Consider the following 69,481-nt stretch of genomic DNA (forward strand, 5'->3'; position numbering starts at 1 on the left):
GAATCAGAAACTTTGGGGGTGAGGACCAGCAATCTGTTTTAACAAGTCTTTCAGGTGATTCTGATGAATGTTCGAGTTTGAGAACCACTGGCTTAGAGTTTGTATCTTGGACCAGTGGTTCTCAATCTGGGTTGATTTCGCCCCCCCCCACCAGGGGACATTCAGCGTCTGCAGAAGTTTTTCTTTGTTATAACTGGGGGGTAGGTGCTACTGACATCTAGTGGGTAGAGGCCAGGGATGCTGCCCAACATCCTACAATGCATAGGACAACCCCCCAACAAAGAATTATCCAGCACCAAATGTCAGTAGTGCTGAAGTTGAGAGACCCTGTCTTAGGCCTGTCAGCATTCTTCTGAGTCACTTGTTATGTAGTCAGGACTCTGGTCAGCAAGAGCCAGAGAGGAATGACTGTTGGTTACAGAACCAACAGTGTCTGCTCCTGGAAATTACTTTCACAATAAATCAGACATCCCCACCATCTTTCCCACCCTGCCCCCTTGTGGCGAAGCCCTTTCTTTAGAAATAGAGAAATACTATAGAATGCAAAGAATGGGGTTGGCAGGGTCAAAGAGGTTTCTGTTTGTCAGGAGGAGCAAACACACAGCCCCTGGCTCTCTCCTTTTTTGGGGGAGGGGGGGATCCTGGCCGGGGGAGGGAGTTGTTGACAGGGGTCATACTTGGTGGCTTGCTCCAAATATTATTGGTCATGCAGTTTTGTGAGATTAATCATCTCTCTCTAAACATAACACATGATTTTAAAGGTTGGCTATATCCCTAAATGTGACTTTTGCAGTGTTTTGGAACCATTTTCTTTCTTTTTTTTTTTCTTGGTCTAAGAAATGCAGCCCCATCGCGTCATATGAGCAGGGGAACAACTAGAATGTAATGTATAGGGAACTCGTCTTTTGGGCCCCATCAAGTGTGTGACACTGGACAGGCCTGCATTTGTATGGACTGCCTTCTAGCACTGTCTCTTGGAATTTTCTGCAATGATGGAAATGTTCTATTCTTTTTTTAAAATAATTAATTTTATTTTTGGCTGCATTGGGTCTTCGTTGCTGCACGTGGGCTTTCTCTAGCTGCGGTGAGTGGGGGCTACTCTTCGTTGCAGTGCGTGGGCTTCTCATTGCAGTGGCTTCTCTTGTTGCGGAGCATGGGCTCTAGGTGCGTACGCTTCAGTAGTTGTGGCTCGTGGGCTCTAGAGCATAGGCTCAGTAGTTGTGGCACATGGGCTCTTTTTTTTTTTTTTTGGCTGCATTGGGTCTTGGTTGCTGCGCTCGGGCTTTCTTTAGTTGCGGTGAGCAGGGGCTACTCTTTGTTGCAGATCACAGGCTCCAGGGCGCATGGGACTCAGTAGTTGTGGCACGCAGGCTCAGTAGTTGTGGCTTGCGGGCTCCAGAGTGCAGGCTCAGTCGTTGTGGAGCACAGGCTTAGTTGCTCCGTGGTATGTGGGATCTTCCCGGACCAGGGCTCGAACCCATGTTCCCTGCATTGGCAGGCAGACTCATAACCACTGCGCCACCAGGGAAGCCCAGAAATGTTCTATTTCTGCACTAAGATGGTAGCCACTAGCCACATGTGGCTGTTGAACACATGAAATGTGGCTAGTGCAGCTGAGGAATTGATTTTTTTTTTTTAGGAACTGAATTTTCAAATTTATTTAAATCTATTTAACTGAAATTTGAATAGTCAGTGGCACCAGTGGCAACTGTAATGGACCGTGTCACCTTAGATGCCCTGAGTTGTCCCCATGGTTCTCCGCAGCATGCTGGCTTGTGGTGGGCCCCGAGAAGCACTCAGCATACAGGCTACTTAGAGCTGGATGGGTTCGTACTTAGAGGATTCCCTGTTCAGCCGATCTCAGCTGGCATCCCCTGCCCACTGGCCCCAGATTCCAGAGAGAGGCTTGGTTATTTTGCTTTTTTTTTTCTTTTTTTGGCCACGCCATGCGGCCTGTGGGATCTTAGTTCCCCAACCAGGGATTGAACCTGAGCCCTTGGCAGTGAAAGCACGGAGTCCTAACCACTGGACTGCTAGGGAATTCCTGAGGCTTGGTTGTTTTGAATGTTGTGAAAAGCTGCCCCCACATTGAGCATTTCCCAGCTGAGGCAGCTCAGTCCACCCAATATCTCAGAGCTCTTTGCTTTTGGTGAGAATTTTCTCAGTTCAGCGTAGAAATGTTGATTATACCATACCAGTCAAGAACTCTACCTGGTAATTGAGTAAAAAGTCAAGGGACTTCCCTGGCAGTCCAGTGGTTAAGAATCCGCCTGTCAATGCAGGGGACACAGGTTCGATCCCTGGTCTGGGAAGATCCCACATGACGTGGAGCAACTAAGCGCATGCATCACAACTACTGAGCCTGCGCTCTAGAGACTACGAGCCACAAATACTGAGCCTGCATGCCACAACTGCTGAGCCCTTGTGCCACAACTACTGAAGCCCGCATGCCTGGAGCCTGTGCTCTGCCGCAAGAGAAGCCCCTGGCACTGCAACGAAGAGTAGCCCCTGCTCGCCGCAACTAGAGAAAGCCCGCGCACAGCAACGAACACCCAACACAACCATACATACATACATACATACATACATACATACATGCATGCATGCTCCATGTTCCACTGCAGGGGGTGTGGGTTCGATCCCTGGTTGGGGGAACTAAGATCCTGTGTGGTGCGGCAAAAAAAAAAAAAAAGTCCATTCATTTTCCAGTTGAAAAAATTACTTAGCACGTGCAGTTTGTTTGGTAGACAAAAATCTTTCCAAACGTGGGGTTCCTTGGGTCAAAAAATATGCAAAGGGTCCCTGAGTGGTGCAGAAGTTGGAAATTGCTAATCTAGTCCAACCCCCTCACTTTGAGGGAGGAAACTGATACCGGCAGAGAGGGGAGACCTATGCCAGGTCTTCCGACTGGGATGGGGCTGAGTCAGGACTAAAAGCCAGAGCCCTAGGCTTGTGGGAGAGGCCAGTGTCTGAACAGGCTTCTTGTTGCCCAGTGTGTGTGTGTCTGTCCTGGGTTGTCTGCCCCCCAGGACAGCGATTGTGGCACTCCTCGGTGCCCAGACAGGTGGGGAGGTGTAAAAGCCTCTTCGATGTCGGTGTCATGGAATAGGTGTTATAGGATAGGAGCAGTGCTTCAGGTGTGCGCACTGGGCTGCCTGTATCACAGTGGGGAGCTACATGGAAAGAAGGTCATAAAAAATGCCAATTCTTGGGCCCTGTTATAGACCTACTGTGGTGGTCTGGTACACTGGTGCTCCCTACCCCCACCTGTGAACCCCAGCTCCTGCTATTCACACCCTAGTTAAGCCTCATCCCCCAATTCCCCCCACTTCCCCACCCCTGTCCACCTCCCACATGGACTCTGGGCTTGGCCATATTGACTTGCTTTGGCCAGTGAGACACTGGCCAGCGTGATAGAAGCAGAGGCTTGCCTGATAGGTAAGTGCCCACACATTAGAACTTGTCCTTCTGGAATGTGTGCTCTTGGAGCCCTGAGCTATCATGTTAAGTAGGGCCAGGTACCCCGTTGGAGAGAGCACGTGGGAGGGAAGGCAGAGAGGGATGGGGGGAGGAGGAGGGACAGGGTCAGTTGTGTGAATGAAGAAGCTGTCTTGGACATTTTAGCCCCAGCTGAGGCCATGTGGGAAAGCAGCACCCAGCGAACCCACCACCCCACACCCTGGTGGTAGGGGATGGGGCACTGGGTACTGCCAGGCAAGGCTCCCCACTTGACCCCTGCTCATGAGGATGGGGTGGGACTGGCTGCAGTTTTTTCCATGGTGTTTGGCTAGAGTAGGGCATTTATTGTTTTAAAAGTTTTTGTCTTGCTAAACTGCACCTTTCCTAGTCCTTTGGCTAAAGAGAGGAGACTTGTCTTGGGGCTGTTTTTGTCCATGTTTATTGGTCTTTCTGAGTTGCTGACTTCTCCAGCAACACATCTGGGATATAGCAGGAAAAAGAAAACCCAGAGAACCCACTGCACTGTCGTTCCTTGGGTCCTGAGGTCCCTAGTCAGTCTGCCTTCTTCTCACCCCTTTAGAGTCTTCTTACGTTTGTTTTATATGTAATGCCCAGGGTTTTTAGCTGGACTTTGCAGAAGGAAAAGGGACAAGTACATTTACTCCATCTTTTGCCCAGGAACCAGAAATCCAGATTTGCCTGTTCTTGAGCATCATATAAATAGAATCCACAAGAAAGGCCAAACTTGATCCTGAAGTCAACAGAAAAGAAATTAAAAAATTAAAAAAGAAATTTAAAAATCTGTCAACAATGACAACAAAAAAATAGAATCCAGTATGTATGTCCTTCTCAGTTTGTGCTTCTCTTGCTCATCATGATGTCTTGAGATTTTTTCCATGTGGTTGTGTGTAGTTGGATGCTTTTCATTGCTGTATAGTATTCAGCTATGTAAGCAAACCACACGGTAGCATTTGCACAGTGGAGTCCTAGACAGCAGTGAAAAAGCAAACTACCTCAACTGCATGCAATAACCACACGATTTTTTGATCAGTCCTTCTGTGGATGGGCATTTGGGTTGCTTCCAGTTTGGAGCTACTATGAGTAAAGTTGCTACAGGTGCTCTTGGTCATGGGTTTCAGTGACCACAAACACTCATTTCTGTTGGGAATAAATGTTGCAAAAGCCTCTTAACTGGTCTCTTTGTTTTAGCCTGTTGCCTCCTTCTAGTAACTTTTCTATATCAAAGCCACAGTGATCTTTCAAAAACATTAACTGGACCTCTTCTCCACCCTTGCTCAAAAATACCAGTGCCTTCCTTTCTTGCTTAGAATAAAATCCAGATCCTCACCATGGTCCACAAGGCCCTACAGGATCTAGCCCCTGCCTGTTCTTTGTTCCTACCTTGTTTACTCCCCTCTCTGCTGTCCCTTCACCTACCCACCCACCTGTCCACCCACCCATTCAGTTTTGGGTGCCTTCAGTGTGCTGAGCTCACTCCCACTTCAGGACATGTGCCCTTGCTGTCCCCTCTGCCAGAAACAGTCTCTCCCCAAATTATCACATACTTCCTTTTCCCCTTTATATAAGTCTTTGTTCAAATGTTATCTCTTCAAAGAGGGATTCTAAGATGGCTCCCACTTACCCTCTCTATCACTTTACCCACATTATTTTTCTTGATGGTTCCCATCATCACTTGAACTTTTTACTCCTTATTTGTTGAGTGTCTCCCACTTTGGCATGAAACATCCATGGGGTTATCTCATGGTTATGTGCTGTGTCCTGCTGCCTAGAGTAGCGCTGCATGTAGTAGGTGCTCAGGAAACGTTTGTTAAATGTATTAAAGACACTGACATGGGATTTGGTCAGATGCCTCAGTTCTGACACCAGCATCATCTTCAAGCTATATCACGGGCCAAGTCCCTTAGACTCTAATCTCCTGGGATCTTGTGACAAAGCAGATTCTGATCAGGAGGTCAGGTGGGACCTGAGATTCTGCCTTTCCTACCAACTCCCAGGTGATGCCCAAGCTGTGGGACCTGGGACCCAGGCTTTGAATAGTGAGGCCATAACTGCTCTGAGCCTCAGTTTCCGCACCTGTAAAATGGCTCATTGTGGAAAACAAGTGGGTGAAGTGTGTAAAGCACTGTGCACGGTGCATGGCCTTAGCACACACTCAGTAAGTTTCGACTGCCCCTCCTCTGGGGACCTTTCAGGGTCTGAAACTCAAAGTAGTTGTTGGTTTTCTCCCTCTGATTCTTTCCATCCCCATGTGTTTAGTCCCCTACACAGACCCTCAGCAGAGCCTTGTCCAGTTTATTTCTCCATTGCTGGCCAGCAATCTGCTCCATTCTCCTGTCATGGGCAGAGGTTTTGGGAGGATTCTGGCATTTTGACATAATGCCTCTGGCATAATGCCCCCATTTGTCATGGGGGCATTATGCAAGTGAGATACAAAGCAGCAGTTAATAAGCCCTGATTGCATTTGCCCAGCACTGGGGAACACGGAGGATAACTGCTGGGCTGGGGAGGGGGACAATTATACTCTTTGGGTTGAACAAGGAGGCGGTGACAGAACAGGTTGGCTGCTCCTGGGGGGGCACGAGAGCAGCTGCCCTGTGGCCTGCCCTGTGGCCTGGGTGAGGCCCCCTCCTCATTTGTAGACTGATCCCACCTGTGGGACTGGGACACGATTAAGGTCCAGGAATAGGGGCTGAGGTCGGGCGTGTGTGTGTGTGTGCGGCGGGGGGGGCATGGGGGGTGTCCCTGGGCCTACAAGTAGGGGAGTGGAGGCTGCAGATGGCAACTCCTTGATATTTTTCTAGCCCAATTAACATGCAGAGGAAAGTTGCAACAAAACTGTGGCAGAGGACAATTTTCTCCTGAATGGGGTTCACTTGGGAAGAAGGAGACCAGGGAGGTAGGAGATGGTTAAAGACGGAGTAGTTTCAAAGGGCACAAGCTGACATGGTGTAACCTATTACCTGTATTTTTGCTGGTTTTGGGGGGTCTCTTATCGATGTCAACTTTGACAAAAACTAAGGATATCCCAATCTTGTTGTCTTCTACCCTTATGATACCTGTCCTGGGGGCCCTCCCAGCAGCAGATGGGGCTGATCAGGCTGACAGTAGGGTGGGGTGGGGTGGATGCTTTCTGGCCTGGGGAAGGTGGGGGGGCGACAGAAGGGGTCAGCTTCTCGCACAGAACCTGCCTGAGTGTGGGAGGGCAGAACTCAGGGGTCTGCCAGGCAGCAGATGGGGCTGGATCAGGCTGATGGAGGTGGGTCAGGGGCAGCTGTTTTTGGTATCCCTGGATGGAGCCGGCTCTTTAGGAGAAAGATGATCCGGGGCTGGGGGCTGGCAGGTGGGCAGGGGGCTCTGCTTACAGGGCCTGGGAACTCAATCCCTCCCCACCCCCTAGCTCTCCCGGGAATCTCTGCTCTCAGGCACCAGGCATCCCCACCCTCTTGGCCTGGTTGTCGACCTCACCGACTACTGAGGATCTCCAGGCCTGGAGACACCCAGCATCAGGCTTCTGGCCCAAGTAGGCCAGGCTGGAAGTCACCTCTGAGGTCGTTTGGGGGAGGAGTCCTCACTCATGCCCACTATGTGACTGGCACTTCAAGTACTTATGACCCTGTCCTGCCTTTGACCTAAGGATGAGAAGCACCCTGGCTGTGAAACTCCTAGAAAATGGGTGGCTGTTACTGTGTTTCCTAATCAGATCTTTCCTAATGGAACCAACATAGAGCATCGGGAAAAGCTTGGCAGGCATAGGGTTCAAATCCCAGCCCAGGCATTTTCTGGCTTTGTCCCCTTGGGCAAATTGCTCAATCTCTCAGAGCCTCTGTTTCCTAATCAGTCCTGTGACCTCATCTGCAGGGCTGCCGTGACAGCCGGAGACGCTACAGGAGAACTGGAATCAGTAAATCCACTAGCTCGTCTCTCCTAAGGACAGGGACTTTGTTTTGCCCACGGACTGTGTCCCAGCACCTAGAACAGTTCGTGGCACATCGTGGGTGCCTAGTAAATATCCGTTGAATGAGTGAAATGCCCTATTTCATCTATTCTAAGATGATTTCCCCCTCACATTTGACATCACTGATATTAGGATGCTTCATACAATTTATAGCATGTCTTGGTTTAATTGGCAGCAGTCTTATGATGGAGAGGGGTCTTAGATGGGATGAACTATGGAAGAGGCTGTCATTATTATTACAAGGCACTTTTTGGCTTAATTTTTGGTGGGCTTCTGGTTCTTTCTGAGTGTGTGTGCCCTCTCTAGGCTGTGTGGGGTCCCTGAGAATCACCCTAGGGCACAGGGGCTGCAGTGATCCTGCCTGAGGTCTTTCTGAGGCGGTGCTGGGCTGGGGTCAGCACATCCTGTGGGAACACTGTGTGCCCCGGGCCCCTTTCTCCACTTGACCTACAGACCCCGCTCTGGGCCCCACTGGATGCTATCCCTCCTGGGGAGGAGGGGGTGGCAGGGCTGTCTGAGCCTGAAACTCCCTCTGGGGAGGAGGGTCCCATTTTACTCAATCCTGTCATAATTCCAAGTACCAGGACTGGACAGCAGCTAGGAAGGTGGGGGGAATATCTTTGAGCCTCCTAGGCTGAGGGGGCTCTGGGTAGGATCTAGTCTGGACCAGGCAGAGGACTTTCAGAATGAGGGAGAGGGAGTGGGGGAGGGTGGACCCCGTCTCCTCCCAACCCCAGTCCCCTCCAGTCCCTCGAGCAGCCAAGCTAAGACACGGTGGGCAGATTAGTATCTAGAAGAGCAGACAGATCCTCTCCGGGTTGGGACACTTGCTTGTGTCACCAATCCGTCCCATAAGGCTAGGGTTGGGGGCTTGCATGTATAGCTGTGATTTTTTTTTTTTTTTTTTTTTTTTTTTTGCGGTATGCAGGCCTCTCACTGTTGTGGCCTCTCCCGTTCTCTCCCGTTGCAGAGCACAGGCTCTGGACGCGCAGGCTCAGCAGCCATGGCTCACGGGCCCAGCCGCTCCACGGCATGTGGGATCTTCCCGGACTGGGACACGAACCCGTGTCCCCTGCATCGGCCGGCAGACTCTCAACCACTGCGCCACCAGGGAAGCCCTATAGCTGTGATTTTATGTAGGAAGGGTTTGTGTGATACATGTTCTGGATCCGTGTAGATGTGTGGACACTGATATTAGTGTTAGAGTTATGTGTAAGTATGTGTGTGTGTTACCTGTGCGTGTATAGGTAGATCCACAGATTTGTGGAAATGCACGTGTGCAAATACACGTAATGGGTGTTTGTATATATAAGTGTGTCGTTGGGGTGCACATGTGCATGGACACATGTTGGTGCTAATGAGCCATACATGTGTGGTACAAGCCTAGATGTTTGCTGTAAGGGGTGTGTGACAGCTGTGGCCTGTGGGAGCAGCACCAGAATTTGGATCCCAAAGCCTTGCTGCCAATAACAAGCCCAGGAGCCTTGGATGCCCAGACGAGTTGTTTCACTACTGTGGGCCTCAGTTTCCAATCTGTAAAATGGGTATGGAATCTCATGGAATGAGATTGTAGATGAGCATCTCACACTCGGCCCGACACAGAAAAATCTCAGAATAAAAGTTTGGAATTGAGGAATGACTGAATGAGAATAAATGATTAAGCAAGTAGAAATGTTTTACAGAGAGGCACGCGGTAAGATTTTAAGGACCTGAGGGAAGCATGTGGAAAGGTGCAGCTTACAGTGCCTAGAAGGGATGCTGGGGGAGCAGGGTCTCAGGCAGAAAGAGAAGACGGGGCTGGAGCGGGGACCCCCCACCCGTGGGGCGTGGTTGCAAGAGCCTGGGAAGGTGAAGTGTGCGCGTGCCCAGCCGCCCGGGGATGCAGGAGCCGCAATGTAGGCGGGCGTCCCCCGGTGTACGCGGGAAGGAGGCTGGCTGAGCGAGCATTGCCCGGTTGCCATAGAAACGAGAAGGAGGTGGGTGGCGGGAGAAGGAGGCGGGTCGGGAGGCGGGAGGGGGAGGAGGCGGCCGTGGGGGCGGGGAGCTGGCTTCTGCAGTTCGGGCGCTGCTGCCTTCCCGAGCAGCGAGCGGTGGAGGGAACCCAAGAGGACAGAGCTCCCGGCCCGGGCGCCAGGCCCCCTCCCCGCCCGCCACTACGGAGAAGGAGGAGGACAGCCGGCCCCTCCGGCCCTGGCCTGGCCCAGTGGGGACAGTGCACTCTTACGTGCCCCTGGCTAGGTGCCCAGACGGGCCCAGGTAGGCATTCCGGTGGGGACAGCCAGAAGAGACTGCACGGAGAGTGGGGCCCCCGGGGCTGCCCTGCCCTCCTACCGGCAGTACCTGGTGGCAAGCACAGGGGCCGAAGGTGCCAGGGCCAGTAGAACTGGTGGGGAGCAGCCTGCATCCTGAGAGGCCCTCTTCAGAACGTGGGTCCTCCCCATCAGGAGGACTGTGCCCCTGCTACCTCTCCTCCTCTGCACTTCTGTCCCTCTCTCCACCCCTGCCACAGGTCCCGACTGGAGAAATGCCTCTTCCCAGGCAGAGCAGGCCAAGGGGGCTGGAACTCCCAGGAACCCAAAGTGCCTGCTCCCCAGTCTGAGGCTGGGGGGTGGGTGGGTGAGGATACCCCCTGCCCCCGCTCAGGGCACTGCTGGGCCCTGGCCATTTGGAACCAGCAGACCCCCCCCACCACCACCATCAGCAGCCTCCCTGCTGGCCCCGTTGCTCTCAGGCCCTGGGCTTAGAGCCCCGGCTCAGGCGAGAGGCATCTCTCTTCTCCCCCAAGCTGAGGCCCTTAGCCCTCCTTGTTCTCCCTGCAGACCCAGTTCCCCCAGATCTCCCAAAGGACCCCTGTCCCACCGCCCCAGCAAGCCCAGGGGCTCCATGCTGGGGTATAGGAGAGCGGGCCCTGATTGGGTGGGGGGTGCCTGTGGCCCTCCCTCCCCCTCTCTCTGTGCCTCTGCTGCATTGTTTCTGGGGATGACTCCACTGCTGCTGGGGGAGCTCGGGGCACTGCAGAGGAGCCGCTGCCTGCTGCCCAGGAGGGGGTGGGGCCGGGCCTGGGGAGGAGCTGGGCCTCACTGCCTGGCTCTGGGCACAGAGGGGGCAGGAGGGCCTGCAGCAGCGCAGTGGGTGGAGTGCACCTGGTCCCGGTGGGCCCTGGGCCACAGCTAAAGGGCCTCGGCCAGCATGGGGAGGAGATCCCAGCCTGAGGGGGCAGGGAGTGGTGTGTGCAACCTCAGGCGTGCCTAGGGTGCCTGGGCCTTGGAGGGTCTGCCCCCTTCTCCTGCCTGCCTTCCGTCCCCAGCACCCCCTGAGAGCTTGCCTGGGTCCTGGCGCCACTCTGTGGAGCTTCCCTTGCCCTGGGCACTTGGGGAGTGAGAGCACCTGGGACAGGGCCCAGTGTGACGGGGCCGAGGAATATGTGCTGAGAGGCTGACGTGGCTCCATTCGTTTCTGCAAACCTTAGTTGCACCTGCTGAGTATAGGCACAAGGGCCTCCCACTTCAGGGTTAAGGGCCCAGGAGGTGAGAGGGCGGGTCTCAGGTGTCAGGAGCTTGGGTGAGGGTTGCAGATCTGCCCAGCAGCTGGCAGCCCAGTAACCCGTGTGCACCGTCACCATCTGCCTCCTGCTTCTCTGAGCCCTGGCACAGATCAGGGCCTGGGCTGGCACTGGCGTCTATCCTGCTTCACCTCCTACAGCTGGGCCAGCCTCCATCCCGGCCACAACAAGGGCCGGTGAGGCCTGGAGGTCAAGAGCTGGAAGGGTCTGTCCCTTCCCCAGGCCCTTCAGGCCTGGCCCTGACCCCCCCTCCCCCGCCCCACTCCTGTGTGGCCTTCTCTAGGCCACATGCCCCTTCTCTTCAATTTTTTTTCTGTCCCATGTCCCCCTGGGGTCTGTCTTTGTTTGCTCTCTCTCCTACCCTTTTTGTCCCCAGGCTCTGGGGCAGTTAGCCAACAGAATGGCCTTCTGGGGCCCATTTCCCAGCCCCACCCCATCACCCCCAGTGGGCTCACAGCCCAGGGCACATGCCCCCCGCCTCCAGAAGCCTTCCCAGCATCAGAGGGAGCTGAAGGGAAGCCCCAGGATCACTCAGAGGCCGGGACCCCAGGACTAGAGGAACAATTTGGCCCAGGCTGGCCCCTCCCCAGTGCAGGAGCTCTGGGGAGAAGAAGGAACATCTCTACTTGGCTCTCAGGGCGCCAAAACTGAGCTCCCATCTCCCTTAAATTGTTCCTCCCGCGGTGCTCTCCAGCTCAGGAAACAGCACCCCACCTGCCAGCTGCTCAGGCCCAAACCCTGATGCCACGCTTGACTCCTCCTCCCTCTCGCACTCACATCCAAACCATCAGCAAATTCTGTTGGCCCCAGGTCAGAGTACTTCCCACCCCACCCACCCCTCACTGCTTCTGGCATTACCACCTTGGTCTGAGCCCCCATCTTCCCTGATGGGAGGGCTACAGCCACCTGCCAGCAGGTGCCCTATACTTCTTGCCCCACTGTAGTCCCCTATTCCTATGCCCCCAGCAGCCAGGGATCCTTTAAAACCTAAGCCAGGGACTTTCCTGGTGGTCCAGTGGCTAAGACGCCACGCTGCCAATACAGAGGGCCTGGGTTCGATCCCTGGTCAGAGAACTAGATCCCACGTGCCGCAACTAAAAATGATCCCGCGTGCCGCAACTAAAAGATCCCGCATGTGGCAACTAAGACCCGGTGCAGCCAAATAAATAAATGAATAAATATTAAAAACAACAGCAACAACAAAAACCCTAAGCCAGATCACATCCCACCTCTTCTCACACCCTGCAGTGGCTCCCATCTCACTCGATGGGGGAAAAGTCACAGGCCTCACTCTGACCTACAAGGCACCACGTGTCTGCATTCTCTCCCCGCCTTCCCCACCAACCTCTCTGACCTCAGCCTTCCCCTCTCCTCCTCACTCCCTCTGTTCCAGCCACATGGCCCCCTTGTTCCTCAACCATGGCAGCCATGCTTGTGCCTCAGGGCCTTTGCACTGGCTGTTCCCTCAGCCTGGATGCTCTTCCCCCAGATATCTGCATGGTGCCCTCCCTCACCTCCTTCAGGTCTTTGCTCAAATACCACTTTCTGAGAATGGCCTTCTCTGACCAGCCTGTGTAAAACAGCATCGCTCCTAAGTCTCCACCATCCCTCCCTGACCCCTTCACTGCCTTATTCTCCAGAGCTTTTGTTACCTTCTCCCACACTTGATCATTTACTTTTTCATCTGGTTTCTTGTCTGTCTAGCCCTCTAGAATGTCAGCTCCATGAGGCAGGCGGGTTTCTGGTTTGCTCATGCTGTAGCCCAGAGCTGCACCATAAGGATCAGGGCTGCAATTAAAGCCAGGAGTCTCTGCCTCAGTGGCTGGCCCCCTGCATCCGTGCTGTAATGGTTTCAGCCCTCACAGGGGAAGGGATGCAATGCCCCCCTGGCTGGGCAGTTGCCCCAGGGCATCGAGTTGGACAGGATGTCCCGCATGGACTGGATGCATGCTTCTTGCCTTTTTCTGACCCAGCCATGGCCAGAACAGCTCTACCCGGCCAGGAAGGGGAGAAGAGTGGGCTGCATGCATCCCACCCCCAGTGCTGCTCAAGACGGAGGGCCCCTTCTTCCTGGTCAGAGTTCTGTGCCTCGGGAAAGCCTGCTGTGCACCCACCAGGAGCATCATCCACAGGGTGGGCAGACCTGGTTCCTGCCCTCCAGGAGACCACAGATGCAGAGGGCTCAGGACAGGACACACCCTGTCAGGACAGAGGGCCCATGTGTGGGATGACTGGTCTCGAGGAGACGCATCCAGAACAGGGAGGCTGGGGGCCTGCCTTCCCACCAGCTCCCACTCCTGCCTCCCCATCTGTGGAGGCTGAGACAAGGCTATGATTAGAGTGGTTCATTGGGAGGTGGTCCCTGGAAACACAGAGAGTGTGGAGGTGAGGCATGAAGGGAGCTTGAGTAAGCCAGTTCCCACTGTGGGCAGCTGGGGCTCGATCCCACTGGGCACCTCTGAGAGTCAGTGTAGCCAGGAAGGTGGGGAGCCAGGGTGTGTGTACATCTGTTCCACTGGTCATTACTTGAGACTGCCCCGACCACCCTCTTCCCTGCCTGGTTTTCTTCAACTGTTGTTAATGTTAATCACCTAATGAGGTGATGTTTATCCACTGCTTGGCTTCCTGTCTGCACTGGAGTGTACGCTCCATGGGGGGAAGGCCTGGTCTCCTTCCCTCCTGAGCCTGCAGCACCCAGAATGGTCTTAGAGGCTCCCTAGAGACGGGTGGGCCTAATGAGACGTTGCCCCATCCGTGGCCTAGGAGCAGGGGAGCGTGGGGGGCTGCCTTTGGGGGTGATTTTCTGGAGGAGAGAGAGGGCCTGGGGCCTGATGGGGCTGGAGGGAGAGGGGATAGGATAGGGGTGGTAAGGGCTGAAGGTTGGAGTTGGGGGAGTGGCCGGGAGGAGAGGAGGGGAGGCCAGCCAGGGGCTCTGGGGTGCGGTGCCTTCAACCCTTTCCCGCAGGGACAAACCCCGCGGCCCACCCGTTCCCTCAGCTCTGCGCCCCTCTGGGGCCCTCCAGCCTCAAGTGAGACCCAGGCTCTGCCTCCCTCGGTCTCCCCATTTGCCTCCATCCTCTTCCTGCCTCCCCGCCTTGGGGTTTATTGTTTCTGAAGGCAGGGCGCTTTGGGGACTGCCCTGGGGACCTACCTCACAGGAGATGGAGGTTGGGGAGCCTGGTTTTTAGACCCGAAGAGAAGGCAAGAGAAAGCCAGGCCTGAGATCTTCTCTTCACAGGGGACCTGGAGACCTGGTGTTCCAGACGAGACCCAACCGTCATGGAAGGTGGTCTTAGTCAGCTCGGGCTGCTGTAACAAAATACCACAGTCTCGGCAGCTTAAACAACAGACACTTATTTCTTACAGTCTGGAGGCTGGAAGTCCAATATCAAGATGCCAGCCTATCAGGGCCCTGGTGAGACCTCTCCTCCAGGCTTGTAGATACCGCCTTCCCGCTGTGTCCCCACACAGCCTTCCCTCTGCTTGAGCCCGGGGAGAGGGGGCGAGCTGTTCCTCTTCTTATAAGGGCGCCAATCCTATTGGATTAGGACCTCACCCTTATGAACTCATTTAACCGTAATTACCTCCTAAAAGCCCTATCTCCAAATATAGTCACTTTGTGGAGGTAGAGTATCAAAATATAAATTTGAGGGGAACACAAGTCAGTCCTTAGCAAAGGTCTATGGGGGTGTTAGTCCAAAGAGGGGAGAAGGAGACATGAGGTCATCCAGAGAGGTCATCCAGACAGTCTCCTGTTTTTTTTTTTTTTTTTTTTTTTTTGCTGTACGCGGGCCTCTCACTGCTGTGGCCTCTCCCGTTGCGGAGCACAGGCTCCGGACACACAGGCTCCGCGGCCATGGCTCGCGGGCCCAGCCGCTCCGCGGCATGTGGGATCTTCCGGGATCGGGGCACGAACCCGTGTCCCCTGCATCGGCAGGCGGACTCTCAACCACTGCGCCACCAGGGAAGCCCCAGTCTCCTGTTTTGAAAGCTCTGCAGCTGTGGCAAGAGCGGGTAATAATACCCACAGTAATAATAACAGTTAACGTGGTGCTTCCCGTGGCTACTCATTTCACCCTCACACCAACCCTATGGGGTTGGTGGTATCGTCACCTCCATTTTGCAGATGAGGAAACTGAGGCGCAGAGAGTTTAAGCAATTTGCCAAAGTCACACAGCCAGTAAAGTGGCAGAGCCGGGATGTGAACCCAGTCGCTCTGTCTGGCCCCAAGGCAGGGCCCTTAATTTGCTCCTAGTGCTGATCTGGTGGGAGTTGCTGTGCATGTCAGGAGAGCAGGCTGCATCCTGAAGCCAGCAAGACGTGGTTGATGGCAGGGTGTGATGAGGAACCGCACCCGGGTGTGGGGCTGAGGTAGGCTTCTTGCGGGGGACTGAGCTGGCCCTTGAAGGGAAGCAGGGTTGTTCTGGGGAGAGGTGATCCATGGGAGGGAGGATAGCATGTGCCCCAGGCAGGAGAGAAGGCGTGAGCAAAGGAGCAGAGGCCGGAATGAGCTTGGGGTGTGTGTCCCAGGGAGGGGTGGAAGGACAGCATATTCCAGCTGACCTGGATCCTTCTCGCTGCATCTGAAGCCCCAGCAGAGGCTGGTGAGGGTCCTTGGGTGGCCCCACGTCAGGCACAGTGAGCCCGTCCATCTCTGGGTGAGGTGAGGGGCGGGGGAGCTGCTGGGAATGTTTGTGGGATCTGAGACCCACCCTGGGTGAGGGGGAGGCAGCTGTGGCTTCTCATGGCCCTGCCCAGGTTTGAGCTGAGCCAGTCTCTTAGGCCAGGAGGGCTGGGGTGACACCCATGGAGTATGGGCTCTGGGACGGAGGGGCAGGGGAAGGACTCACCCTTGGGTCTGGGTCCGACTCTGCCTCCTCCCTGCTGTGTGACCTTGGACATGTTATTTAACCTCTCTGAGTCTCAGAGAAGGCGGGGAAGTCATCACTCATCTCAGTGGGTTGTTATGAGAATTAGAAATAAAGTGCATCAAGAGGTTGGCACATAGTAGGTATTCAAAAATGGTTTTGGTTAATATGAAGAGAGGATGACGTGACAGCCCAATTGCTACCTATTCTGTTTGTGCTGCGGGATCCCTAGGGATGGAGGGCACCATCCCGAGGGCAGAATCATCATGGGGGATCAAGGAGGAAGAGACCCTGGAACTGGACCCTGTGGGTTGACCAAGAGGAGAGGAAGGGGGCTTGGAAACAGAGGACGGGAGGGATCTGGGACCCCCTCCTCTGGGATTCCGGCTCTTGGTTGTGTCACCATCATTATCAACATTTATTGAACACCGACTGTGTGCAGGTGACTATGTTTGACTCTAGGGTACAGAATTCAGTGTTTCTGCTATTTAATGAGGGAATGTTCCAGAAGATCCTTAGCATTTATTCATCATTCTACAAATAAGTATCATGCACTTACTATGTGCCAGGCACTGCTCAGGATCTGCTGATGGGTTGGGTGTGGGGTGCGAGAAGAAAGGGGAGCTGGGTGACTCCGAGGCCTGTGGCGGTTAGTGGCTAATGCCTAGGAATCTACACGGTGCCGTCCACACCCTCCTGCCCTCCCTGGGCTCATGCTTTTAATTCCTCTGTCCCTTCTCCAAGCCAGGGGTCTAGGGAACATGACCAAGGCCTCTGCCCCCCGAGGTCTTTTAGAGGCAGCTGGCAGTGGGCCTGGGGCCTGAGGGGGAACACCTTTCACCTTCAGGCTCTTTTCTCCTTATTAAAGGCAAGTTCAAGGCCTACATTAAAACTTCAAATTTCCATAGTGGTCTGTGTTTTTCACAAAGAACTTACCGCCCTTTTATCATTTGCTCTTTGAAGACTCAAGTATTGTTTTCTCATCATACGAGTTAGAAAACTGAGACACCCATGACGTGACCCAGCCGAGATCTCACTGGTAAAAGAGGTCAAGCTGGGGCCAGAGCCCAATACCACCCGTACCACGTGCGTGCCAAGGGCTGCGGCATCCTTGGGGGTGAGAAGGGCCTGGCACCTTCCCTGGCTCCACAGACAGAGAGGGCCCATCCTGAAATATGGGACTCTCACCCCTATTCCAGCAACAGAGGTGACAAATCAGAAGTGAAAGCTGACAGGCTCTTTCAGTCGGGTCTCAGCCTCTGGGCGCTCATCTACAATGTGGGGGTGAGAATGGCCCCCGCCTTACAGGGCTGCGGTGGGGATTAGAGGCACTGAGACATGCCGACAGGCCCTGGCACCACGTCCGTGCTCCATAAATGCCAGCTGTTATTATTAACGATACAGGGCTTCCAGGGCCACAGCAGCTTTACAACCACGGTGAGAAAAGTCAGATGGGCGTTGTGCCCGTTCAATGGGCTGAGGACAGCTGAGAGCGGATGGGGCTTGTCCACCGGGGGCAGCAGATTCCGGCCACGCCAGCTTCCTGACCTGAGAGATGCCGCACTCTCCGTGATGGCAGCCCTTGACCGCCGTTCAGGAAGGACCTGGCATTTGCCAGAGTTAAGCCCCCGGGTGGCGGTGTGCGGCCGATTTGGAGGAGGCAGGGGCGGGGTGGGGTGGCATATCTGGCCACGGGGTGATGGGGTGCTCCCACGCCCCCTCCCACGTCCCTTCCCTGACGCTGCCTGCCTGTCTTCCTGGGCCACCTCTGTGTGGGTCTTTTGCAGGGTTAAAGTGGGCTGGACCCTCACCGCCAGCTCATCTAATCCTTAAGTCTGGTTGCATCACCCACATTTCACAGCAGGGCCCAGCAAGGCCATGTGAGTCACCCAGCATCACACAGCAGTTTGGTGGCACAGCAGGGACCCCAAGGGTAGAGCTATTTCTACTAGACGTGCTACCTCAGCCGGGCACCCAGGGTGGGGCCGCAGCCAGTCCCACCCTCCCTGGATCTGGACAAGGTGGAGAGTGGCCTCTGCCGTCTTGCCTGACTTGCCGGGTCTGCACTGCTCTGTCCCCTCCCTCCACGGCGCAAGTGCACCCTCGGTCCTGGCTCCCAGCTCCCTCAGCTCTTCTCCAGCACTGGCTGGAGGCTTTTTAAAAAATATACAATTTATGCAAGGCAAAATCTAAAGGACACAAAAGGACCCGTGGTGAAAAATCCCTCCCCGTTCCCATTCCCCAGCCACCTAGTTCCCTGAAGGCAGCTACCATTACTCAGCTTTCCAAAAATATTCTCTGTTCGTATGTTTCCCCCCATAAAAATGGAAGCATCCAGCCACACTGCGCTGAACCTCGCTCGTTTTGCTTTAGTGACATGGCTTGGAGAGTTCCTTCCATTCAAGACCGGAGCATTGTGTTGCAGGCCTGCATGGTAATTTACTTAACTGGTCCCCTGCGGCCGCGCATTTGGGTTGTTTCCAGCCTTTGGTTTTTACAAGCAGTGCTGCAGTAGATAAAATTGGGTGGTGTTACCTTCCAGGTAAATTCCTAGGGGTGGTGCTGCTGGGTGAAGGGTGTGTGCCTCTAAGGGTGGGAGAGAGCACCAAGTTGCCCTCTGTCAAGGTTGTGTGGAGTCACTTCCCCATTACCAGGGATGGGTTCGTGGCTTCCATAACCAAATGTCCCTACCCACCCACCCCGCCCCCACCCCCCACCCCCGCCAGCTGCTAACAGCTGTACGTGCTGGAGATCCCAAAGAGCAGAGCTCTGTGACTCCAAGGGTTCTAGATGGTCTCTGGCCCCAGGGATACTTAAGTCTTTCATTAAATATCCCTGCCCTTTACTTCTTCAAACCTAAATTCAAAATATTCTTTATGGGGCCTCCCTGGTGGCGCAGTGGTTGAGAGTCCGCCTGCCGATGCAGGGGATACGGGTTCGTGCCCCGGTCTGGGAGGATCCCATATGCCGCGGAGCGGCTGGGCCCGTGAGCCATGGCCGCTGGGCCTGCGCATCCGGAGCCTGTGCTCCACAACGGGAGAGGCCACAACAGTGAGAGGCCCGCATACCGCAAAAAAAAAAAAAAAAAAAAAAAAAAATATATTCTTTATGAAGCAAGTACTGCTTTATAAGTGAAAAGTGCCAAATGAAGAAGAAAAAAAATTTAGACTCATTTCTTTGTCCCTTGATGAACTCAGCTGCCTTCCTGCCCACCTGCCACCACTGTGCGTGAGTGTGGGAAGGTGTGTCTGAGGCTTTGCTAAGGCAAAAGGAACAAAATATATTTAGTGCCTGAGAGGAGCAAGGAGCAAAAAGAGCACCAGCCTCTGAACAGATGGGGAAGCTGAGGCCCGAGAAGGGGAAGGACACCCTTGACCAAGTATCCTTAGTTGTTGGTGCCACATGTCTGCCCTGAGCCTGAGGGCCAGCCTGGATCCCCTGGTTGGGCTGCATCTTGCAGCAACTAGCCCTCGCCCAGCATCCTCACTGGTCAGGGTTCATAGTGTCCAAGGCTGCTGTGCAGAAGTAGTGAGTTGTTCCCTGCTCAAGGCTCACAGCTCCTAGTAGTGTTGTTACTGAAAGTGGAGTCCAGCTGCTCGCCACTCTAAATCCAATTAAAAGGCAAGCTTGGTGGAAAGGAAAGTTTGCTTCATTTCAGAGGCCAGCAACCTGTGGGGGGAGGGTGGGTTCCTGTCCAAAGGCCAATGCCCCTCCCCCAATGACAATCAGTGGGCAAGAGCTTTTATAGACAGATGGAGGGGGCTACATGCAGAAACATTCAGTTCTGACAGTCATCTTGAAATTGGTCATGCAGTGGTTTAATCAGCGTCATCTTGGTTTTTAATTTTTTTAATTTTCTATTGGGCTTCCCTGGTGGCGCAGTGGTTGAGAATCTGCCTGCTAATGCAGGGGACACGGGTTCGAGCCCAGGTCTGGGAGGATCCCACATGCCGCGGAGCAACTAGGCCCGTGAGCCACAACTACTGAGCCTGCGCGTCTGGAGCCTGTGCTCTGCAACAAGAGAGGCCGAGACAGTGAGAGGCCCACGCACCGCGATAAAGAGTGGCCCCCGCTTGCCACAACTAGAGATAGCCCTCGCACAGAAGCGAAGACCCAACACAGCCAAAAATAAATAAATTAATTAATAAACTCCTACCCCCATCTTCTTTTAAAAAAAAATTTCTATTGATGTATAGTTGATTTACAGTGTTGTGCTAGTTTCAGGTGTACAGCAAAGTCATTCAGTTATACATATAATATATTTGTTCTTTTTCCAATTTTTTACCCATATAGGTTATTACAGAATATTGAGTAGAGTTCCCTGTGCTGTAGGTCCTTGTTGGTTATCTATTTTATATATAGTAGTGTGTGTATGTTAATCGTAAACTCCTAATTTGTACCCCCCCACACCATGTTTCCCCATTGGTAACCATAAGTTTGTTTTCGAAATCTGTGAGTCTGTTTCTGTTTTATAAATAAGTTCATTTGTATCATTTAAAAAAATTAGATTCCACATATAAGTGATATCATATGATATTTGTCTTTCTCTGTCTAACTTCACTTAGTATGATAATCTCTAGGTCCATCCATATTGCTGCAAATGGCATTATTTTGTTCTTTTTTATGGCTGAGTAATATTCTATTGTATATATGTACTACATTTTCTTTATCCATTCCTCTGTGGATGGACATTTAGTTTGCTTCCACGTCTTGGCTATTGTAGATAGTGCCGCAGTGAACATTGGGGTGCATGTGTCTTTTTTTATATATATTTACTTTATTTATTTATTTTTGGCAGCATTGGGTCTTTGTTGCTGTGCATGGGCTTTCTCTAATTGTGGTGAGCAGGGGCCACTCCTCGTTGCGGTGCGTGGGCTTCTCATTGCAGTGGCCTCTCTTGTTGTGGAGCACAGGCTCCAGGCACGCGGGCTTCAGTAGTTGTGGCACATGGGCTCAGCAATTGTGGCTCGCGGGCTCCAGAGTGCAGGCTTAGCAGCTGTGGTGCATGGCCTAGTTGCTCCGCAGCACGTGGGATCTTCCCGGACCAGGGCTTGAACCTGTGTCCCCAGCATTGGCAGGCAGACTCTTAACCACTGCGTCACCAGGGAAGCCCACGTGTCTTTTTGAAATATGGTTTTCTTCGGGTATATGCCCAGAAGTGCGATTGCTGGACCATATGGTAGCTCTATTTTTGTTTTTTTAAGGAACCTCCATACTATTCTCCATAGTTATTATACCAATTTACATTCCCACCAATAGCGTAGGAGGGTTCCCTTTTCTCTACACCCTCTCCAGCATGTATTGTTTGTAGACTTTTTGATATGGCCATTCTGACAAGTGTGAGGTGATACCTCGTAGTTTTGATTTGCATTTCTCTGATAATTAGTGATGTTGAGTATCTTTTCATGTGCTTTTTGGCCATCTCTGTGTCTTCTTTGGAGAATGTCTATTTAGATCTTCTGCCCATTTTTTGATTGGCTTGTTTGTTTTTTTGACGTAGAGCATCTTGATTATTTTAAGTACAGTTAATCTTCAGTTCCAGGGTTGGTTTATTCCCATTTCTTTGAGGCCTGCTCTCAGAATTGTGGCAGCTTATGTCATGGCTACAGCCTGGTCATCATGTAGTTAACTTCTTCTACCTGGTGGCGTTTTAGTATCTATAAGACAGCTCATAGGATATGGCTCAGAGTATTATCTATAGCCCTTGAGGAGGAACTAATGGTCCTTGACTATGCTTAATGACTAATCTATTATTATTTAGTCTTATTGGACTGTTTTCCTTCGTTTCTTTATTTTCTCACTTCTCTGATTAAACTTACTCTTTGGCTAAAGTTTTTCCACACTCAAAAGGCAGGCTGAGGACATGTGGGGCAAGGACCATAGGGTCCTGCTCCATTTCAATACCCCGTTTTCTTTGATACTCCTCAGTCTTGAGGAGGGACAGGTACAAAACAAGAAAGGGAATAAAGTTTTGGATAGAGAGGTTAATCATAGGCTTGGTAGAAGAATTCTGTTTTAGTTCCATTTCTGTTCCAGTTTTCCCCAAATCTTTGAGTGAATGGGGCGACAACTGCTCTTGCTACTTACTGCTGAAGTGGGGCGTCATCCTGCCTCATTTTGGGAACGGACACAGAGTTGGAAATAATCTCAAGTTGCGAGCTTAGCATCAACATTTTTTTAAAATTTATTTATTGGCTGCGTTGGGTCTTTGTTGCTGCGTGTGGGCTTTCTCTAGTTGTGACGAGTTGGGGCTACTCTTTGTTGCAGTGTGCGGGCTTCTCATTGTGGTGACTTCTTATTGCAGAGCACGGGCCCTAGGCGTGCGGGCTTCAGTAGTTGTGGCATGCAGGCTCAGTAGTTGTGGCTCGCGGGCTCTAGAGCGCAGGCTCAGTAGTTGTCTCGCACGGGCTTAGTTGCTCTGCAGCATGTGGGACCTTCCCGCACCAGGGATCGAATCCATGTCCCCTGCATTGGCAGGTAGATTCTTAACCACTGCGCCACTGGGGAAGTCCCCAACATTTTATATTATGAAAACATTAACTCTCTCTTTGATTACTTGTCATAGTACCTGGACAAACATTTGAAAACTAGTAGACATATTACAGTGAGGATAACAATCAAAATGCATCTTTGTATTATTCTCTGAATGTTTGGGTTTTTTTTTTCCTTAATGGTTAAAGCAGATATACAATGTATGTTTATTAGGCCACAAACAGGCTGTTTTGGTTAGTCTAAAGTTCAAATTAAATCATATGTAAGCCAGAATGACTTCCCCATACCTCAATATGTGAAAATTTCTTCCATCATTTCTCCCCCACTTTAATTGCAAATATTTGCATAGAAAGCATTGATAATCAATATATTTTTCCAGCACTGCCAGATGTAGCTCCATTGCCTGCTCTGGGTTCATTCATGTCCCTCAGTGCTAGACCTACTTTTTGGTTATATATTGGCCTAGTTATCCATGATGGGGGAAAACTAATCAGACATAACAAACTAATACAGGGGTATGCTGATGGGGAAACATTTTATAGGCTACACATTTTAGCACTAATACCCAATTGTCACACAAGCATTGTACATGTGCTTTTATTTTTTTTTAATATTTATTTGGTTGCATTGTGTCTTAGTTGCGGCAGGTGGGCTCCTTACTTGCGGCTCGAGGGCCCCTTAGTTATTGCTCGCCAGCTCCTTAGTTGCGGCTTGTGGGCTCCTTAGTTGTGGCATGCAAACTCTTAGTTGCGGCATGCATGTGGGATCTAGTTCCCAGACCAGGCATCAAACCTGGGCCCCCTGCATTGTGAGCATAGAGTCTTAACCTCTGTGCCACCAGGGAAGTCCCTGTACATGTGCTTTTAGTAGTAAACTTAAAGCCAGCAGTGATACACATCATAAGTAATTATACTCTATGATAACTAGCCAATTTTTTCCATCCTGAACATTGCGGTCAAAAATATGGTTTGAGGGACTTCCTTGGCAGTCCAATGGTTAAGACTCTGCACTCCTAATGCAGGGGACACAGGTTCAATCCCTGGTCAGGGGACTAAGATCCTGCATGCTGCACGGCACAGCCAAATATATATATATACATATGGTTTGAAGCAAAACAATAGCTTTTCATTAGAATTCTTTAAATTTCTTACCCAGTTCAGCAGTATGATCTGAAAGTTATCAAATGTTGTCCATGTAATTTAACTTATGAAATCCTAGTTGCTTTAATATTTCTTCTGAGATGCCTAGGGGCCTTTTGGAATACTCAAAGTTGGCTAGAGAAAGAAACTTATGGGCTTCCCTGGTGGCGCAGTGGTTAAGAATCCGCCTGCCAATGCAGGGGACACAGGTTCGAGCCCTGGTCCGGGAAGATCCCACATGCTGCGGAGCAACTAAGCCCATGCACCACAACTACTGAGCCTGTGCTCTAGAGCCTGCGTGCCACAACTACCGAAGCCTGCGTGCCTAGAGCCCGTGCTCTGCAACAAGAGAAGCCACCGCGATGAGAAGCCTGCACACTGCAACAAAGAGTAGCCCCTGCTACTAGAGAAAGCCCATGCACTGCAGTGAAGACCCAATGCAGCCAAAAAAATAAATAAATAAAATAAAATTTAAAAATATTGGTGTTATTAAAAAAAAAAAGAAAGAAACTTACAATCTGTTATTAAAAGCAGCTCAGTATTCCAGGAAAATTTTGTTCTCTTAACAGGGAGAAAGAAACCAAATTCCAGTCTTTACCAGCTTACTATAGATATTTACCTAATTAAATCCAATCTAATCTTAATCACTCCTGACAGTGTACAAAATTCTTTTCTCAAAGTTCCCTTTTTTTGCAAACCTTTTATCACTTTTGTATCCATATGATTTCCCCATCCAGAAATAACCAGCTCTAGGACAAGATTATTACCATCATTTTTCCTCAACAAAAATATCTCCATTCTTTATACCTTCTCTGCCGACCACGCATGTCCTACTTGCTTTACACACTGAACTGCTTCCCTTATCATTTTGAGTAGCTTTAATTACATATTTCAGTTTTTAACACTTAAAAGCCTTAACAAAACCAAGAAATAAGTAATTGAACTGTTACACCGGCATTTACTGATTGGCAAACTTAAGAACATATTCTGGGACTTCCCTGGTGGCGCAGTGGTTGAGAATCCACCTGCCAATTCAGGGGACACGGGTTCAATCCCTGGTCCGGGAAGCTCCCACATACCATGGAGCAACTAAGCCCATGTGCCACAACTACTGAGCCTGTGCTCTAGAGCCTGTGAGCCACAACGATTGAGCCCGCCTGCCACAACTACTGAAGCCCGTGCAACTAGAGCCCACGCTCTGCAACAAAAGAAGCCACTGCAATGAGAAGCCCGTCCATTGCAACGAAGAGTAGCCCCCACTCGCCGCAACTACAGAAAGCCCGCACGCAGCAATGAAGACCCAACACAGCCAAAAATAAAATAATTAATTTTAAAAAGAACATATTCCGGGCTTCCCGGGTGGCGCAGTGGTTGAGAGTCCGCCTGCTGATGCAGGGGACACGGGTTCATGCCCTGGTCCGGGAGGATCCCACATGCCGCGGAGCGGCTGGGCCCGTGAGCCATGGCTGCTGAGCCTGAGCATCCGGAGCCTGTGCTCCGCAACGGGAGAGGCCACAAGAGTGGGAGGCCCGCGCACCGCAAAAAAAAAAACGAACAAACATATTCCATAACCTCTAAAAACTTACATTTTTTCGCATAGCATAGCTTCTCTTTATTGTGATACAAGATGCATGTTTAATAAACCCAAACATCTCTTGAAGTTCTACTAATTAACCCAAGGCTGAAGTCTCAGGCAAGGTGGGCTGTGTTTGTATTTCAAGGACATGATAAGAGTTAACTTCAAGTTTTCTCCTAGGCATATTTTTGTTCTCTGAGGGTCAGAATTCTGAAAAGAGTATTTTATCAAGCTAGCTTTCTCTAACTGCAGATGCAGAAAGAACCAGAAGACTTTCAAAACTCTTGGAATTTCAAAAGAGTTTCATCTTAACCAATTTTCTCCAGAGTCTAAAGAATACTGTTGTCTTATATTGGTAAAAAAAATTATCTTTGGGACTTCCCTGGTGGTCCAGTTCTTGAGACTCTGTGCTTCCACTGCAGGGGACAGAGGTTCGATCCCCAGTCAGGGAACTAGGATCCTGTACGTTAAGCAGTGTGGCCAAAAAAAAAATTGTCTTTTTTCTTTAGTCATAATCTCATAGCTAAAATTTTTCCAATCACACAAATGGAATATACACTCACACACCAGAAGACAGAACTGTCACAAATCCTCCAAGAGGATGACTGATACAGAGTCCCAAACAAATATTTTCCCAACACAAATGGTCCTCAGTGTCAGACACATGTCAGAACCAATTGGCAAAATGCCCAAATAGCACTTTGTCCTCAAAATATAAGTTTGCCTGGGTACACACCAGTGGACTTACTCTGTCTTGGAGCTTGTCAGCTCATCTAGATGCATGTTTCAGTTCCACCAAGGAAAAACGTACATTGGCAGCCAGTGCCGAGCAGGGGGGAAACGGAGGATTCCCGAAACAAATGGTTTTGGTAGCTGCTAGGAACGTCCCCCCAGATCCCTCTCTCAGGACCAGCTAGCCATGAGCAGCGGGCTCCTCGCAGCCATCCCAGCACAGGTCATGGTGAGCGAGTCTGCTCGGGAAAACCCCAGGGAGCCAGATGCAGTGAGAGAGCAGCAGCCCTACGTCGGGTGCCAAAAACTGTTACGGAAAGTGGGGATCCGGCTGCTCGCTGCTGTAAAGCCAATTAAGAGGCAAGTTTGGTGGAAAGGAAAGTTTGCTTTATTTTGGAGGCCAGCAACCTGGGGGGAGGGTGGATTCCTGTCCAAAGGCCAATTCCCCCACCACTGACAATCAGTGGGCAAGAGCTTCTATAGGTGAAGGGAAGGGGCTACTTGCAGAAACAGCACAGTCATCTGTGACAGTCATCTTGAAATTGGTCATGTGGTGGTCTGATCAGTGTCATCTTGATTGTTTACGTACAGTTAGTCTTCAGTTCAAGGGTCGGTTTGTTCCCATTTCTTTGAGGCCAGCTCTTGGAATTGTGGCAGCTTATGTCATGGCTACAGCCTGGTCATCATGTAGTTAGCTTCTTCCACCTGGTGGGGGTTTTAGTATCTGTAAGACAGCTCACAGGATATGGCTCAGAATATTATCTATAGCCCTTGAAGAGGAACTAAAGGTCCTTGACTATGCTTAATAACTAAACTATTTTCTCTTGTTGGACTTGTTTAGACTCAGACTTTTAGTCTTGTTTCTGCATTTTCTCACTTATCTGATTAAACTTACTGTTTGGCTAGTTTTTCCACAGACAAAAGGCAAGCTGAGGACATGGGCAGCAAGGATCACAGGGTCCTGCTCCATTTCAGGGTCAGGCCCAGCCTGGACTCACTGCCCCTTTGAAGACCAGGCCCCTAGCTCTCTGCGTCCTGTCTCCTAACTACTGAGCCATTCTTGTCCAGGGTGGCAATGAGGACTGGGGGATGGGAGTAGGGCAGTGCCTGCCCTGGCCCGGGGGCAGCACATGGCCTAGATTGGACAGCCGTGATGCCTGCTGACAGATCCATGGCACACACAGCCACCCCGATGTTCACGCAGATTGCGGTGCTCTGACCTGTGGGCCAGGAAGCCACATGTCTGGGACTCAGGAGATACGTAAGCGGCTAATGGAGGCTTTGAGGCTGGGCGCCAGGGCAGCCGGAAGGGCATTTACAGGAGCCCAGTAGCTCAGAGACCCGAGGAGGCGCTGAGCCTGGGCGGGAGGTAGGAGGGGGCCTGCTGCCAGCTTCCCGAGGGGCTCGGGTCCAGGCTTTAGGTTGGGGGGGATTCAGGGAGGTTCTAGGGGCTTAGACCAGGGGTTCTGCATCAGTTGGGGACTGGGGGGGAGCTGAGGTGGGTCTTTTGCACCAGGTGCAAGGATTCAGCTATGTCAGGGTGGGCAGTACCGAGGTGGGCAGATTGAGAAGCCTTCTGGGGTTCATCATTGAGCCCCAGGGTGCCAGGTCCTGGGGAGGGAGTGCAGGACATGCACAGAGAGAAGCCTGATTGCTGGCTTTGAGGAGCTGTGTGTGTCTGTGAAGCAAACTGCAGATTTATATAAAGCAAGTATGTAATTACATGGCCCTAGGTTTTAGCTCTAAGAGTCCAGGAGCACAAAAACAGTTGCAGGCACCATGGTTCTGGTGGTTGCAGCGGGCTTCTGAGAAGAGGTGCCCATGCTTGAGCTGGATGACGGACTTAGGGGAGAGGGGAAGGACAGGATGTGGAGTGAAGGGCTTATGGCGGAGAGACCGGGTGGTGGGCACGAGGGGTGCTACAGGGTGGCTCTTGGGGTTACCCTAGGGATGGGGAGCCAGTCTCTGGGCAGGAAGCCCCCATCCAATGCGAGCTCACGCCTGTAGAGCCCCCACAGCAAGTTGGGGCCCCAGGCCTGGAATGGGGCATGAGGGGAGCTGCCCTCATCTCCAGGATCTCTCTCCTGCCCTCCTAGCGCATGAGCAGCCAGCCTGCTGACCGCCGCTCCACACCTGTCCACCCTGCAACAGCCACACCATGTCTGGCTCCTATGACGAGGCCTCGCTCGCTCCGGAGGAGACCACCGACAGCTTCTGGGAGGTGAGGCTTAGATGCTCCCCAGGTCCTGGGGACCAGGCAGCCTGGCTGCGTGGCGGCCCAGGCTCCCACCCACCCGTGACCTCAGATCTTGCTCCCCAGCCCCGCGGACCCCTCCAAAGCCCTCCATGTCCAGTGGGCAGTTGTTGCCACCAAGTGGTTCCTACAGACCATTGAGCCCAGAGCCCCTCTGCCTCACAGCTGCCCCTGGAGAGATCCTGTGGAATTGATGTGGAACAGGGCCCTCCTGACCCTCTGCTCTGGGGGCCCCGGCTCAGACTCCTTGTGCTTCACGCAGGCAGGTGCAGCACTTTACAGCTTACGTGGCCTTTCACAGCTGTGCCCCGCCTCCTACCCTATGCAGTGGGCAGGGGGCGGAGCACTGGTCACAGAGAAGTGTTACAAGTTCAGGGAGCCCCGCAGCGACAAAGAGGTGGAGCCAGCATTGCAGGAGCCTCCCAACATATTTGAGACCCAGAAAGAAATTTTCCATCGGCTTCCAAAACCCAAAGTGAAGACTGCCAAACCTAAATTAATAAGTGTTTAATGAGATGTCTACAAAACATAATATTATGTCAAGAAGCTGCAGCTCAGCTCAACGCTTATATGACTCTATATAAATATAATAGATTTAGCAGGCAAGTACAAAATGAATAATTCATTTGAGTCCAAGTCCAAATTATAAATATCCTTCTGCACTTGGTGGCAGTGAGGAAATTCTGTTTAAAGTGGGATGAGGGAGTGTATAGACGGTAGGGTGTGAGGGGGGTGTCCAAGCCTCCATCAGCGAGAGGGTCCAGAGCCCCCAGGGTGTGAGCACGGGGTGGCCCGGTGGGCGCCCCCTGCAGGACAGGGTGGCCAGGGCGGCCGGGCGGGCGAGGCGGGGAGCCCGCGGGAGTCGTGCTCGCTGCTCGGCCGCCAGGTGGGGAACTACAAGCGGACCGTGAAGCGCATCGATGACGGGCACCGGCTGTGCAACGACCTGATGAACTGCGTGCAAGAGCGCGCCAAGATCGAGAAGGCGTATGCGCAGCAGCTCACCGACTGGGCCAAGCGCTGGCGCCAGCTCATCGAGAAAGGTGCCCCGCCCCCTCCTGCCCCATGCCCAGCCCTTGCGCACACCCCAGGCGCTAACCGGCCCCCCACTGTCTGGGTCCCGGGAGCGCCCTGCCTCTGGATGCACCTGCACCCCCCAGTCACCGGGCCCTGCCCTGCACACTACCCCTCCCAAACCACGCAGGCCTCCCTCTCCCCGGTCAACTCTACCTTCTGCAATTTTAGGTTGGATTAAAAACAAACAACGTTTTATTTTGAAATAATTTAAGCTTAGAGAACAGTTGCTAGAATAGTACAGAGAATTACATACCTTTCACCCAGACTCACCAGCTCACATTTTACCACGTTTGTTTTCTCACTCCCTCTCTATTTATAGGCATATCTTTTCTGAACCATTTAAGTTAGAGACATGCCCCTTCACCCTAAATTCTTCATGTATCACCGAAGGATAAGAACATTTGTTTACATAACCATAGTTCAGCTATCAAATTCAGGGCGTTTAATGTGGCCCATATGCAAATTTTATTATAGCAATTGTTCTTGCTGGTCCAGATCCTGTGGGATGTCTGGTTCCGGTGGCTTCCCATTATCTGTCACCAGTTGGTTCTTCAGTTTTACGTTCAGTCAACATTCCCAGAGCACCGACTGTGTGCCTGGTGCTGTGCTGGCTTGTGAGAGCTCATGGGGGTCCAGGCTGCCGCCCATGGGGCTCACAAGCTGATGGGGGAGACAGGGAGTAGGCCCAGAGACGGACGCTGTAAGAAGAATTCATGAGGGCTGGAGGCCGAGGTGTGTGAGGATAGAGTACTCAGAAAAGGCTTCCTGAAGGAGGTGGCTGTTCTTGGGCCCTGGAAGGTGGATAAAACTATAGGGAGAGCACAGGAGGGCATTTCTGCTGCCATGGGAAGTATGGGGAAAGCCTCAGAGAAAGGAGGCGTGAGGCGGGCCTCTGGGCCGGGGGTAATGAGGACCCGGTGACCGCATGGCCATTTCCTCAGGCCCACAGTATGGCAGCCTGGAGCGGGCCTGGGGTGCCATGATGACGGAGGCGGACAAGGTGAGCGAACTGCACCAGGAGATGAAGAACAGCCTGCTGAACGAGGACCTGGAGAAGGTCAAGAACTGGCAGAAGGATGCCTATCACAAGCAGATCATGGGCGGCTTCAAGGAGACCAAGGAGGCGGAAGACGGCTTCCGCAAGGCCCAGAAGCCCTGGGCCAAGAAGATGAAGGAGGTGCCTGGTGGGCGGCTGCCACGGAAGGGGCGGGGCTGGGCAGCTGGGCTCAGAGGGGCAGACTGATCAGAGGGAGGGTCTCTACAGATGTGGCAGGCAGTGCACTGCCCGCTGGTATTGGGCCCTCAGGGGAGCAGCATTGCCTGCCAGAGAGAAACATCCACAGATGGGGCAGGCACTGCAGTGCCCGACGGGAGGGTGTCCATAGGGGCAGGCAGTGCAGGGAAATGCACAGATGGGTGGGCGCTGCTCCTGAATACCTGGAGCTGGGGCCTGCGTCCCTTCCGCCTTTTAAGAATGTGTGCTCACAGCTCCCGGTGGAGCGGGCAGGTGGGAGGGGTTGAGAGTGAACACATTTGCTTCTGCTTACACCCTGCCCCCTCTCCCCCCTCCCCACAGCTAGAGGCAGCCAAGAAGGCCTACCATCTGGCCTGCAAAGAGGAGAAGCTGGCCATGACCCGGGAGATGAATAGCAAGACGGAGCAGTCGGTGACACCCGAGCAGCAGAAGAAGCTGCAGGACAAAGTGGACAAGTGCAAGCAGGATGTGCAGAAGGTGCTGGTCGGGCTGGGGTCTCAGGGCCCCTTGGAGTGGGTGGCAGCTGGGAGCTGCAGGCCTGGGTCTCACACACACCACCCCCCCCACCACTTTGCCCTGGTTCCTATAGACGCAGGAGAAATATGAGAAGGTGCTGGATGACGTGGGCAAGACCACACCCCAGTACATGGAGGGCATGGAGCAGGTGTTTGAACAGTGCCAGCAATTTGAGGAAAGGAGGCTGGTCTTCCTCAAGGAGGTGCTGCTAGACATCAAACGTCACCTCAACCTAGCTGAGAATAGCAGGTAGCTGGGCGTGGCGGCACGGTGGGCACAGGCAGAGGCAGCAGGGCCTCCTGGGCCCTGTGTTACAGTGACAGGAAGGGGAGGGCGGAGCTGCAGGGGCCAGTGGCTGCCGGGGTGTAAGCTCACACACACCAGATACTCAAGAAACATGCTTGGATGGATGGGTGAGTGGCTACGGTGGGGATGGAGAAAGGTGCCCACTGGGCATACCTGGAGCTGCCCACTCAGAGATTGCTCCTTGGGAAGCAGCCTGATTCCCAGCTGGGGGGGCACGCCAGCACCCTGGTCTCCTGAACAGGCTCTGGCCCTCACTGAGGCTGAGACGGGGCCATGGTGCATCTTGCCCTGCACCTCTCCATCTCCCCCGTGCACAGCTATGTTCAAGTGTACCGGGAGCTGGAGCAGGCCATCCGGGGGGCCGACGCCCAGGACGACCTCAGATGGTTCCGCAGCACCAGCGGCCCTGGCATGCCCATGAATTGGCCCCAGTTTGAGGTGAGGATGTGTGGGGATGGGGAAGGGGAATCTGAAACAGCTGGAAGGGGCCTCGGGGGGCAGCCCCCCAGCCTGACTGCTCCCCTGGCACCCCCCAGGAGTGGAACCCAGACCTCCCACACACCACCACCAAGAAGGAGAAACAGCCCAAGAAGGCAGAGGGGGTAGTGCTGACCAATGCTGCTGGGATGGTGGAGTCCACATCCCAGGCTGGGGACCGTGGCAGGTAAGTGCCTCCTACGGAGCTTCCTGGGGGCCAGGGGGATCCACACACTGGGACAGCTGAGTTTTACCTCAGGAGACAAGAAATGGTCTAAAACATGGCAACCTTGGGCTCCTCTCAAAGGTAGTGATAGATAACCCTGTGAGAGTACCTACTGTGTGCCAGCACTGTTCTAAGCATTTTCCATAAATTAGTTCCTTGATGTCTCTCAACACTCTGAGGAGTGTGTAAATATTCCCATTTTACAGATGGAGAAATCAACACCCAGATAGGTTAAGTGACTTGCCCAAGGTCACACAGCTGGTTAGTAAGCCTCAGAGCCAAGATATGATGCCCAAGAGGTCTGGCTCCAGAATCCTCACTCATATATTTGCCTTGGCCTTCTTTCTTTCTTTTCTTGTTTTTTTTTCTTCCAGTTTTATTGAGATATAATTGATACATAGCACTGTATAAGGTTAAGGTGTACAGCATAATGATCTGACTCACATACATCATGAAATGATTATCACAATAAGTTTAGTGAGCATCCATCATCTCATATAGATACAAAGTTAAAGAACAGAAAAAAATTGTTTTCCTGGTGGTGAGAACTCTCAGGATTTACTGCTGTAACTTTCATAGATAACATACAGCAGTGTTAGTTTATCTTTATCATGTTGTACATTACATCCCTAGGACTAGTAATCCTCACTCTTAGCCACTGGGTTGTAATACCCCTTTCAGATGAGGGGTCAGATGTTCTCTGGGGTCGCCTTCAGCACCTCCTCACTCAAGGGCTGAGTAATGCTAATAGTCCTGCTTCCCATCCGGTTAAAGGGCTGTCAGTGAGGGTCACTGGCTCCGGACCCCGTCTTACAAGGCCCATCCTTGCTCCAGCCTTGGTGGACTTTAGGGTCAGGGCTCTGGTTGGGAGGAGGGGGCAGCCCTAAGGACAGGTTGAGAGGCCACTCATGCTGGGTCCTCTCTCTGCGTCTCAGTGTTAGCAGCTACGACAGGGGCCAGACTTACGCCACTGAGTGGTCGGACGACGAGAGCGGGAATCCATTTGGGGCAAATGAGGCCAACGGGGGCTCCAACCCCTTCGATGAAGACGCCAAGGGAGTGCGTGTACGGGCGCTCTACGACTACGAAGGCCAGGAGCAGGACGAGCTCAGCTTCAAGGCTGGTAAGGGGGCGGGGCCGGTCGAACCTGGGGCGGGACCTGGCGCGTGGGCGCGGCCAAGAACTGGAGGGCGACCTGTGCCTCGGGGGCAAGACTTCAATTGGAGAGCAAGGGCAGGGCCTGAGAGTGACAACTTGGTGCCAGGGGCAGAATCTGGACCTAAGAATAGGGTGGGGGTAGGGCCAGAACAAGGATTGGGGGCGGAGCCTGAGGGCAGGGCTGCCGGGAGGACGGACAGGACTAGGGCAATGAAGCTGGAGGCGGGGCCTGGTTTTCCGGGGTGGAGCCGAGATTAGGTGGTTGGCTAGGCCGCCCGTGGGTGTTGAGGTGTGGGTGGGGCTGGTCTCTGCGCGGGGGGGGGGCGGCTGACATCCGGGCAGTAATGGGTGGGGCACTGGGGTCAGTTCAGTGTAATCAGAGGGCTTACCCGGCAGGTGGGGGTGGGGTCAGTCCTCTCTGAGTTCCTGTCAACCAGCTCCTGTGTCCCCTCTCTAGGAGATGAGCTCACCAAGCTTGGCGAGGAGGACGAGCAGGGCTGGTGCCGCGGGCGGCTGGACAGCGGGCAGCTGGGCCTCTATCCCGCCAACTACGTGGAGGCCATCTAGCTACCCTGCTCCCCTCCACATCACCCCCACTCCTCACCCACCGCCTCCCCTCCCTGCCCACTCTCGTCCTCCTCCCCTCGCCATAGAGTTCCAGACATATTTTCCAATCAAGCTTTTATTTTTTTAAAAGTCAAAACAGAACAAAACAAAAAAATACTAAGAGACAAAGCATTTGCCTGGAGGCCAGGGTGGTGGGACTTGGGGTGATGGCCCCAGCGTAGGTGAGGGTCTTAGGACTTAGCCCAACAGCGACATCACAACATCCGCTCTTCACATCCCACCAGAGAGTCTCCTGAGCCCAGAGCGGTGTCTCCTGGACCCTTCCATCCTGCCTCAGTCCCCCCAGCCTTCCCCTCCCCACCCCAGGCTGCCAGCACCTGCCCCCATTCTCTGGGCCTGGTTTTATGACCTCTGCCTCCAGCCCCACCCTGCTCCCCTCCCACCACCTCCCTATTCTCAAAGACCTCCCCTGCAGACCCCCGAGAAGGGGGCCTCCTCTTTAGTCTTCCACTCTGCCTGGGGAGTGCCGTTCTCCTAGCCTCGCCCCTCAGGACTGGTGGGGCTGGAGGAGGGATAGTCACCCTGTTCTCCCGTAGAGCTTCCAGGGGTCCCTAGACTCCCCAGGACATGAAGAGGGGTGAGCTGGAGTTGGTGACAGTGTGACTGGGGTGTAGGAGGGTGAGTGAATGGGGAGCAGGCTCAGCGGAAGGACCAGGACCCTGCTGGGGCCCTTCTTTGCAGCTGTCAGTACTTCCCGCACAGGCTCTTCCTCAGACCCCACCCCGCTCTCGCTCTCGCTCTAGTAAGGCCTCAGGCTGTGGGGAGGGGCCCCAAAGCCTAGGGCAAAGCCAACAACAGTAGCAGCCTCCTCCCTTTTCCTGGGGAGGAGGGCCTCTTGCCCTCCCTCCCTCCATGTCCATCTAAAACCGTAGAACCACTGGGCTAAGCTGGCCTCCCATGCCTCTCTCCCCTGCTCTGGCCTGCCTGGGGAGGCACTGGGGACCCGGTGCCTGTGGCCAATGGGAGAGGCGTGGGTTTGCAGGAGGGAGGAGCCCCGGCCTCAGCAGCAGGACAGTCGCCAGGTCTTTCTTCCTTGTCCCCTCTCGCCCAACCCCGGCCCCTGGCAGCCCCTCCTGCTGGCAGCCCCTCCATCTCTCCAAGCCTGGGTCTCAGTTAAAGGACTTTTGTGGGTGGGAGGAGGCAAAGGGACTCCTGCAAGAGCAGGAGTGTTTCCTGCGGTTGGTGAAAGGAAGTGGTGCTGGATTACCAGGTATTCGTACCAGGTACCAACCAGCCTGGCCCATAGGAGTGGGGTGAGGGTGCTTGAGAAGCCGACCAGGGCAGGACAAGACCCAATGAGGCAGGGGAATGATGGGAAGAGGAGTCTCTCGGGAACCTCTGGGGTGAGGCCTTGAGACTTCCTGCAGCACTAGGTGAGGTTACTGCTCACAGCTGATGCTACTTCTGAACTTCGGGCCTGCAGACACCCTACCCGCTCAGCTCCAGCAGCACCTGGACCCCGGGCCTCCAGGTAAAGACAGCGTGATACCCCAGCCCCTCCGTCAGCCTCAGTCCTCTTTTGCTCCGTGCTGCTTCTCCCAGCAGCCCACTCAGGAGGTCGCAGGCCCCAGCCCCAAGGCCCTGAGCCTGGTCATGCGGGCACAGAGGACCTGGGCAGAGTCACAGGGGCCTGAGCTGGTGCAGGCCTCCCTTGGGGCCAGGGGAGTTGGGGGTTTGGGGACAATGGCACCCCCAGGGTCGGGCAGACTCCCCTCTCAGCACCCCTGTTCTTGTTACTGTCTGCTTTCTGGGCCTCTGCTGCAGCCTGAGATGTGCCCTAGGCCCCTCAGAGCCTGAAGTAAGATTTCAGAAGCCTCAGGCCTCCGGATTCCAGAACAAAAGCCTCTTCAGCCTCTCCCCAGGGGCAGGAGTTGGGGTTGGAGGCCTCTGCCCCTTGGAAGGCAGGAAGCGAGCACATCTGCACCTTGGGCCTGGGCTCCCCCTCTCTGTGCCCGCGGCTTCCCGGTACCTGGGGAGGGGCTGTGGCCCTGGCTGGACCCCAGGCCTGTCCCCCTCAGCACTCTAGCAGCCCACGCCGGGGCAGGGACTCGAAACCCATTCCTTCTAAGCAACCACCTCCACGGCCCTGTTGGGGACCACTCCCTCTCAGTCCCCAGGCTCCTCAGGACCCCAGGGCAGGAGGGTCTCCCACCCGGAAGCCCCCCTGAGCCCCACCTGTCAGTGCTGGTGTCAGACACTCAACACCGAGCGGAGCGGCCGTGCCCACCGCCTCCTGTAGCCCCCGTCCGCCCCCTGGATGCTGCGCGGGGCGCCCTGCGGGGCTCGGCTTGTACCGTGTTTTGTCCCCAGTTAAGCGCCCTTTCTGCGGCCCGGCTCTGCGAGGAGCCGGGGCTGCCCCGCCGCCTGCCACCCTAGGCTTCCTGACTCCATTAGTCCAACACCTGTGAAACTCCGAGAAGTGCTGTGGTCTCAGCAATGCGCCCGTTTTGTACATGACTGTGTAATTTAAAGGTATATAAATACAAATATATATATACACAAGTTGTGACTGTATGGCTGTGGATAAAATCCAGAACTGTGTCAACCTGGCTGGACGGTGTCATCCTGAGTCTTGTGTGTCTTGCGAGCGCTCTGAGAGTTGCCTGCGGTTGGACGTCTGTTGGGGAGCACGCTGGGTACTGTCCTGGCGACCACCACGGGTTTGGGGCCTGAGGGCTGGTCCCTTCACCTTCCAGGGCCCCGGGTCCTGTCTGTACAGGGAAGGTCACACCTGATGCTCTCTTAAGGCTCCAAGGCTGTGGCCTTTAGAATCCTGGGTGCCTGGTGATGAGCACTGACCAGGAGACCTGGGGCATCCGGGGTCCCAAACTCATGGTTCAAGGGTGAATTTGACCCCTAAATAAGTTTCCATTTTTAAACCAAAATTCTAAAAGTGGCCGCTGAGGCCTGTGGTTTCTGGCTGTTCACAGTCCCGGCTCCCTGTGGTGTGACATCAGGCCATGTCACACTTCCCTGTGTCCTGCCTGACCTCTGACAGCACTTCTGTGTGGGGCCCCTTGTGGGGCAGGACAGGGGCTCTGGGCTCCTAACTCTGTTATGCCCGGGGCTCAGCCCCCAGCCCAGCTTCAGCTCTAGTCCCAGCCCCTGCTCCAGCCTCCCCACTCTGGCCAGATCCCTTTTGGGGCAGGGCAGGAGTCCCTGTCCCAGTCCTGCCATCAGGTCACTGTGTCCCCACCCCGGGTCTCAGCCTCCCCCGTCTGGTTAGATGTCTCTCTGAGGCCCTTCTGGCCTTGACAGCCTGACAGGGTCCTGACACAAACCCATCGTTCAAGGCAAATATACTATAGTCCCCTCACCCCTACTGTTTTCCCCCAGCCTCGGGGCATGCTCAGGGCAGGGAAAAAAGGTCCTTTTGGGGATTGGATCTGTTCTCTCCCCCATATTCGTCATCCCCCAGATCCACCTCCAGGGCCAAACCCCTGGTTTTAGCCAGAGGACTCTTCAAGTAAAGATAAAAGTTTGCCTTGTTTGGACAGGCTGTTCCATGCAGTTATGGGGAGCCCTGGAGGCAGGCTCCCCTGCAAAAGGTCAGGGAGTACCTAGGCCAGATGGAGTTCTGACAGGCAGGTGTGTGAAGGAGAAAAAGGATTCCGGAGTTTGCTGCCAGCACACGAGGTGTCACTGGATGGGTGTGTGCCTCTGTGCCTCATGCAGATCCACACAGCAGGGAGCTGCCCCACCCAAGCCCCCCGCAGCTCCGCGTTCTGGAGCAGCTCCAGCTCCCCACTCTTCGCCCCTAATCCTCCTCCTCCCTCCCTCCCAGCCCCAGCCTGAGATCTGAGGCCTCTCCAGGCCCAGGCCCAGCTGGGGACGTGCAAGCGGGTGGCTCCAGGGACTTTGGGGCAGGGTGGGCAGGCTGGAGACAAAAGCAGTTCAGCAGAGCAGAGCTGGGTTCTGGCCAGGGCCCAGTCTGCCCCCTCCCCGGGGGTGGGCAGACAGCAGGGGCCCAGCGAGGCACTGGCCTGGGGCAGGGCCTCCTCCTCCTCCCCGTGTAATCCCAGCTGACAGATGCCAAGCTGCTGTTTGCTCACTGCCAGGAGTAAACTGTCTTCTGAAGACAATAAAATTGCTGAGGGCAGAAGGTGCAGTACAGGGCAGCATTTAACCCTCAGTGGTCTGGGTGGCGCTGGGCTGTCTCCTGGAAGCCTGTCATCTGAAGCTAGGCGTTACAGAGGCTGAGGGCGCTGACAGAGCAGGAGGCATGGAGGGACAGAGAGAGCCCTGTCCTTGTGGGTTCAGTTCTTCGTTCTGCCGCTGATTGGCTGGGTGACTGTGAGCAAGCACTTAACTGCTCTGAGCCTCAGTTTCATCAGCTGCAAAGTAGCGTGTGGGGTGGGGGGTGACCCATACCTCCCAGTTTTGTTGGGAAGGTTAATGACAAAAAGCAGTGTAAGCACCTGGCCGCCTAGTCGGCCCTCAGGTCAGCTGAGCTGGATGAACAAACGTGAGGGGAGCATGAGGAAACCGAGTTGCTTTGCCCAGGAAGGAAGGCGGTGGGTTCCATCTCCCCCAGCACACAAATGAACACTCAGACCCACCCCTTTTTCCTGTCAGGAGCCCTGGCCCCTCACATCCAGCTTGCAGGGCTCACAGCTTCAGGGCCCCTGAGGAGGTCTGTGGCTTCTCTCAAGAGAGAAATTGCCAGCAAGCCAACCTCTCTTCCACTCTTGTTTGCTGCAGAGCCAGTGTCCCATGAGGAAGACTGAAGGCCCCATCCTCTCCCACAGCCCTGCCGCCCAACCCAGAGCCCCTTCAGTTGGCCAAGCAGAGGCAAGGGCTGTGGACCCCCTCACAAGAGGGGCAGCCCTTGGCCCACCCCAGGGGAAAGTCCTGATCTACAGCAGAGCAGGAGGATGGGAAGGACGCCACCATCTCTCTGGTCCTGCCGTAGACCCTTTTCAGCCCCAGCCCACGCCCTCCTTCCAGCCGACACCAGGTCAGGGGAGATGAGGGCCAGTCCAGCCCCTCGTTGGCCTTGAGGACTCACTGCCTCTCTCTCACTGCTTCTACCAATCAACTGCCTCTTTCCTTTTAGGCTCAGCTCAATGCCACCTCCCCCAGGAAGCCTCCCTTGACCACCCCAGGCCCCTGTGACCACAACCTTTTGAGCATTGATGGCCTCCAGGCTGTGCCACTCCCTCACCGTATGTAGGACACTGGGGCCATGTCAATTCTCTAGTATCTTTTTTTTTTTTTTTTTTTTTGTGGTACGCGTGCCTCTCACTGTTGTGGCCTCTCCCATTGCGGAGCACAGGCTCCGGACACGCAGGCTCGGTGGCCATGGCTCACGGGCCCAGCCACTCCGCGGCATGTGGGATCCTCTCAGACCGGGGCACGAACCCGTGTCCCCTGCATCGGCAGGCGGACTCTCAACCACTGCGCCACCAGGGAAGCCCTCTAGTATCTTTATTATCCGTCCCCAGGGCACCCCTGGCTTCCCAACTTGGGGGTGTAGACGTCCCCACACCATGCCAGGCACGGTACAGAATGGGTGGCAGAGGGCACTGGACTGCGAGTGGCCTTGACCAAGTCACTGCCGTTCTGTTGGCTCTGCTCTGGAACTTCTGGGGTCAGAGGCTGGGTGGAGGGAGGGCCTTCCCTGGGGTGCCATGAACACTGAGAACAGCCCTGGCTTCCCCCGTCCTCCACTGGACTGGGCACAGGAGCAGTCAGGCCCAAGGAGAAAGCACACCCACCCCAGGGTCCCTCGGGCCCCAGAGAGCTCACTGACACCCGTGGAGCGAGGGGCCATCCCCTCCCTGACCTTGAACTCCGGATGCCAGCAGACTGCCCTGTCCCCCAGCTCAGGGTCTGGCTGAGGCAGGGAAGGCAGGAGGGAGGTCTGGCGAGGGCAAGGTTCGGGCCCGGGGCCTGGCCGCAGCACTCAGATGGGGTGCACGAACTGGTAGACCAGGCGCTGGGAGATGTCCGGCTTGCGGATGATGCCCTTCTTGTAATACTGGCGGATGGAGCGGCTCAGCTTGTCGTAGTTCATGGCGGGGCGGTTCTTGCGGATGCCCCACAGCCGGGCCACCTGCGCGGAGTCCTCGATTTTGAAGATGCCTGGGGCAGCAGGAGGGCCCAGAGAGAGCCAGCAGTGCCGGCGGGGCGGCAGGAAGGAGAAAGACCAAGACCAGCCGGTCAGTCTCTCGCAGCCAGGGGAGCTAGAGTCGCCCGGGGTAGGGCCAGGCGGTGGGCCACGATACCTTCTCCCATGGTTGTGGTGAGGGTTAAAGGAACATGTGGGAAGGGTGTTCCACAGGGCCCAGGAAGTGGTAAATCCTACCACGGACTCACAGACCTCCTGGTGCAGGGTGAACCTGCGTATGCTGGTTGGCGACTTGGGGCCCTGAGGGCCTGATCCTTGCCAGCCTCTGCTCCTAAGCGTGGGGTGTGCACACCCTACGCAGAAGCCCTGCGGGGCTCTGGGCTGCGGACACGGCTCATTTGGCAAGGTCACCCGTGCAGTTCCCGAGCCTGAAAGACCTCTTTGCGATTCTCAGACACTTCAGCCCACACAGCCCTTTCTGGAAGGATTAATTGGTAGGAGATGGTGGAAAGAATGGATCTGGAGCCAGGCTGACCTGGGCTGGAATCCTGTCTCTGCCATTTTCTACCTTTAGAAGTTGTCTGAGACCCCGTTTTCTTGTCCATAAGGGGGGGTTGTAGTGATCACCATGTCGTTGAGTGGGTACAGAAAGCGCAGAGCCCGAAGGAAGTACCCCTTAGGATGAACTATTACTCATTAATACCCCCAGTTCTCATTCTAAACCACCTGGCAAAGCCCAGGTCAGCACACCCTCTCCAGGCAGGCTTCCCAGACCACCCCGCCCTCCCTGATCTCCCTGCCCTCATGGGACAGTCTCCCTGGAGTACCAGCTCAGTCTCAGTCTCAAATATACACACGGGATCACCACACCTTGTGCAGGAACTTTTCCACCCCTCCTAACCCCTTCCCGTGCTCCACACTCAGCCCCAGAGTCACTCCTCTGTGAGGCCCTCCTGGACCCAGGCACAGCTGACCCCATCACAGCCCAACACATTCTGCACACCAGCTCATTTCACTGCTGGTTCTCCTACAAGACTGTAGGTTCCTGGACGATGGGGTACCGCTGAATTCTCCCCACACCCTCAGGACACTGTAACCCTCCATAAATGTCGGCTGAGCAAGTGTGGAACCAGAGGAGGTGCTCAAGGAAGGTCTGCTGGATGAATGAATCTAGTCCATTTCACAAACATGAAGACTGGGGTCCAGGCGCCCACAGCTACTAATGGCAGGAGGGGGCCTAGAACCCAGGTTTCTTGGCTCTGAGCCTTTTCTAAAACACACACCCGCACACCATCCAGCCCTGTTGCTGTCCAATGTGGTCGCCACTAGCCACATGTGGCTCTTAGCCCTTGAAATGTGGCTGGTTTGAAGTAAGGTGTGCTGTAAGCATAAAATGTATACCAGATTTCAAAGACGTAGGAAATATCTCATTAATAATTTTTATATCGATTATATGTTGAAATTATACGAATTTATAATATTGGATTAAACAGATGTATTATTAAAATTAAATTCACCTGTTTAAAAAGATTTTTTTAAATTGTGGCTACTTGAAAATCTAATATTACCTCTGTTGCCCACACTGTATTTTTCATTGGACACCATCAGTCTCCTCCGTCAAGCTCTGATGTTTTGAGGGTAAAGACCGTGTCCAGTTCTCAGCAGAGTTTTAAGGCCCTGCTATGTCCCAGGCACTGTGTGTCACTGGGGACCCTCAACAGGTAGAGCCCAGCAGGGGAACACGCGTGGACACAGATGGCACACAGACCCTGGGCCAGTCCAATGAGAGTGCATGTGTGGCATTCAGGGCAAAGATGGGGGCAGCTCCAGCCCTCTGCCCCGCCCCCAACCCTCCCTGCCCAGCGCCTGGCAGGACCGCAGGTCCCCAGCAGCCCCCTCCCCTCCTGCCCCTGGCACTGCTCACCCTTCTCCTTGTTGAGCCACCGGATGAAGCGGCCATAGCTGTGTGGCTTCAGCAGTAGTTCCTTGAGAAACTGCCACAGGTGGATGGGCTGCCCGGAACAGGACGAGTCCACCTCGCTGTCCGTCCAGCTCTCTTCGCTGGTCGACGCTGGGCAGCCAGGGAGGGTGGCGGTGAGTGGGGAGCCCCCTTCTTCAATGGCTGCCCCAGCCCACCTCCAGACCCCAGAGCCCCGGCCGCCTCCCTGCCCTGCCCAACTCACCACAGTAGTGAATCGCCCCCAGGGACGTCCTCTCTTTCATCCAGGCCGCTGCGGGACAAAGAGAGGAAGTTGGGGACCAGAGAGACCCCCCCAGGGGAGGAGGAGGGCATTTGGGTGGAACTGTGGGGCCAGAGAAGCCCCCCCATGGCTCCCTCCCTCCTGCCAACCTGTGAAGACCAGCTGTTTACAGAGCCTCCTCCTGGAAGAAAATGTAGGATTTCGGAGCTGGGAGGGGCCTTAGAGGCCCTGCAGGCAACCCCTCGTTCAGAGAGGAGTGGAAGTCAAGCCTTGCTTTACCTCCCTTCTGTCACCTGTGAAATGGGGCTGAGACACCCCCTCACAGGTCTCACAAGGATGCAGGGTGGTGAAGCCTGCACGGTGCCCAGCATAATAAAAACACTCCCTGCCCTCCAGCTGCCAAGCTCCCGGAGCACCACCATCCCCTCCTGCTCTCCACCTGACCCCCTCCCCAGACAAGCAGTGGGAGGCGGAGGCTGCCAGCTTCTGCCCAGAGCACCACCCGGCTCATAGCCTGGCACTGTCCACTGCTCTTGCCAGACCCCGGCAAGGGGCCTGGGCTGGGGCAGGACACTGGTTTCTGGGCCATGAGAGTGGGACCTGTCCTCTTATTCACCCTGGGCCCTGAGGGGCAGGGGCCTTGACTCGTGGAGCGAGGACTGACCCCTCTGAAGTGCACGGCTCTGTGCAGGGCACACTCGGCGCCCGATAAGATTGAGACCAATTAAACATTAAGGGGTTGGCATGCAGCCATCAAAACTGGGGCAGCTGTACAGACAGTGATGGGAAACAAGATCCAAGATACGCTGTTCAGTACAGAACAGCGTGATACTCGTACTATTCATGTTAGAAGGGGGTAGAAGTCACACTTACTCTTGCTTGTATATGCATAGACTTTCCTTGGCAAGGTACTCACGAAACTGGCAACGGTGGTTGCCTCTAGGGAGGGGGATTGGGGGGCCGGGGTAGGTGGGAGGGAGGATTATTCTTCATGGTATACTGTTGTTCACGATGGTCTTTTAAAAAATCCTGCACATTTATTACCTCATTTCTTCTTTAATGAAAACAACACAAAACAAACACAAAATTTTAAAAAGGACAAAGACAAAGGACTTAGAGTATCTGATGTCCTGTGTCCCCACAGTCTAACTTCTATTTTTAACTTCCCATGTGCTCTGTCCTAAGTTCTGTGGCCTTGACCAGGGTAGGCAGTGGGTCGGGGCTGGAGAGTTCACCCAGGATCCAGGGAGGCAGCTGTCATTGGGGTTGGGATTCAGAACAGAACCCAGATTGGGACAAGGGGATGCCTACCCAGTGGAGTGTAGCCTCTGGACAGGCACGCTGACCTAACTGTTCCCCTTGGTGTCCCTGGCTTGGAGCCTGCAGTGGTGGGTAGGGGGTGGGGCATTCTACCCATGCCTGTCCTACCTGATTTCCAGATGTCCAGGTGGGCGTGCAGCACGTCCCCGCCCAGGGGCGAGCGCTGGCGGAACTGCTCCTCCGACATGGCACACAGCTCCTTACCCCCCAGCTCCTGGAAGGCCTTGCCCACGGAGGGCAGCCGGTACTGGTGCTCCGTCCACAGGAGCCACTTCTGCACGTTGCCAGGGCTCCAGTCCACAGGGTCTGGGCAAGAGACACTCCTTCAGCCCCAGAGGCTGCTTGAGGGCACCACCCCCAAGGTGGCCCCTCTGCTCTGATGGAGCCCCCATGGGAACTGGTGGCCTGGGACCATGCACTCCTGGGATGGGGCCAGGCCAGGCCACATGGGGCTTTGAGGGGCTCCGTGGAGGGGGTACCGAAGAAGGGGGCAGTGACAGGAAGGAACCAGGGCCCTTGAAGCAAACATGGCTCAGGGCAGGGCAGCCTGGGGCCTCTGCATCCCCATCTCACCTGGACCTCAGATCCTGCCAGACCCCTCCAGCCCCTCCAAAGGGCCTTTTGGGGAGCCACAGCCCTGGAGGGGACAGTGACATTAAACCAGAAACACCCAAGCTTCTTTCTTTCCCAGATGCCTCTTGCCTTCCCCAAACCCTTCAAAGAACCAGAGAAAAACCCACCAAGAATTAGCTCTACAAACCCCACTCTCCACCCACACTGTATTTTACAGATGAGGAAACCGAGGCACAGAGAGAGTTCCACTCCCTCGTCCAACACCTAACAATGGGCTGGGTGCTGGGGAGCTGCTCAGTGCACGTGCACCAAATGTGGGGGAGCGGTGGCAGGGTACAGGGTGGCCATGGGGCCAAGGCCCGGAGGCGAGCGGCTGGCTTGGTCCTATAAGTCTCCCTGGGGAGCTGCCCTGGGGTGAGCCTAGCAGGGCACGTGGGTGGTGGCCAAGCTGCGGGCACAGACACAATGGGGCCTCCAAGTGAACGCTGTGGTCTAAGCTGGGTGACCTGCAGACTGGCCTGCCCCCACTTAATAAACCCATTTTCTTCCTCAGGGTCAAAGCAATTTGTTTCTGTCCCTATTGTTTAGAGGGCAGGGCCCTCCCCTACTCGAGGTGGGAGCGGAGGCACCGTGGGAAAAGCTCCCGGGTTGGGGGCTGGCACTGGGCCACTGGAGGATGGGGCCTGGGCAGGAGCTGCCTTAAGGCGGGACCCCAGCTGGGACTACTGGGGGTCAGGGGCTGGGCCCGGGTGACTGAGGAGGAGGAGCCAGGCCTGAGTGATGCCTGAAGACCCTTCCTGTGTGGGAGCCTCAGATGCCAGGGCCCAAAGGCCAAGGAGATGGGTCAGGCTTGCCCAAAGCTGGAGAGATGATGGAGGGACAGGGGACTGGAGACCCAGCAGCCCCTCAACCAGTAGCATAAGCTCCGTAACCACACCTTCCAGGCCCTCGCAGACACGTGCCTGGTCTCCTGATGTGCCCCCCTCATCAGAGCCCTCATCCCCACTGGACCAGTGATACATTATCCTATTTATTTATGATCTGTTTCGTCACTGTAACATTAGCTTCGTGAACGAAGGAGACTTTGTGCTATGTTCACGCTGAATTCCCCAGTGCTAGAACAGGGCCTGGTATATTAAGTTATTGTTTATTGAGCATCGATTATGTACAAGGTAACATCCTAGGAACTGGGGATGTAGCAGTGAACAAAACAAATGAAAATCCCTGTCCTTTGGGCATGTACATTCCAGTGGGGGAAAGAGTCAGTAAACAAGATAAATATGCAGCATATCAGACGGTAGGAAATGTGAGAGAAATAAAGCAGGTTGGAGGAATAAGACGTGGGGGTATGGGGAGCAATTTCAATAGAGGGGTCAGGAAAGGCCTCATCAAGATGGTGCTATTTGAATCAAGACCTGAAGGAGGTGAGGGGTGAGCCAGGTAGGTATGTGGGGGAAGAGTGCTCTGGGTTGAGGGACCAGCAAGTGCAAAGGTCCTGAGGTGTGTGTGTTGCGGTAACAGCAGAGGCAGGAGTGGCTGGAGCAGAGTGAATAAGGGGAGAGTGGATTTAAGTATGAGAGGAGGAGGTGGGCCAGATGGTGTAGAGCTCGTATTTGCTTCTACCCGGCACCTACCAAGTGGGGACACTGGGCTGGTGCAGTTGGGGCACAGAGAGAGTGGGAACCTTGGATCCCAGGCTCACAGCTGCTGTGTGTTAGGGGCTGAGTGTACGTGTAGAAGCACCAGCATCTCTGGGGGTGACCACAGTGCACCAGGCGGTGCCCCCACACCTCCCTGTGACCTCCGCTGGCCCGTGTCCCCCTGGCGGAGGGGGGCGTGAGTAGGGGCTCACCTGCTGTGATGTTGAGCAGCTTGCAGGCCGTCTCGATGTCCTTGAGCACCTCGCCCACCACCATGGACTGCACCTGCTCCAGTGAATGCTCCTCCAGGGTCAGCCCACCTGGCACCAGGTCCAGGCTGCCCCCCGGGGCTTGGCTGTCGATGACAGGGCACTGCTCGGGCTCGTCGGGCGGCTCCTCCCGAGTGCTGGCCCCGGGGCCCTTGGCCACCCAGCTGCTGTCCTCGGAGTACAGCATGTCGAAGTAGGAGAGGTAGAAGGTGGACAGGCCCTGCTCAGGTGTGGCAGGTGGGCTGGGGCTCCAGTCCTGTCTCTCGGGCCCCATTGCCCCTGCCCCCACTGCCACCTTCTCCAGGCCAGTCCGTAGCACATTGTCGGGGGGCAGCAGGAGGCGGCTCGGGGGGACGCCACTCAGGCCCGGGCTGGCGCTGCCCATGTCGCTGCTGCTTGGGCTGGCGGCTGCGTCTACAGAAATAAAAAAGGAAGGAGAGTCAGGTCCTGGCTGCTTCCCCATCCCCATGGGGGCTGCTAAGCTGGTTACAGAGATGAGGAGCCCAGCGGGCAGTGGCTGGGCCTGGGAGAGAGTTGGGGCTTCCGGGTCACTGGGCAGCTAGGACAGGGCTGGGCAGACAGGTCTTGTGGCTGGAAAGCCAGTGGGGTGGGAGTGGGGGCAAGACTGTAAACAGACAGCTCCCTTACTCCCCAGGGAAGCCAGGTTGGCTGCGAGGAGCAAATCTTTACACGTGTAGCCTGTTTAAAACAATCTTCTGAGGTTCTTGACCTCTTTCAGTCCTCACAATGGAAGGCACGATTAGTCCCATTTGGCAGATGAGCAAACTGAGGCCTGGACAAGAAGTCTTTAATATCCAGCCCTCTGTCCCTGGGCCGGCCCCCACCCAGATCCCAGTCCCCTGTCCTGTCGAGGAAGCTCCTTCTAAGAGCTAACCTAATCTTTTCTGCTGTGGCAAAGCTTGTTTTCTTTTACTCTGCCCTTGGAGGGGGTAGGGAAGGGAGAAGGTCACCATCATCTCCACCAGCCTGGTGAAGAATGGAAGGAGCAAGTGAAGGTGTGGCAGGGTAGAATCTCCTCCCAGGTTGGGGAGGCAGGCCCCCTTCCTCTCCCACAGGGCCACTTGGGGGGTGCGAATAAATTCCCAGCCTAACGCTGAGGTGGTCACTGAACAACAACGTACAGGTGTGCTTGGCCCCGCCCCTACTCAGGGCTGGGTTCCTGGTACCCACCCTCCTTGTCCTTTCCTGAAAGGTGCTTCCCCAGCCCCTCCTAGCTCCCAGGCCCTCTTCTCTCCCCTCACGCCCAGAAGAACTCACAGCTCCCAAGGTGGGAGGTGCCAGGTGCAGACCTACAGGCCCACTTTCCCCACAGCTGCAGGGGCTGGTCAGAAGGCCCAGGCCCTGGGGGACAAATGAGTCCCTCAGCAAGTCAGACCCCACTCCTACCTGCCGCCCCAATGCCTCCCAAGGGGCACCATTTGGTCTCAACACGAGGAACTACAGTGTCCCTCCCCATGGGTCCCCAGGCTCTGCTTCCCCTGGACCCTTTTCTCTGAGCCCCATATTGGAGTCCGTGGTTTGGGTGAGGCAGGGAACTTGCGAGATGTACATACACCAAAGAACTGGGGTCCCTGGGAAATTTCCATGATTTGTGGGCTCAAAACTCAAGAATAAACCAGGACAGAGGTGGAAGATTACCAACAACATATGTTCCCCATAATGCAGGGGATCATTCCAAAAGGAGGAAAGGAGCAGATAAACCTGTTAAGGGCAAGTTAATGTGTGTCCTTTCTTGGGTGTATTTACATTTTAAACAGTGTTTTCTCAAAATGTGGTGCCGGGACCAGCCGCATCAGCACCACCTAGGAACTTCTGAGGAACTTGAATTCTCAGGCCCACATCAGAGCTACTGAATCAGAAGCTCCGGGGCGGGGAAAGTGGGGCAGGGGGCGGCCCAGCAATGCATTTCTTTCTTCCTTTCTTTCTTTTTGGCTGCGCTGCACTGCTTGTGGGAACTTCGTTCCCTGATCATTGAACCTGGGCCCCCAGCCATGGAAGCACAGAGTCCTAACCGCTGTACCGCCAGGGAATTCCTAGCAATGCGTTTCTCCAGGTCCGTTGGGTGATTCTGATGAGTGTTCAAGTTTTCAAATTGCTGCTTTGAAGGCATCTGGCCAGTAAGAGGGGTAGGCTTTACTGGAAGGACTGGTAGACTCTCTAACGGTGGCATTTGCTGCGCTGCACCGGGACCATGGGGCGGGGGCTCCCTGGCCCTTCTCCAGTCACCTCGTGAGACTGACTTGCTCAGCCTCAACGTGCAGGTGAGGCAGAGAGAGAACCCCGTTTGGAAGGCTCTGGCTTCTCTAGGGCTGCGGCTAGTGCAACTGCGTACAACTCAGAAAATGATGCCCTTTTCTCTCTGGGTGGCGTGGCTCGGTGAATGGAGCCCAAGTGGAACCTCAGCTCACCCTTGGCCCCCATCTTGTGCAGTGCCCAACCTTCCCAACTGTACACGGCGGCCCTGCTTTTCCGTGGAGGAGAGAACGCAAGAAAGAGAGAAGAGTGTTTGTTCACTTTCATTTTGCATCTCCCTTTCAAGGGCTCCTTTAAGTGACAAGGAAGGAGAGGTCAGGGTGGGGTGGGGTGGGCAGGGACCGGGGAGCCGGGCTTATGGGGGACAGAGGGCAGGCCTGGAATCATTTCAAGTCCTTCTGTGCAAACACACGTGTGTGCTGTGGGTCTACGTTATTTACCCAGGCAGAGCCAACAGCCCGCTCTATCCCTGGGTCCCTGCCCCAGCCTGTGCCCACACCCTACCCCCTGGGTGGCCCCACCCCTGAAGAACCCCTCTCAACCCCACCCTTCCCTCATCACCCTCTTCCTGCTTCCCGCCCCATCCACGTCCCCAGAACTCCCCGGCCTGCCACGTTAGGACAGTCCCTGCCAACACCTTGGGCCGGGTGCCAGGGAGATGGAACCTTTCCCAAGAAGCAGGGGAACTTGCTTCCCTCGTGGCCCTCCTGTTTGCTTGGCCTCGGCCACAGGTAGGATGGGAGGCAGCTGCTGTGTTTCGGGGCACAGTGGTGTGAGGGGTCAGTGAGGATGAATGGGCAGGGCAGGTGGCAGCATTTGCCAGGTGGGCACGTGATGACACATCCCTGACACATTTGTCAAGTGAGCTTTGAAGCCCTTGACTTCGTTCCCCACCGGGAGAGCGGCAGCTCAGGCCTTAGGCTCATTCCTACGATGTGGTGGGGAAGTTATGGTGCAGAGAACTAAACGACTTACGGCTCCTGGCCCGCGGCTCCTTCACCAGCAGAAAACTCCCACCTCCTCCTCCACACCCCACATTCCAGCTCCCCGTCACCTTGCTCCTAAATGCCAAGGAACCTGCTCTCTACCAAGGCTTGGTCCCAGCTCCAACACCTACCTAGTGAAAAAAACAGTTAATGATTAACCATGCGGCAGGAGGCAACAGCCGATTGTCCGCAGGTGGGGAGGTGGTGCAGAAGGCTCGGACCCCGGCCGCCCAGCGTGGGGGACCTGGGTTTACTGATCAGGGAGCCAGGGGCTGATGTGCCCAGCCTGCATCCCTGGCACCTCCTCCAGCTGCTAGGACTGGACTTGGGAGGGAAGAGAACACACGGGGAGCACCTCCTGGGCCCAGAGCATTGGTACATGTTACCCTTTTACTACCCACAGGGAACTCGAGAGCCCTGTTTTATAGATGTGGACTGTGAGGCTCAGAGAGGTTGTGCAGCCTGCCCGAGGTCCCCAGCTGGCCATGTGCGGGCTCTGCTCATTGTACCACGTTCCCTCTGAGGCTCCGGACGGTCCCATCTTCCCAGGTTCCTGCCCCCCTCCTGATCAGGCAGCTTGATCCTCCAAAGTTCATGCCCGCCTCCTAACTGCTCACTCCACTGCACTGTCAAGTTCATTTCCCTCCAAAACCCTTTCATCAGGCACCCCTGGGCTCTAGAACCTCCCATGGTTCCCCACTGCCTGCCCTGCCTGATCCCAGTGGCTGGCGCCTACCTCTGAGCCAGATAATCAGAGCTGGAGGGGACCGTACACTATGTGATCCCTATAGATGGGAGCAGTGAAGGCCAGAGCGGGAAACGGATGTATTCAGTGGTTAGGGGCAGGGTCTGGACCAGAACCAGAGATCAACATGGTGACCACATATCCAGGCTCTGATGAGAACGGTGCTTCTCCCTTGGCCCCTGTGCTGTGGGAATGACATGGCTATTTTCTCTTGTTTTGTCATCCCCCTGCCCAAGATGCCCCTTCCTTCTCATCACAGTTTAGCCCAAAGCCCTCCTCCCCCAGGGAGCCGTCCCCAGCAGCTTTCTCCTCTGACTTTCCAGCTCTCTCCATCTGTGCCATGCAATTCAGCCATGATTACATTCATGGGTGATTGTCTACCCATGGGGACACATGTGCCCTGGGAAAATAAGGCTCAGAGAGTGGCAGGGATGTGTCCACTGTCACACAGCAGAGCCAGGACCACTGCACCATAGGCCTAGGGTCCTGGGACAAGCCCAGGCTTTACCAGGTCCAGGTCCCTCCTGACAGCCTCTGGCCCCGAGGGGCTGCCCGTCTCCTGAGCGATGGCTCCAGCTCCCAAACCTCGAGCTGATCTTTTCTGGATTAAGCCACGTGTCTGGATTAAGGCTCAGCATGTCCTGCCTCCCTCCTGCCTCAGAGGCACTGGCTCTGACTCCAGATAAAGAAATTTGGTAACAGCTGGCGGAGGCCAAGGCCCAGAAACGGGGCGGATTCGCAGGGTAGCAGCCAGAGGGATTAGCCATCTGGGCCACTTCTTTTCAGTGCCTCGCATTCTCCCAGGAAGGCAGAGCAAGGAGAGAAGGCAGAGGGACCCAAAGTTAGAGACTTACGGCAGCTGTTTCCTGCCCCTTGGGAGGCAACTCCCCGGCCTCCCGGTTCTCACTCCCATCCTGACATGCAAAAGATGCGCAGATATCTCCTGAAACCACAGCCCCAGGGAAATGGCGTTGCCAGAGTCTTTACTAAGGCCCTGGGCTGTCTTGGGGTTGGAGCCTGTCTCTCACGTCCTGCTCAGTCCAGGCTCAGATCTTACCCCCAAGGGGGTGGTGGGTAGGGTAAATATGCCTGAGCCTCCACCTCAATCCTGAGACACAACCTTAGTCTGCCCAGAGCCCAGCACCCCAGCCACAGGCCCTGTGAGAAGAGCGCTGAGGGCGAGAGGCTGGGGCCAGGGTGAGACAGAGCCTGCCACTCTGCGCAGAGCCGCCTACTCCACCAACTGGGGGCAGACCTCCTCCAGTTTCCCCACTGCTGTCAGCCCTTCCCTCCCTCCCTCCAAACCTCTGGGCCTGCATTCATGGGTCGGAATCAGGGGGCTTTGGGGGTGCGATCAGGACCTGGCCAGGAGCCATGCAGAGTGGGCAGGGGCCACATGGGCCTGTCCCCCCAACCCCCAGTCAGCTGGTCAGCACCTTGGAGAGAAGCCGGGCCTGCCCAATCCAGTGCCCTGGGCCTGCCTGCACCTGTCTAGCTTCCTTGAACCCTCCCTGCCTCTGGCCTCAGCCTTTCTGCACCCCTAGACATTCCCTTCCCACGCTGCTACTCCCCCTCCAGCCCCCTCACTGCTCCGTGGACAACTCCTGCCCTCCCATGAAAACTCAGCTCCCTTGTCCTTTGAAACTGCTCTTCATACTAGCTGGATCCAGGGAATTCCCTGGCGGTCCAGTGGTTAGGACTCCACGCTTTCATTGCTGAGGGCGCAGGTTTGATCCCTGGTCAGGGAACTAAGATCCCACATGCCGCGTGGCACAGGCAAAAAAGAAAAGAAACTAGCTGGATCCAATTAGCAGGAGCAAAGTTTCAACTTGGGAAGATTTAACTTGGGGAGCCAGCCCACGGGCCCAGGGAGACTTGGGAGTAGGGAGTTAGGGAACAGGGCCAGGTAGCAGGAGGATGGGGGACAGGAAACAAATGAGTCGGGGAACATCAAGGAATTATGGTCAGCTCTGGTTTGCTCCCAGTTCCCAGGGGCAGCCAGGAGGCTGAAGGCATGTTTATACCAGCAGTATCTCCCATTTGCTCCCTTGGTGTGGGTACCATGGGCATCCAACCCTCCCAATCCCCCCACACACACCCCGCCACTGACATCGCCTCCAACTCTTCCAGGGACAAGGTGAAGTCCAACTAAATAAACTGCTCGGGCTCTCCCACTGTCTTCTGGGGCACTGGTGCAGCCAGGATTATTCCCACCTGACAGGCAGGGGGCGGTGGCTGCCTCAGGGCATGTGTCCATGGTGACCGGGCAGGGATTGGAACTCAAGGTGCCCTCTTTCCAGATGGTGCTGATGACTTGGCATTTTCCGACCTCTAGGATCACTCCTGCTGACCACCCCTGTCGCCTCGCTCAGGCTACCTGCGGGCCCAGCCCTAGAAAACCCCAGCCCCACAAAAGTCACACTGGGGGGGTCTGGGTGGCACCGATGCCTGAAGCCTGGAGGTACAGGGACCCACTTCAGCCCCAAGCTCACCCCTGTATTTGAGTTTGCTCCAAAGGGTGTGTGGTCTGGAAAGAACTCGAGGCCTCAGCATCTGGAGATGTGGATTCATATTCTGCCCTGTTCCCACCATATGTAAGGCCCTGGGCGGCCCCTGGTCCCCTCTGGGCCTCAGTCTCCTCCTCTGTTCTCCCACTGGCTAAGTCATCTCCCAGAGCTTTTCTGGCCCAGACACTGTCTGGAGTCTATGACCCCATGACCTCCATCTTACCCGTCAGCCTGACTTGGAATGGAAGTCAGAGGCAGGAAGAGCTGGATCTCAGCAACCCTCAGACCAACTCACTGCCCCAAGAGCAGAGACCTGGGCCCCACCCCTGTCACCAGTCCCAGGTGCTGGGACCCTAACCCAGACTGTCACTCCCGGACCCCTCTCCTCAACCCCAGAGCTGGAGGGAAAAGGAAGGGCCCCTTCGATTCTGGTGGTGCCCAGAGAAACCTCATTACTCCTTTCTACAGCCCGGGGTGGGCTCTGGTCCATTAGGCCCCCACCAGAGGCCCTGGGCTGGAAGGAGTGATCCAGAGGGAAGAGGAGGCTCACCTTCCCCTAGTCCGGAGGCCCCTGAGAAGTGGGAGAGGAGAATCTGGCAGGGGGCACCTCCTGGGCTGGGAACATGCAAACGAGGCAGGGGAAGGAGCTTGGCATTAAATGTCAGGAAGAGCCCAGGGCAACTCGGCTTATGCAAAGTTTGCTTTGGGAAGAGTTGTTCCACCTGACAAGTCACTCACCTGGCTGGGGGCACAGGGTGGGGCATGAAATGTGGTGTGGGTGGGGGCAGGGGGAGGGTCCCACACTGTTTGGAGCCCTGACTCCCTGCTCTCTAGGTCTGGCACAGGGGCAAGAGACTCAGTTGTCCCATCTATTGAATGGTCTGTCAAGAGCATGTCTTAAAGGGTTTGTGGTGATTGAGGGGGAGGGCAAATGGAAATTCCTTGTGAATTATGATGGGCTGAGCAGGCATGAAGGTGGCACCTGGGAGCAGGTGAGGGGATGGGGCTGGAGAAGAGGGGAGGGAAAGGTAATAAGGTGAAGAGTGAGGGGAATAAAGGAAGAAGCAGGTGATGATGGTGGAGGGAGGGGCAGGGCCAAAGGGTGGAGTCTGGGGGAGAGCTGAAAACGGTGGTGGGAGAGGCCTGGACATTGCTCCGAGGTCAGCCTGCTCTCTAGCCCAGACCAGGGCAGCTGCTGGCCTCACTCACTCCTCCCTGGCCTCTAGGAGGAGCCAGAGCCAGAGTCCCCTACCTCCCCTGACCTCACTCAGCCTCGGAGACAAGGCTGGGAAAGCACACAAGTCTTGTAAAGCTGGCAAATCCAGACGGACAGCCTGCCTCCACCAGCTCCTACACAGCCTTCAAAACCCCACTCCGGGTTGCCTCTTCCATGAAGCCTCCTTTAAGAAAGGAGGCCACCTTGTCCAACCCTCTCATTTCACAGACAAGGAGCTGCAAGTGCAGGGAGGAAAAGTGACTTGCCTAGGGTCACACACTGTGGGTCCTAACCCGCCCCTTCTTGCCCTCCACCAGAGGGCCTTGTCCCCAGGTTATACTCAAGCTGCACCAAGTCGTTTAGCACAAAGTTGTGCTCTAGTTGTTTCAGGGTTATTAATGTTATAACTGCAGTAACCTCAGTGGCAGACAGTGGGTTCTCCTGGTTCTTCTACTTACTGCCAGCATCACACATTCTGCATTGACTGAGCATCTACTGAGTGCCACCCTGTTCTCTCAGGCTCGGTTGACAAGAGAAGTTCTATCTAATTCAGAGGGTCCTTGTGACAACCAAATGACATCGCATCTGCCAACATGTTTTATAATCAGTAATACAATAACCAAGTCTGGCAGGGACTGAGTTTTCAGCTCTGGGACCCTCACAGCGTCTGTCAGGCTCTCAAAGGGGAGGGTGGTCCGCCACCCCACGAGACCACCCCAACCTCCCTGGGAGCTCTGAGGATGCTCCTTCTCCCCGAAGTTCCCTGAGTTGGGGGTGGGGAGGCTCCAAGCTGGGGGTTCCTGGCTCCAGCCTCTCCCCCAGGTGGGCAGGGGTCTAGTGGGACTGGCCAGCCAGGCTGAGCCGTGGCCTGGGCACCCGCATCTGGTGGGGGGGTCTCCTGCCCATCCCTGCCCGCCACTTTGGGACTGGGGCAGCTCGGATGCCTGTTTGCTTTGTTACTCAGCCGAGCAGCTGGTGCGGGGAGATGTTGCTTTACTGGGGGTTGCTGTGAAGCCGTTTATTGGGGAGGTGGGGGCAGGAAATGAGGCCAAGTCCCAGCCCTAAGCAAGAAAGAGCAGAAAGGCCATGACCATCATACAGGGGACAGGCCACTCGACGCCTGTGGCCTGGGTGCGGGCTGCTGGCTGGGCCCAGAGGGCAGCGAGGTGAGAGGCCCGGGGCTGGCTCAGGGTGCTTCCCCCTCCCCAACATGCACAAGCACGCACGCATGCACACACCTTGTCCAGCCTAGGGGGAGCCCCCAGCCATCCAGACCCTTCAGCTTTCTACCCTGTCATCCTCACCACCCACTTCCCTCTCTCCCCACAGGAGGCATCCGGCAAATCTAGAAATGAGCACCTTCAAGCACCCCTGTCCCCGCCGCCAACCCATTTCTTTCCTCACGTGCCCAGACTCCGGTCCACAGGCCCCACGCTTCCCTGGGAACCCAAGCACCCAGGTGGTTACTCCCCAGCTTCCCAGATCCCCTGGCTCCTGTGCCCACCACTGCCCCACCCAGCCCCTGGGCTCTGGGACTGTACCCCCTGCTGCAACCTGGACCCTGGCCCTGGCCTTGAGCCTCTAGGCTCCAGCAAACCCCTGCCAACTCGTGACTAGGCCCCAGAGAGACCCTTCCCTTGGCAGAGCAGCTGTGGCTGGCAGTAGCAGAAAGGCTGCTTGTGTTTCGTTAGCCAAGCAGAACTGGCCCGGTCTCAGGGCTGCGGCTCCGCACCTACAAAGCTGCCTCCCCTCAGGCTGGACAAGGCTGGGCTCAATGTGGAGCCCAGATGGGGTCATCACAGACATGGGGTACCCCAGGCCTCTCCAGGCCAGGGGGGCTCACCCGGGCTCTGGGGTCAGCCCAGGGAGGCAGACTGGGCAGAATGCAGAGGAATCAGGGGCTTCTGAAGGTGAAGGACCCAGATCAGGGTCACTGATGCCCAGGAGACCAGTTCTGGCTTTGAAAGAACCCTCAACCACCCACCTCCCCACTGCTGGCAGGGGAAGGCCCCCATGGCAGGGCACTGCCCCCCACCAGACTTACCCGTTAGCTGCCTGGTGCCCAAGGAGTCGTCTGCTGCAGTGCCAACCTCGGGGGCCAGGAGGAGGCGTGGGCAGCTTGGGCCACTGCTGGGTCTCAGCCAGGCATCTGGGGGGCCAGTGGTACCAGGGGCCAGCAGGGCTGGGGTCAGAGGTGGCAATCGGGTGGGCCGCTGGGGGCCTGGCCACCCTCGAGGTGTGGCCCTCTGAGGTCTCAGGGCTGTGTGCCCTTGTAGGGAGCCCCCTGCCCCCAGCCCAGGGCCACCTGCTGGCACCACAGCAAGACCCAGCCAGAGGGGCTTACGAGGGAGGCCACGGTGGGCTCAGGGGACTGGGTCTGCGGGGCAGTGTGGACACGGGCGGAGTGCAGGAATGTGCTGGGAGGAAGTCAGGCAGCAAGAGATGAAGAGTTGGCCGGGGCCTGATTTCCCATTATAAGTAATCCTTCCTTATTTACCTGAACAAATACGCTCCCTGCTTACCTCAGGCCACAGGCGGGCTCCTGGTTAACCCTTGCAGGCCTCTGCCTCCTTGCTGGGGGACCCACACCCTGGCAGCCAGGGAACTCACTCACTCACTCATTCATTCATTCACTCACTCGTTCATTAGTTGATGCATAGCTACAGAGCTCATCTCATGTGCAAGGCACTGGGGCTATATTGACAGGGATCAGCCAAGGGTGGGGGACATTTGAGCAAGCAACACTGGAAAAAGCCCAGTGGAGGGCTGTGGGAGAACAATGAGGGTGGGCAACTGGCAAGGGAGATCAGTGAGGGCTTCCTGGAGGAGGTGTTATCTGGCTCCCCAGGTCAGGGATGGAGGGAGCTTTCGGAAAACCCTGGGGAAAGGGACCTGAGGCTCATGGGCTCACCCACCCCATGCTCTCTGTGCCCCACAGGCCTGGCACAGGCTTGTCATACACTGGTGCTCAGGAAGGATTGGTAGCTCGCTTTCCCAGGCCCGGAGAGGCGGTCAGCCAGCAGCAGCTTGCTCTCCACAGTCCCTGTAGGGGGAGGCAAGGAGGTACCCAAGCCCAGGCACCCACTGCCCAGGCTCCTCCACCTCCACGAGTCCAAGGAAGGTCGTGTAGCTGAGCTCTCAAAGCTCCTTCCTCATCCTGCCAGGTGGGTTGAGGGCTGTCCCCTGAGGGCAGAGTCTGGCATTTCCTTCCTCTGGATCACCTTAGAAGGGCGCAGAGCATCTGCAACCCCCATGCTTTCAGATGGAGGCGTTTTAGTGTTATTTTCCAATTTCAGAAGTAATTGTGTGACTGCCTACAGTATGAGTATTCTAGGGCTTCAGGAAGATTCCAGGGTCTTCAGAACTAGCCCCCTCACCTTAACCGATGCCAAATTTCTCCAACATATGGTTGCACTTTTCACCCTGGACAGCCTATGCTTAGGTGTTATCAGAGTTATCAGAGTCGTTCCCCAGAGAAGGTTGAGGTGGGATGGGATGGAGGTCAGGGAGGTAACACAAGGTCCTAAAGTGGCTACAGTTGACCATCCCAGCCCTCCAGGATCAAGCAAAAAAGAAAGACCTCCTACATTCCCAGGCGGGACCTCCTCTCCACTCTCACAGAAGCTTGTGCTTATATCAGCACTCTGATGCAGTAATACTAATGGCCACTGAGCACTTATTATATGCCAGGCACTGTTCATAGCTCATGAGATACTAAGGTATTAATCATATTAGTACTATAACATGGGTAAGTACAAGGAGTATCCAATAAATGCTTATTGAAGGGGTGGGGTATCAGAGATAGTTACCCCCAATGTCCATTTTCCTCTCTTCCTCTGTAAACAAGCCCTACTTTTCACCTGGGAACTTGGCTACCTGGAATTAAAACTATCCCAGACTCCCTTGCAGCTAGATGTGTGACCAAGTAGTAGTGTCATGTGTCATTTTCTAGGAATCTTTCTTAAAAGTAAATTACCAAGAAAAAAAAAGTAAACTAGCATGTACCATTCACCTCCTTCTTCTTTATCCTTCCTCTGTCTTACTGCCTGGAATGCAGCTGTGATGGCTGGAATCTTGGCTGCCATTTTGGACCATGAAGACAAGATGGAGGAGCAGTAAGCTGGAAGGAGCTTAGTTCTCTGAGGACTGCATAAAACCTTCAAACTGGCTTTGGACTGCCTGTCTCAGGACTTTTATGAGAAAAATAGACTTTTGGCTTTTGTTAAGTGGGGTCTTTATTATTCAAAGCCAAGTCTGATTCTATTTGAGATAGACCAGAAGATGGGTAGGTAGATGAAGATAGAATACTCTTGCAGCCAGAGAGGATATTTCACTGCTGTGTGGCATTTGGAAGGGGACTGATTATACTACAGAAAACCCTGACTTTGGGAAGGCTGTCCCTTGAATGCTGGTACAGCTTTGCTCTGGGATCAAAGGAGCACTTCATAGGTGTCCTCAGGAATGGGTGGGCCTGAATGGATGGACCAGACTAGGCTGTGCTAAGCATGGACTGTGATTCTACCAGCCCAGGCCTGGAGTAAGGAAACAAAGGGTGCCTCTGGAAGCTGGAAAGATCCAAGAGGTAGCAGGGAGAGGACTCTCTATCTGCTCAGCTGGGGCTCACATGGGCTAAGGTGCTAAGAGGCTGCTTGGGGTGGATGTCAGTGGTGGGCTCAAGGCAGGTTTGGTGCCCACCTGGGGCAACTCCGGTGGGCTCCAGGGGAAGGGAGGGCCAATTAGGGGACTCTGGGTGACACACACCCCTCAGCACCTTGATCCATCCAGCATGGTGTTGGGACACCAGCTCAGGATCTGACCCAAATACACATCCTAGTTCTGTCACCTTCCAGCTTTGTGACTTTGGCTGGAACCTGCTGGACTCCCCTCTGCCCATGCCCTGGGAACCCTCAGAGCTGTGGTGAGGGGTGAGATAATGTTGTGCAAGTGCTCTGTGAACCAGCAAGTTCCAGGGCTTGCTGAACACCAACTACAGGCCACGTCATCTTACTCCCCACAGCAGCCCTTCCAGGTAAATATTACTGTGTCCATTTTTCAGGTGAAGAAACTGAGGCTCAAATGTTTAAAATGCCTTGCCCAAGGTCATAGCTGGGAAGCAGATATAAGCTCAAATCTGAAGTTTCCTCATTCACCTTGCGCCTGATAGGACCCTCTTACTACCCGCCTTGTCCCCCTGGGGTCAAGTCCCAGGTCTCTCGCACAGGTCATTGGGTCTACTAGACCTCCTGCCTCCTGCCCACAGCTCCTCAAGGCTGGTCCTCCTCTTCAATTCTCCTCTGGCCAAACCCTCAGGGGGTGAAATGTGCCCCCTCCTGTTCTCCCCCATCCAGACCCCACCCATCTGTTATGGGCAATACCTTCTCTACATCACCTGCTGCAGACCTGGGGTCCAACACACCACCCACTCCATCCTGGAACTTTGCTCTGACCTACTGAGATAACATTCCCTCTGGTCACTGGGGTTTCTAAGCCTTGAGAGTGAATATTGGGAGCCGTCACCTCCAGGGGGTGTGAGCTGCGACAGCCAGAGAAGGAGCCTGGCAGAGCCATCACTCCATGAATATCTGGATGAACCAGTAATGCTGTTTTCTGTTGTTCAAATGGGGCTGAGTTTCTTCTACTTCGATTGAAAGCATCCTCATCCTTCGAGCCCCATCTCAAGAGCTTTCTCCTCCAGAAAGCTTTCCCATGTCCCCTCTAGTGCTTGCAGACCTCACATGTCCCAATTCTTTGTGCTCTAATTGTTTCCCAGTGTTTCTTTTCTTCCCAGGATTCTACTCCTCGAGGGCAGGGACCCTCGAGTAGCCCGCAGCCTCAGACCCAACACAGATTATGATTTCTGGAGCAGCCAGCTCCAGAGCTTCCCTCCCTGTGTGCAGCCTCTCTTGCACTAGTCCATCAGAGAGTGAAGAGCGCTGGATGGGAGGCAGGGCCCAGGGCTTGGTTTGGCGCTGCCATTTACTAGCCCCCCCTGGGCCTCCCTCACCTCCTCTGTGAAATGGAAATAATACTTGCCCTGCTGATCCTGCCTTGGGGGATCCTGGTGGGGCCTTGTGATGGGTGAATGCCAAATGACAAAGGAAGTGGATGTACTTTGGAAAGGGCAGTCTGTCTTTGTCTGTTGGTCAGTCGGTCAGTGAGATTGCTGCCTCCGTCTCCTTGGATCTCCACCCTCCTAGGAGCTGTAGCCTGGGAGTGATGGCAAGGACAAGGCTGGGACCTGCGTCAGCCACAGAGAGACAGGGCTTCCAGTTGGTTCTTGCCCTCCCCCTGCCTGGTGGACACCAGACCCTGCCCTGCCCCAGGCTCCAGCTATGAGAAGGGAACAGCCTGGGAAAGGGCTCCCTTGCTGAAGAGTCTGGGGCTGGTCACCCAGATGGGGCCATGGGGGCAGGGTGGGCAGAAAGCCTGGTTTGTGGGACCCAGAGACCACCCAGCCCTTGCAGTCCAGAGGAAGCCCCTGAGACCAGAGGGGTTAGGGGACAGACTTGAAGGACACACAGTAGGGTGGTGATCTGAGTCCAGACCCCAACCATGCTTCTGGAGGGGGGCATGCACTATCTCATCGCATCCTAGGAAGTCCAGCAACTGGCGGCTTCACTGACCTTTCTCACGGCAGATGAGGAACAGAGGCTCCAAAGTCAAGGCTGGAAAGTGGCCGAGGCAGGATTCGGGCTGGGTCTGTTGGAGTCTTCTTTCCAGGACACTGTGCTGCAGCTGGATGGTGGACGAGGAGACCAGGAATAGCCAACGGGCGGGGGGCTGTGTCCTCAGGCCCACATACCCATGCATTTCCATCACCTGGAGCACGCAGGGCCCCCTGGGCCATGACATGGTGCTCTGCGCAGGCCAGCAAGCATTTACTGAGCACCTACTCTGTGCCAGGCCCTGGACAGGCACTAGGGGCAGGGTGGCCGGGCACAATCTGTCCTGTAGGAGTTCATGGCCTGGTGGCCTCAGAGGGCACAGATGACCTCCAGCATCTCTCCCAAAGCTAGCCATCTGTGGGTTACTGGTTTCAGGAACACCTTACTGTGTGCATGACCCTCTCCACTCTGGGAAAAACCAAAAGGTAGGAGATGCCAAAGGCCTTCCCAGCTCGGGGCCTGGCTCCCCAGGCCCTGGGCTTCCTCACCAACGCCTTCTCCTCCTCCTCCTCAGACACTCCCCAAAACTGTGGCTGAGTAGATGGGCCAGTCTTTCCTGTGTCCAAGGCCTGGTTGTACCCACCCTTCCAGCCCTGACACACACTCTTGCTTATAGCCTCATCCATCCACCCCATCACTGATTCACACCTGGGATGCCATCTAAGGAGGCCTCACTCCACCCCAGGGCCCCAGCACAGCTCTCAGGGTCCCCAGACTTCCCTGTGAACTGAGTCATGCAGAGCTCCTGCCAGAGATGGGCTCCAAGCCTGCGGAACCCTGCAGGCCTATCTGGGGGTCAGAGAAGACACACACATACACGCACACACACATGCACACACACACACGGAACATCCTCTCCTCTCCCTTAGGCCGTTGTGATGGAACAGCAGGGTGCTGTCCCAAGATACAACCTCAACCCTGGCCTGATCTCTGCCTTCTGAATCCATTCACTCCACACATATGTGCTGAAGGCCTATTGTGGGCCAGGCATGGTTCCCTGGGACACAGCAGTGAACTTTGGTTGGTTTACATTCTAGAGGAGAAAGATAGTCAACAGGAAAAGTAATAAATGAGTAAATTATATAGTACCCTAGACTCTGATGAGTGCCATGAAAAACAGGGTGTCAGGGGTGCTGGGTGGGGCATGGGGAGCAGCATGAAATACGGTGGTCAGGCGAGACCTCCTTGAGAAGGTGGGATGTGAGCAAAAACAGGAAGCCCTGAGTTACCTGTAAGCATTCCAGGTAGGGGCAAAGCTTGAGCAAAGGCCCTGAGGTGGGCTCATGCCTAGTGTGTTTGAGGAACGTCAGGAAGCCAGTGTGGCTGGCACAGAGAGCGGGGAGTGGAGAGCGATGAGGCCAGGGAGGCAGCATGGAGCCAGATGGCAGGGCCTGGAAGCCTTGGCCCCTCAATTTCCCGGGTCCTCCTGCCAAGCACCTCCCTTATCCAGGGCTCACTGTGAGCCCGGGGCCACGTCAGTTGCTCTACAGAGCGTAACTCATGTCAGTGTCCCGACAGCCCTTGGAGGTAGCACCCCTCTCATCAGTGTCCCTATTCAAACATCAGTGAGGAAATTGAGGCAGGGAGAGGGAGGCAGCTCGCCTGGCGAGCCGTGGAGCCGGGAGCCGAAGCCAAGCCTGGCCCTCGGCCATGGCAGCACCCCCCGACCTCGGTGCGTCAGTCGCCCCTCCCGACCCCGCTCCTGGGTGCCAGGTACACCCCCTGGCCTGGCCCCTCGTGGGGGGTGGAGGTAGAGGGGCCGCGTCACTACCCACGCCCGCGAGCTGGCTGCTGCCTTTTCCCCATTAGTGCGGGGCTGGCAGGCCTGACAAAACCGCAGGCCCAGATAAGAGCACAATTGAACCTGTTTTGCTCGCAGGCCAGCAGGGGGGCTGGGCCTCGGGGTGGTGGGAAGTGAGGGGAGGCCGCTGGCAGCGCCCCGGTCCTGCTATCAGCGGCCCTGCCCCATTAGCCCCTTTGAAATTTACCCACCTTATCAGGGCTGCGTGCTTTCCGAGTCGGGGGCAGGCGGGCCTTCATGTCCAGACCAGGAGGCTGCCTTCCGCCCGCTCGCCCGCCCCAGGAGATGATGAGGGGGGCCGCAAGCTGGGAAGGGGCCCCTCTCACACACAGGCTCAGGCCGCCCGGTCACTGCCCTGTGGGAGCCTCCCAGGCAGAGGGACACCCTGCCCAGGCGCCCCCTCCCACCCTGCCCTGACACCGCACCTCACGCCCAGACTACAGCACCCACTCTCCAGCCCCCCCCTCCTTGGCCACCCAGGCCTGTTACATGGCCGACCCCCAAGTCACACCCTCAGCAAACGTTTATTTGCTGAGCACCTGCTGCCTGCCAGGAGCTGGGGCACAGCAGTGGAGGGACAGACCAATCTCACTCCCCCATGGGGAGAGACAACAAATAAACACGAATAAGTAAGCTAAGAGGGTGTCCGAAGGTGATGACCGTACAATGGGGCAAAAATGAAGCAGGGGTGTAGGATAGGAAGTGTCGAGCAATTTTAAGTGTGTGTGTCGGTGGGGGCAGGTGAGGGGTCAGGGAAAGCCTGCCTGAGAAGGTGATATTTGAATCAAGACCTGAAGGATTCTAACTCTCTTCCTCCATGGGGTTGGAATCACAGACACAGAAGGGCTGAGCCAGGAGGATAGAGATCAACCAGTCCTCCAAGATCCCTTTATACTGAGGATCAGAGAGGGCAATGAAGTGCCCAAGGTCACACAGCACAATGGCAGCAGAGCCGAGCAGGAGTTAGAGATAGCCAGGATCTCTCTCCGCATGCTTGCTGCCCCCAGCCTGGGGCACTGCTGGGGCCCTGGGCAGGACAGTGTGGCCATTGTTGGACAGTCTGGGGGCTGGGCTGAGCCTGGGAGTGCAGCACTCACAGCCATTTGACTCTGCCTTTTGTAGACAAGGGGCCCACCAGGTCGTGTTTGAGGCTGAGGGTTGGGCTCAGGCCCTGGATGGAGGACTGCAGGGTGCATGTGGATGGTGCTGTGGGCTGGGGGGTCTGCCCTCAGTGCCCCCTGCCCAGTGTCATGGTCCTAAGGCTCCCTTACCACCCTCTGTGTTCTCCATCTGCCTCTGGATGTCCAGGTCCTCCAACGGCCTGACCTTGACAGCACGTTCTTCCAGTAGAAGCCCCTTTCTACCCCTCAACCCCCTCCCTCCTGACACACACCTGCTCTCCTGAAGGATGAGTGGCCTGGAGGGAAGAAGGGGCAGCCGTGGGCATGGTGGCCTGTGCAGTCACGGGGCCAGGACGGGCAGACCCCAGGGCCTGGCTCAGGCCAGATGGGCTCTAAGGAGACAGATGAGAAAACAGAGCTGAGGGGGCTCAAGCTAGTGGGCTGCTGGGTAGGCCATCCCCTCAGGGCCCTGGGGTGGTGGCGGAAGGTGTCCAGAGGCCCTTAGGGCACTGTTTCTATTGAGCTGGAGGAGCCCGAAGCATCTGGGCTGCTGGGGAAGAGTACTGAGTCTGGAAACGGAGTTCAAATCCCAGCTCTGCTGCAGTCCCACAGTGTGACCTTGGGCAAGTCACTTCCCCTCTCAGCCTCAGTTTCTCTTCTCAGGGAAAGAGGAACAAGGATTCCTTCTTCAAAGGGATGCTGTAAGAAGCAAATGAGAAAAAGTGCAAGTGCCTGGCATACAGCCAGGCCCTGTCGACACTGGAAGGTACTCCCTGTGGGGACCTCTGTCTCTGTCATCTAGAATGTGGCCGGGGTTAAGGAGCACTCAGCATGTGTCAAGCACTTTAGAGGCTTTTTTTAGGACCAATGTTAATTGGATTAACCATAATCCTGGGTCTATGACCCACACTCACCAAGGGTCCATGCATGGCCCTTTCAAAAAAATTTTTTTAAAGGGATATTACTTTTAATTAATTTATTTATTTTTGGCTGTGTTGGGGTCTTCATTGCTGCATGCGGGCTTTCTGTAGTTGTGGTGAGTGGGGGCTACTCTTCGTTGAGGTGCGCGGGCTTCTCATTGCAGTGGCTTCTCTTGTTGCGGAGCACGGGCTCTAGGCGCACGGGCTTCAGTAGTTGCAGCATGTGGGCTCAGTAGTTGCGGCACACGGGCCCTAGAGTACGCAGGCTTCAGTAGTTGGGATGCTTGGGTTCAGTAGTTGTGGCTCGCGGGCTTTAGAGCACAGGCTCAGTAGTTGTGGCACACGGGCTTAGTTGCTCCACGGGATATGGGATCGCCCCGGACAAGGGACCGAACCCGTGTCCCCTGTGGATTCTTAACCACTGTGCCACCAGTAAAGCCCTCAATTATTAATCATACAATGAACACAGGGAACCCACTGCCAACCCAGAATCAAGGTTATTATCAGCAATGCTACGTGAATTAATTCACTTATTTCTCACATTTTAAAAAAGATTTATTATTTATTTATTTTTGGCTGTGTTGGGTCTTAGTTGCAGCATGCAGGATCTTCGTTGAGGCATGCAGGATCTTTCATTGCAGCACGCAGGCTTCTCTCTAGTTGTGGCATGCGGGTTTTCTCTTCTCCAGTTGTGGCGTGCAGGCTCCAGGGCGTGTGGGCTCTGTAGTTGTGGCACGAGGGCTCTCTAGTTGAGGTGTGCGAGCTCAGTAGTTGTGGCATGCAGGCTTAGTTGCCCTGCAGCACATAGGATCTTAGTTCCCCAACCAGGGATCAAACCTGCGTCCCCTGCATTGCAAGGCAGATTCTTTACCACTGGACCACCAGGGAGGTCCCTTATTTCTCACATTAATCCTCCTATACTTTGCCCCCAACTTGTCCCCATTTTACAGATGAGGAACTTGAGGCACAATTGAGGGTTCAGGGCATCCTCTCCACTGAATGATGCTGGAGATTCATTGGGTACATTCTTCCAGTTGACTCCTGTTCTGCTCCAGAGCCCTAGGTGATGAGGTCCCCACATGAGCCCCACCCCACCCCTGCCATGTTCTGTAGCTCAGCTCAGGGGGTTACAGTCATGGGCTCAGCCCCCACCTCCCTGCAGGGCCCCAGCTCGGACACCTGGGGACGCCGTGGGGAGTACCCTGGCTGGCCCCATGCTCCCTGCTGGCCTCCCCTGGCCTCCTCTCCCCGCCACCCCCCATCAAGTGCTTCCTCCAGCCCAGCTTGCTGACATAAGAGCCTGGTGCTCCTAGTCAGTCTCTTATCCTCCTTCTAGGTGCTCAAGAATAAATGAAAGAAATGAATAAGTGAATGAAATGAATGAAGATGCTAAAAGGGGAAAAGGGATATGAAAAGAAAAAAATACAAAGCATTTCTGAGGGTTGGCGGGGAGAGGTTGGGGGAGGGTGGGGTGGGAGTTAGTGTTGAAAGACGTCCCTTTGCCAGCTGCTGCAGTCAGGGAGCCCCTGTGCCCTTTGGTTGTGTGCATCCGGCCCTCAGATCCTACTGCCCGTGACCTGACCCTGAGTCCCGCCCCTCCCCCATGGTGACTTTCCAGATACAGTGGCAGCCACAGGTTCCCAGAACCATCCTAAGCTGACACAGCTAAAGCTGCTCCAGGGGCCAGGGCTGTGGGCGGCACACCCCTGCCGGGCAGCTGCACCACCAGGCAGGAAGTGCTTGGGGCTCTCATCTGCTGCCAGGAATGGCCAGCTCCTGACATAGGGTTGGGAGGGTTTGGGGTCCAGGGCAGAGTCAGGGTTAAGCTAAGATTGGGAGGTCCTGGGACCTGACGTCTCTCAACAGCATCCAGATGCAATGCCAGGAAAGCAACTTTCTTCCCTACACATGTGGGCCTTGACCTGTGTGGGGAGCTGGTCACTCTTGAGAATCTACTAAAAGCTGTAGATCTCCCACCTCAGAATACACACACAATTCCAGGGGCTCACAGATCCCCTGCAGCCCCTCCATGAACCCCAGGCCCTGTCCTCCTAAGAAGAGAGTTGCCATATAATCCAGCAATCCCACTCCTGAGCATATATCCAGACAAAACTCTAACTAGAAAAGATACATGCACCCCAGTGTTCACTGGAAACAACCTAAGTGTCCATCAATAGATGAATGGATAAAGAAAATGTGGTGTGTGTGTATATATATATATATATATATATATATATATATATATATACACACACACACATATACATATACATATATACATATATATATATGCAGTGGAATATCACTCAGCCATAAAAAAGAGTGAGATAATGCCATTTGCAGCAACATGGATGGACCTAAGGATTATCATACTAAGTGAAGTAAGTCAGAAAGAGAAAGACAAATACCATACGATATCACATATATGTGGAATCTAAAATATGGCACAAATGAATTTATTTACAAAACAGAAACAGACTCAGAAAACAAGCTTATGATTACCAAAGGGGAAAGGGGGTGGGGGAGGGACAAATTAGGAGTTTGGGATTAGTAGATACAAACTCTATGTATAAAATAGACAACAAGGTCCTCTAGCACAGGGGACTACATTCAATATCCTGTGATAAACCAAAATGGAAAATAATATGAAAAATAATGTATATATATGCATAACTGAATCACTTTGCTGTACACCAGAAACACAACACTGTAAATCAACCATACTTCAATTAAAAAAAAATTTTTTAAAAAGAGTCCCTGTCCTGGATTGTGGGTAATGTGTGGGCAATACTGTCCAATTCATCTCCAGCTCACAGCAAAACATCTGGCATGCAGTAGATGCTTAATATGTGCTTATTTCCAGAAACCAACAGATACGGACTTGGATGAGGGAAGGGGCAGCTGCAGCTGGGCCGTGCAGGGGCTCAGAGAGTCAGAGCCAGGGGAAGGGAATGGAGGGTGAGGCGGAGCGTCACTCAGCTGCTTACAGCCCCCATGGCTCCCCACTGCCCTCAGAGCAAGTGCACAGGGTCTGTGGGGCCCGGCGTGGTCCTGCCCCCATCGCCTGCGCCACTTCAGCTCACAATCACAGCTGCCGCTTCAGGTCTAGGAAGCTCTCCCCAAACACTGACTTATTCTAACATCTACTGAGCATCTATTGCATGTCACACTGTTCTAGACACTAGTGACACAACAATGAACAAAACGGGCCCTGCCCTTGTGGGGCTGACGGTAGCTCTTGCTTCCAGACTTCTCCACATGCCCTTGTTCTTAATCTGCACAGTCCAGCATGGGCATCATGTCCTCTGAGAAGACTTCCCTGATCCTGCCAGTGTCAGGGCCCTGGGATCAGGGTACAAATCCCACCTTATCAAATAGTCCTTCTCCTAGTCTGTCTCCTGCCCTGGGCTGGGAGTCCATAGAGACAGAAGCTTTGTCTTACTTGCTGGGCATCCTTGGACTCTAGTGCAGTGCCTGGCAAATAGCTATGCATGGAATAAAGGTATGGATGGATGGATGGATAGATAGATGGAATTTGTTGGGGCTAGGGGTACCAACCAGAAAGTGGGAGGGAAATGGGGGATGGGGCTGAGGTAGGCCTGGGAATATCCCTGGGGAGTGCAGAGGGTGTGGGGAGAATGCAGGGCCAGGTTCCCTCCTCCTGGTTCCCGTGTGAAGCCTGATTTCCTTGGACAACAATGGCCACAGGTGTGGGAAGAAGGAGGGTCACGGGAGGGGTGACAGAGAGTAGGCTTTGTTTCCTGGTGTGGGGTTTCCAGTTGCTCCCACCTCACCCTGAGGCTCTAGTCAGTGGCACCATTCCCTAAAGTGACTCAAGCCCAGCCAGGTGGGGAGGGCTGCAGGTGAGGTGTGCGATAAGACCACCTGCATCAGGCCCCTGGGGGTGGGGGACCCTGAGCTCTTACCGCCCTGGGTTATGAGCTCTCTGTCACCAGGTCCAGCAGGGGCCAAGACATTGCCCTCCTGTGCTCAGACCCCAGGACAAGCTCAGAGAGAATCAGGGGTCTGCCTGAGGTCCCACAGCTGTCAGGGCTTGATTCCTGGCCTCTGCTGTCTTCATTCTTGGGCAAGGCCTGCCTGGCTCTGCCGAGCCAAGGAGGGGGCTTCTCTGGGGATTCTCCCTCCTGATGGAGGGGGCAAGCCAGCTCTGCCTCTGTGGGTCCCATCCTGGTCGGAGATGAGCACCGGCCTGGCCCAGCTGCCCATCCCTGGGGCACCAGTGGGCAGTGGGAACAGGATAGAGGGTTGGTGGGAGGGGGGATGCACCACCTCCCCACTGTCCCAACCCTGTGACTGCCTCCCCTCCTCCTCACCACCAAGGCTGCCCCTCTTCTTTGGCTCCTTTGGCTCTCCTGGAGGAGGAGAAAGGAGAGGGGGAGGGATAGAGGCTGAGGACGGGTCCTGCCCTCAGGTGTGTGGGACAAGGGTTCTGGGGAGTGTGCCTCCACTCCCCAGAACTACGGATCTCAAAGCTGGAAGGAAGGAGCCTCCAGCTGAACTAGTCTCATGATTCATTTTACAGGGATGAAGCAGAGGCCCAGAGAGGGAAGGGACTTGCTCAAGGTCACATAGCCCGATAACTGCTGAGCTTATGGAGTGTTTCCTCAGTACAAGAAACTCTTCCATGCACTTTACACAAATTAACTCAATCCTTCCAGCAACTCTATGAGGTAGGTGCACTATTATAATCCCTACTTCACAGATGGAGAAACCGAGGCACAGATGGGCACGAGGCACAGAGAGGTTAAGGAAGTTGCCCAAGGTCACACAGCTTGTGAGTGGCAGAGTTGACCTGCAAGACCAGGCAGCCTGGCTTCAGGGTCTCATGCACAGCCCCATGCTTTGTTGCCTCTTGCTATAGTTACTAAGTAGGAGTCTCGGTCCCTCCTTGGCTTTGCCTGCTGTGGGGCTTCAATTCAGTCTCTCATGGTCTCTGTGCCTATAGCTAATAAATAAAATAATATCACTTTTTGCATTTGTTGAACCCTTTCTATGGTATAGGCACTGTGAACAAATGCCTTTTCTACATAATGTCATTTAATTCTCATAATAACCCTATGGGGTAGGTATCATACTTCCATTTGCAGATGAGAAAACTGAGGCCTGGAGAGGTTGATTAACTTGCCCAGGGACACATATCTAGGATGCGAAGCCAGCCAAGCCCAGACTCTGATCACAGCTCCGTCTGGCCTGTACATCGGCTGGGATATTCAAGGGGTCACAGAGTCAGTCGGTCCCAGGAAGGTCGTTCTGTCCAGCCCCTCCCTCCACCTTAGTAGACAGCTTGCCACGTGCACCTTTCGCTGGGCTCAGCAGCTCGGTGGCCCCCAGAAGCTGCCTTACCCACAAATGATGACCCTTGCCCCTTCAGCCATCTGACGCTGCTCCTGCGTCATGCCGGGGAAGCCAGGATCCCCGCGCCCAGTCTGGGACGCAGTTGGCAGCAGCTGCA

The 69,481-nt window shown here is 54.9% G+C and overlaps 2 protein-coding genes across 3 annotated transcripts; one reads left to right on the top strand and one right to left on the bottom strand.

Annotated features, from left to right (window-relative positions):
• Window positions 1–27,897: 27,897 nt before the first annotated feature.
• Window positions 27,898–33,640, top strand: PACSIN1 (protein kinase C and casein kinase substrate in neurons 1; the record flags this gene model as incomplete). Its single annotated transcript, XM_082638744.1, has 9 exons — window positions 27,898–28,025; window positions 28,945–29,101; window positions 30,077–30,312; window positions 30,712–30,867; window positions 30,980–31,155; window positions 31,530–31,650; window positions 31,749–31,876; window positions 32,851–33,038; window positions 33,531–33,640. Exons 1-9 carry the CDS (start codon window positions 27,963–27,965, stop codon window positions 33,638–33,640), a joined length of 1,335 nt encoding a protein of 444 aa, XP_082494870.1. The 5' UTR covers window positions 27,898–27,962.
• A 5,277-nt stretch (window positions 33,641–38,917) lies between these two features.
• Window positions 38,918–55,641, bottom strand: SPDEF (SAM pointed domain containing ETS transcription factor). 2 transcript variants are annotated; one of them, XM_082639754.1, is made up of 5 exons: window positions 55,546–55,641; window positions 45,717–46,187; window positions 43,400–43,597; window positions 41,695–41,841; window positions 38,918–39,784 (listed from the first exon to the last, which is right to left on the bottom strand). In XM_082639754.1, the coding sequence occupies exons 2-5, from the start codon at window positions 46,156–46,158 to the stop codon at window positions 39,606–39,608; spliced, it is 966 nt and encodes a 321-aa protein (XP_082495880.1). In that variant the 5' UTR covers window positions 46,159–46,187; window positions 55,546–55,641; the 3' UTR covers window positions 38,918–39,605. The 2 variants fall into 2 exon arrangements, with proteins under 2 accessions (XP_082495880.1, XP_082495879.1); XM_082639753.1 differs by lacking the exon at window positions 55,546–55,641 and adding an exon at window positions 41,954–42,001 and having other exon boundaries at window positions 45,717–46,173.
• Window positions 55,642–69,481: the final 13,840 nt, after the last annotated feature.

The sequence above is a fragment of the Mesoplodon mirus genome, assembly GCF_964341445.2.
Source record: "Mesoplodon mirus genome assembly, chromosome: 12".
NCBI lineage: Eukaryota > Metazoa > Chordata > Mammalia > Artiodactyla > Ziphiidae > Mesoplodon > Mesoplodon mirus.

Excerpts from the sequence above, each read along its gene's own strand:
- SPDEF (XM_082639753.1), bottom strand. The coding sequence starts at position 46,158 with ATGGGCAGCGCCAGCCCGGGCCTGAGTGGCGTCCCCCCGAGCCGCCTC. Across the intron at positions 41,842-41,953 it reads GGGGGCGATTCACTACTGTG|CGTCGACCAGCGAAGAGAGC; the intron begins GTGAGTTGGGCA and ends CTGGCTGCCCAG. Across the intron at positions 39,785-41,694 it reads GTGGCTCAACAAGGAGAAGG|GCATCTTCAAAATCGAGGAC; the intron begins GTGAGCAGTGCC and ends CTGCTGCCCCAG.